The sequence below is a fragment of the Lactuca sativa genome, chromosome 1 (assembly GCF_002870075.4).
Source record: "Lactuca sativa cultivar Salinas chromosome 1, Lsat_Salinas_v11, whole genome shotgun sequence".
Taxonomy (NCBI): domain Eukaryota; kingdom Viridiplantae; phylum Streptophyta; class Magnoliopsida; order Asterales; family Asteraceae; genus Lactuca; species Lactuca sativa.
This window is the reverse complement of record NC_056623.2, coordinates 29,016,572-29,088,660: the sequence shown is the minus strand read 5'-3', so window position 1 is coordinate 29,088,660 and position 72,089 is coordinate 29,016,572. Positions and strand designations below refer to the sequence as shown.

General features: G+C 36.6%; 2 protein-coding genes and 1 pseudogene across 2 annotated transcripts; 1 reads left to right on the top strand and 2 right to left on the bottom strand.

Annotated features, from left to right (window-relative positions):
- Positions 1–45,153: 45,153 nt before the first annotated feature.
- Positions 45,154–49,281, bottom strand: LOC111889114 (WD40 repeat-containing protein HOS15). Its single transcript, XM_023885253.3, has 14 exons — positions 49,019–49,281; positions 48,035–48,180; positions 47,460–47,958; positions 47,247–47,341; positions 47,008–47,054; positions 46,751–46,901; positions 46,603–46,666; positions 46,364–46,522; positions 46,155–46,276; positions 46,009–46,083; positions 45,884–45,937; positions 45,743–45,816; positions 45,592–45,666; positions 45,154–45,499 (listed from the first exon to the last, which is right to left on the bottom strand). Exons 1-14 carry the CDS (start codon positions 49,077–49,079, stop codon positions 45,280–45,282), a joined length of 1,842 nt encoding a protein of 613 aa, XP_023741021.1. The 5' UTR covers positions 49,080–49,281; the 3' UTR covers positions 45,154–45,279.
- A 3,678-nt stretch (positions 49,282–52,959) lies between these two features.
- Positions 52,960–54,684, bottom strand: LOC111889120 (cytochrome P450 81Q32). Its single transcript, XM_023885263.3, has 2 exons — positions 53,718–54,684; positions 52,960–53,628 (listed from the first exon to the last, which is right to left on the bottom strand). The coding sequence occupies exons 1-2, from the start codon at positions 54,627–54,629 to the stop codon at positions 53,008–53,010; spliced, it is 1,533 nt and encodes a 510-aa protein (XP_023741031.1). The 5' UTR covers positions 54,630–54,684; the 3' UTR covers positions 52,960–53,007.
- Positions 54,685–63,108: 8,424 nt separating this feature from the next.
- On the top strand, positions 63,109–66,882 carry LOC128127046 (endonuclease 2-like; annotated as a pseudogene).
- Positions 66,883–72,089: the final 5,207 nt, after the last annotated feature.

The window sequence follows — 72,089 nt, the reverse complement described above, 5'->3', positions numbered from 1 at the left end:
GTATATTTAAAAACAAAGAACTTTTAAAGCGGTGTATTGGTAAAAAATGTCTTCGAGAAGGTTTCCAGACGAGGACAAGTAGATCCACCAAATCAAGGTATGAAGCTGTGTGTGTTTCGAAAAATTGTTCTTGGTTACTAAGAGCAAAAGCAATTAAAAATACTGATGGACTTTTCCAAGTGAATAAATTTGTTGATGTACACACATGTTCTTTAACATTGTTGCAACCTAATCATCGACAAGCAAACAAATATGTTTTGGGTGAATATGTTGCTGATGTTTTGGCTGAAGACTATAGTAGAGTTTATCGGGGAAAAGAAATTGTTAATGATATGAATGCTCAATTGAATATCAATATCTCATACCATCAGGCATGGCGTGCGAAGCAATATGCATTGTTGTCGTTAAGGGGTACGAAAGAGGATTCTTTTACCAAACTTCCGGCGTATTGTCACAACTTGGCCAAACATAATCCGGGTACTGTCACACATATTAAAACAGATGCTGATGATCGGTTTGAGTTTTTGTACGTTGCACTCGGTTGCTCGGTTAGTATTATCATGTCCTAATTTTTTTTTTTAATATTTATTTTGGTGTATTTGAATAGATATACAATGTATTGTAGGTACAAGCTTTTGTCACTTTTTGTAAGCCGACCCTAGTAGTAGATGGAGCTCACCTAAAGGGCGAGTTCAAAGGTACCATGCTACTTGCAGTTACTAAGGACGGACAAAATCAAATATTACCGGTTGCATATGGTATATGCAAAAATGAGTGTACTGATTCTTGGACGTGGTTTTTTCAAAAACTACGTGATTGCATAGGAAATATGCAGGAGCTTACAATTATATCTGATAGGTCTCCATCTATAGCAACATCCGTTGCCAACATTTTTCCTCACGCTCATCATGGAATATGTGGTATCCATTTGTATTTCAACATAGTATCTAGATTCGGCAAGAGTAAGACGGTTAAAGGAATTTTTTGGGAGGCGTGTAGGGCGTACACAGTTGATGCTTTTGATGCTGGCATGGATGTTATGAAAAAGACAAAAGAACCAGTATGGGAGTACTTAAAAAGTATAAATCCAGAAACCTGGTCAAGGGCACATTTTAAAGGGAACCGATACAATCTTATGTCGTCCAACAGTGCGGAGTCTATAAATGCATTATCTAGACACGCACGTAAGGTGCCAATACTTATGTTGATTGATTTTTTTTGTGCTACAATGCAACAATGGTGGTTTCAAAGACGTAACTTTGCAGGTATTACGTAAATTTGTAATATTAATGTTTTATTAGTTTCGATGTTATTGATTTTGACTTCTTCATTTTGGCTGTTTTTTTAGCGGAAGCAACAACAACACTTACCCCTTGGGCGGATGAAGTTGTAAAAGAAAACAAGAAAACTTTTACCAAATGGGATGTTCGCATGATCTCAAATACGAAATGCGAGGTCAAAAAGGGGGCACAAAATGTGATTGTTGATTTTCAACATATGACATGTACATGTAGGCATTGGCAACTTGATGGGATACCTTGTGGTCATGTCATAAGATGTTTAACAGTGAACAATTACCAAGACTGCTCGAGGTTTGCATTAAATGCTTACCTTACCGAAACACTGAGGAAAACATATGAGGAATCAATAAACCCTCTGCCGAAGCCATCCGAATGGGAGATCCCCGATGATTTGATGATTGTTAAGCCACCTATAATGGATAAACGTCAGCCAGGCAGGCCAAGAAACACAGACCGCATTCCATCCCAAGGCGAGGGTCCAATTATAAAAGAGTGTTCTACATGTGGTCAACTAGGACACACGAGAAATAATTGTACTGGAAGGGCGTCTGGTAGCAGAGCAGGTCACATAATTTCTACTGCAGAAATGACATATAATATTGGTGGTTCAGCGGGTTGCTCACAAAACCATAACGCTGATTTTGATATAAAACAACCTTGAAATTAAGAGTAATGACGAGTTGTTAGCTTATTATGTATTGTAATATTTTTATTAACTCTTACAAGACATTGCTATGCTTTCATATTTTAGTTAAGTTTGTTGATTATAACAATGAATGAAGCCTTTATATTATAAAATATAGTTTGCAGATTTATTTTAACAGTTACAACATGTTATTTAAAAAAAAAACAACAAACGATCCTTTGGCAACCTAATCTGTTTCATGATAATATTACAACAACTTTATAACTAATTTTTAAATTCAGGGAACTGCAACGGGTACTTCTCTTTCTCCATTGTTATATAGTCATCCCTAATTCTCATTTTGTCTTCGAAACGATCCTTTTTTACCATAATGTGTATCAGCTGCTCATCCTTCTCAGCAAGCCGTTTTTCAGTCGTTTTGATTGCCTTCTTACTCTTTTTTATCCAATCTTTATGCTCTTTGATTTTGTTTTTATTGAGGTCAATCCATTCTTCAGCTTATTTGCATTCCGAACCTATATCATTAGCAAGTTGAGTGAGAAGTCGGGATGACTCTTTGTCCTCTTCTTGTTGTGCTTCAGCCTTCTTTAATTCTTCAAAATTTTCATGTGACATATATGACCCGGCTGAAGAGGGTGTAAAAAAAGGGTCTACCGAATCACAGTAGTAACAATCTACTTCGTTGCATGAGCAAATTTCGAATTTGTGTGAGGAACTCATAATAAAATCGATATTGTATTAAACTGGAGCAATAAGTGGTATTTATACATAGTAGACAGTAATGAGAAGTCCAACTTTGAAATGACTAGACAGTAATGACAAGTCACTGTAGTAACCTGCACATCCCAGTGGGTCCCTTAAGTGACAAGAGATAAATGACAGTTTGACATGACAAAACACTGCATAAAGCTGAAATTCGTAGTCCAAATATAACCATTTCGTAGTCAAAGTATTATTTCATAGTCTATTTATTTATATAAATAGATGTTTAAGATCTATAAACCAAACACCCAAAATCACCTAAACGAAACGAATTCCCATTATTACAAATGTCGTCGAATGCAGCAAGTTCTTCGAATGAAGTACCTGGTTCCAATTCTGAAAGGCCATGGACGACAAACGAGGTGTTAGTTCTAACACGGTGCTGGCTAAGTGTTAAGGATGGTGAACCGTTACTTGCTCCCCCGCATTGCCTAATTGGTGATGAATGGAGTCGCATCACATCTTTGTTTAACCATGAGATGGGAGAAGGGCAAAAAAGAGAAAAATCAGATGTTGTTACTAAGTGGACGGATGTAAAGGAGGAAGTGACATGGTTCAATCGAGCATGTAGTTATGCGAAACGTAACAATGTTCGTTGTCGTGACGAAGAAGAGTTCTTGGAAGTTGTTACAGAGTTTTACATCTTTGAGCATGAAGGCAGAGACTTCGAATATGAGGAAGTTTGGAAGGTTGTTAGAGATAAACAGTATTTCAAGTAGACCGCTCTAATTTGTGTTAAGAATAAGCCATGGACTTGTGTTTTACGTTAATGCTTTGTTCGTATTATGTCGTTTTTTTCATGTAATTGTTGTGATGTTTTAATGGTTCATGGAATCTTGTTACTAATGTATCCTAATATATTTTGATAACTAATGCAATGGCCATTTATTAACTCAAGTTAATCATACGAGTTTCTCACATAATAAACTAAAATATATTAACTCAACTTAATCATACGAGTTTCTCACATACTAAACTAAAATATATTTTAGACATATGAAATACATACGAATTACATACGAAATACATGAAAATAACCTAGTACTCACATAATAAACTAAAATAGATTTTAAACAAACGAAATACATACGAAAAACATAAGAAATACATGAAAATAACCTAGTACATGAAAATAACCTACTACTCAAATAATAAACTAAAATAGATTTTAAACAAACGGGATATATTTCAAAATATTCCAAGGGGCTTCAAACTGGAATTCCAACCCGTTACTTAATGACTTGTATTCCTCCTTAGCAGCTTCCAAGATGACATCCTCAGTAGCATTTAAACGCGTGTCGTCAATTTTGGTATAAAGATCATTGAATAATAGAACTTCGGTTTTCATTTCATACCATCTTGCTAAGATGTCTAGTTCGTCACGATCGTTTCTTGTAGCCATTCGGTTTTCAGCATTGAAAATATTTGTTAAACGGCTCCAAAACATTGGATCATTCAACTTGCTTGTCTCGTACACATGAATATAAGCATGTGTAAGAACCAAGAACTCTTCATTGCTCCATGATATAGAAGTCATTTGGATTGAAACAAAGAGGGTAGAATCTAAAAAACAATATTTGAACAACTATATTGGTTAATTTAATAACGTTTTGCATGTAACTTAGGGTCAATTTATAGTAGTTTCTACACAAAATCGCAGCCCAAACTTCTAATATGTTTGCAATTCATAGTCAAATTTAACTGACGAATGCAGTGTACTATACTTATAACACAACAGATCACTGTTCGAGTTGACAATTCATCCCCGGTTGAATGACAACACAATACATTGCTGTTTGAGTTGACAAGTCATTGCACCAGGAAAGTAAGGAGTCGTTATAAATAGATTTCAATATCCGTTGTAATTGTATTCTATTACTTCCCTCCTTGCAATTATGGACTCACCACGTATATGGAGGAAAGCAGAGGAGGTCGCTTTGGTTCAAGCTTGGATTACAACTGTAGAGGTGGATTTTCCACCGGGTCCCCCACAAGTTCGTGCCGGATCATTTTGGTCTCGTGTCTGTCATTTGTTTCACCATTTAATGAACCGCACTCAATATCGAAGAAGAAGAGATGTCAAAGCGAAGTTTCTGGATATGAAAATGAAGGTGAAACAATTTCAACGTATTTATAACGAGTTGGATAACGAACATGCAAATACGGATGAAGACATTCTACGGCAGGTGGCTTTGGAACTATACCGCTTTCAATACGATGGTAGCGAGTTTACCCACTTAGATGCATGGAATGTTTTAAAGAATGTCCCTTATTTTTAATATGCATGTTGGTTAAGTTAATTGTTTTTCGTTATTTAAGTTGCTTGTTGTTGTATGTGTCTAGTCGTTACTATTTAATAAACGTCCATTTCTTTTAATGTATGTTGTTTCCTCAATAGCCAATATTTAGAAAGCAATAAAATAAAACAGGGGTACATAAATAACTAACACATAATACGACATAAAAAATAAACTGGGTACATGGATAACTAATACGTAACACAACAGTAAAATAAAAACGGAGTACATAAAAAACTAATACATAATACTACATAAAACATAAATGTGCTACATGAATAACTACTGCATTGAGGGAGGTAACAGGACCACCGTTTCATTTGGTATTTCCCAATGCTCATATGATGGTATACCATTCACCAACTCAGATCCATATGCAACTCGATACACATGATTAGTGAACTTGTAATCAACCATTCTCTGAATGGACTCAGATGTACGGGTTCTTAGACATGCTATAGCGTGGCCACATGGTATACCGCTTTTTTGCCATTTACCACAACTACATACCCTTCGTTCAAGTTGTACGGTGCTGGTGGCAAAAGTGTCATCGACTTCCAATGTATCCCCATACAAACGTTTTGCATTACAATTATAAGACTTGTTGAGACTTTTTTGAACCTTACTCTCAACGTAAGGGGTCAACCCACCAGACAACCTCCCTGTAAAATTTGATATTTTAATAAAAATAGCAGCACAATAAAAAAACAAAATATAACAATCTCCCTTACCAGCCAGTTCGGCCCGTTCAGCATACTTTGATTTTATCGACGTGGTGGTTAACTCAATTATCGTTGTTATAGGAAACTCACGTGATGATATAATTTGAAAAATTTCAGGGAAGTCAATCGATTTAACATTGTAACGTATTTTTGGGAAAAATGCTCTTGTCCATTTTGAAATCGGTATATCGTCAAGCCAGTAAATTGGACTCATAAGCAAGGTGCAGAAAGGTGGTTGCCTACATGTACTTTGCAACCTTTCCAAACACAAGTAAAAATCATCAACGCTATATGCATTGCATGACTTCCAAAACAACGATTCGACTTCCGTATTGTTATGTCCGACAGACTCACGTATCTTTCGAGCTATATCTTTAGGACAATATCCATGATAGGAATCCGGGTAGGCACTCTCAACACCAAACTCTATGTTATCACACTGGTTGCTTATGAAACCAACCTCTATGTCCTCACCTAAACAATCTCTTAACCTCATCATGAACCATCTCCATGATTCTTCACACTATAAGGTTCCCAAACCAAGTGCTAAGAGTAGTGGTTCATGATTTCCATCTAAAGCCACTGCGAAGTACATTGTTGTCAGAAAGCTCCCAAAAAGGGGTAAATAACCCACATATATCTGCGGTATCATGCACCTAAGGAAGGTACGAATCTACATAAAAACGAACACATATTAGTGATAAGTAACAACTAATCGACATACATTACCATGAAATATTGTATAACTCAATAAAAGAAGTATGTTATACCACGCAACCTAAAGCCACAAAACAGAATTGGAAGCGGTTGCTATCGGTTTTCTTAATGGCTGTGAAGGTATTAGGATTTGTTCTTTGAAGGTTATGCAAGAAAATTGGTAGTTGAGAAAAGGTTCTTTCGCTGTAACTACTCATTTTCAGTACCGATGATTGTGCTCTACAATGATCACACAAATGCAATTATAAATAGAAAATATTGTATCTCTATTGATCAAAATTCATAGTTTAACCTTTTAAATTCATAGTTGAACATTTTGAATTCATAGTCAAACCAGTTCATTTCATAGTCAAATTTCACTGACCGACATGACAATACTACAGAATGTACTTGTCTGCATTTCATAGTTGAACTTTTTGAATTCATAGTCAAACCAGTTCATTTCATAGTCAAATTTCACTGACCGACATGACAATACTACATAATGTACTTGTCTGCATTTCATAGTTGAACTTTTTGAATTCATAGTCAAACCAGTTCATTTCATAGTCAAATTTCACTGACCGACATGACAATAGTACAGAATGTACTTGTCTGCATTTCATAGTTGAACTTTTTGAATTCATAGTCAAACCAGTTCATTTCATAGTCAAAAAGAATTGTCGGTAATATGATTTATTCTATAAATGGGTGTCACTCATTATGAAAAAATTTAACTGAGAAAATAACTCCGATTTAAAAGAATAAGAAGGCTAATGGCATACTGCAATTGCGGAGGAGAACGTATCGTTAGGATTTCTGGTACAACTAAAAACCCAGGAAGATTGTTTTACGCTTGCCCGTATTTGGTATCATGTTCTTACCGCCATTCAAATTTAAACCCTCGTGTTTACATCACACAAATTTATTTTCTTACTGTGAATATTAAATTTAACAGGGACCAAAATGCGGGTTTATCAGTTGGGTTGATGAAGAGAAGGACCAATCTTCTATGGTAGCTAACTCTAATAAGCTCTTTCAATCAGAAAATAAGAGTTAAAGATAGCATTGGTTTGTAGTTGGGTGTTGTTCTTGGCAGTTCTTGTTTACAAGTTGTAAGGTTTTCAGTATTGTTTTTATGGTTTTGAAGTTGTTAGGTCAATAAATTGTTGTATTTGTAACGCTAAAACAAATGTTGTAGTCGTTCTTATGTTGTATGTATTGATAAGTAATTAGTAGGTCATTAAATTGTTGTAATTGTCGTAACGTTATATTTTTTGTCATCCGTTGAGTTAACTCTAAAAATAAACTAATAATGATATCCAACATTAATTTGTATATACATTTATATAATCCAACTACATAGGAGCAAGACTAGACCCCCAAATAATTTTTGCCATCCGGAGATGGAACTCTAAAGCTGCGTTCTTTGGGTCAATAAGAACACGTATTGGTTGACCTGAAACCAATTGCACCATAAACATACAAAGAAAAACACCGCAATCTCCCAAATGACTACTTTGTTGGGGAACGTTTTCTTCATAAATGAATTGCATATTCAATGGAATTCTTGGGATGTTCCTCCGGGCCCAATACTTAATCTTGTCCAAATAATTTGCCACCCGACGTTCAAATTTGGAAAAGATTCCTTCGAATTGGAATTTTTCATAAGCACCTCTACCAAGACTGTCATAAATATGCACTTCCATTGACGCTAATCGTAGTTCCCCAAATAGCCAATGATTAGGGGATGAATGAATCGGCAATAAGACCTGTATAAGGATCAGAAAATAAAATTATGTTTATTTACATCACAATACAAAAACATCACAATACAAAAACATAACAAAAAAACGATATTATTTTCAATATAAACTGTTAACTTTACCGTATCAACATCCCACCAAGCAACCATGAAGTTGGGGTACGTAGCAATACCAGCCATAAACGCCCGCCAGTCTTGTCCTTCTTCCAAAGCATGAGAAACAAAAAAATTTGGAGGCATTATTGTATGTCGGTCGCTCTCAAACCGTCTCTCCATCAAAAGTCGGTACAAAATGGTTATATGCTGCACACATGATACTTTTGTTATTGACTAAAAAACAATTAACTTTTAAAAGAATTAAATAACAATTTATTTACCGCTGACTCCAACCATCCGTCGTGTGTATGCCCAAACAATGAGCTCCAAAAATCTCTATCTAACACGAAATTAAACAAACGATGCTGCACATCATATGAATGCAATACATAATTTTGGATGACATCCTCACCGCCTGCTACGTAAGGTTGCAGGCGCAACATGGAGAAGTCATGAGCAACACCAAAAACTGTAGGAGGAACGGGGCTTGTTGATTTCATATCAACCTTCTTTTTTGTTCTTCTTTTTTGCTTCGGTGTCGTGTGCAACTAAAAACAATATTCAAATGTTTAAATCTATATCTTTCTAGATAATTAACATAAACATAAAATCATCAGTTTATAAATAAAACGAATACCTCGGTGTAAGGAGGGCACAAATATTGTGATGGTTTTCGACTCCTCGGTTTATCGGGTGTAACTTCTTTGTCATCATCATCATCATGAAAAAAATCTACATTTCCCGTTATTATTAATTCGTCTTCGTCCGGCACATCATCATCAAATTTGTTCCCTGCATTGTCATTCCTCTCCTCCCACTCCTACATTAAAAATAATACTTTATACTTAATAACAAAATACACATAATTTAATAAGCAATAATATCTAAATAAACAAAATATTTATATTAATGTAGCTATAATAACCTCTTTAACTTCACTATAATCGTTTACATTAAACACATCATCATCAAATTTGTTCCCCGCATACTGATTACTCTCCTCCAACACCTACATTAAAAATATAACTTTTTACTTAATAACGAAAGACACTTTATTAAAAAGTAATTATTAAAATCGTAAAGGTAACATCTATAACAACCTTGTCGTCTTGAGTATCACCAAAAACATTTTGAGTTGTATTGTTTTTATTCATCACTTCATCTTGCACAACCTATATTTTCAAATATAAAATATGAACACAGGTATTCATATATGTTAATAAAATTTAATAAATAATGTAGCGTGTAACTAACCTGTCCATCATAATTTCTTTGTGACACTGTCGTATCATAAAAAAAATGTCGTTCCAAAATTGGTCATTATTCACTTCTTCAACAAAAACCTCTTTAGGTTGTCGGTTCATAAACACATGCTGCTCCAGTGCATGTAGCCGTTTCAATACCTCGTCTAGCTTGTGTTTCCCACTGCCCCGACCTCTACCATGAGAGCGACCATTGGACGACATACTAGACGGAGATTCGTCTTGTCTCCTAAAATGGTCCCGTACTGGGGATGGAACTGATTTCCCTTCACCATATACATACTCTTGAAATGACATATAATAAAAAGATGTCATCTCACCATCACCCGGTAACATGTTTTGTCTTGGTGGTAGCCCCTCCTAAAAAAATAAACATATTAAAAATCCATATAAAAGTATAATAATCAACTTTATTAATAATAAACGAAATATTTTTAAACCTGCATCTTTGACCAAATCTTGTTCACGTCAACCCATTTCATTCTTTTTGTTCCACTCCATCTTTTCATCCGAGGCAATTCTTTATTTTTTCTCGATGCAAATCCACATGCACGAACAGCCGGAATCATTTCATATATCCATATCTACAATTTTTTACAACTACAGTAATAAAAGTTAAAATTAATATAAAAAACATAAAAATAAAACAATTTAAATATAAGAAAATTTTTATACCCTTATTGGAGCCGTAAATCCTGAGACGGAATACTTTAAAGTTTGACCACGCTCAGGAAGTGATAAATAATTATGTATCTTATTCCATGTATCCTCAAGGTCAACATAAGTAAAATCCCAGAGATAGCTACCCCAAGCGAAGCTAACAAAACAAAAAAACAAAATTGATTATTATATAAATTATAACTTTAATAAAATAGAACTTTTAACGTAAAGAAAATATACCTATTCCAGAGATCCAAATTCTCAGCCAAATAAAACCAATCTTGTGGCACCCGATCGTTAACTTCTTTGCCCAAAAAACCTTCACACAAAATGTATATCAAACATACTCTAACTGCATCAAAGTCGTCAAGTGCTAGGAATGTTTGATTTAAAATTAAACTTTTCAGGTCGCCGATTTTCACCGAACTATTAGTATGGTCCGGAAATAGCCGTTCACGCAGTAAACATCTTTTTTTACTGCTTATTAATTTTTCCGACCCTTTTCTCCCAATGTTTTTTGGATACTCCCCAAAATTGAAGCCGGTAATCAAACAAAACTCTTCCGGCCCATAAACCATTTTGGTATTGCCTACTCGAAAATATAAACGTTTTATTCCATCTGGAGATAAAACAGGGTCCGGCCGGATCTGATGAAGGAACATTTTATGAAACAATAAAGCGTCCCCTTGTAAACGAGGGACATCAATAAAATAGCCAAAGACGGTATCTCTGAAAATAGCACGTCGGACATCATCTAAAACTTCAAATACTTCCCATATGTTACCGCCAGAGTCTTTTAGGTTCGCAAAGGCTTTCGTGTTCATTAAACTAAAATGATGCTGCAAAAAAAACACAAAAACAAATTAGATAACTAAAAATATTTTTTTTAAATATATGATTACGAACTGCAAATACAATTTCTTAATTACTAATATATATATTTCCGATAAAAAACAATAACATACACATATATAAACAATTTTCCAAGTTATACAACAAATATATTTACGATAGAAAACAATATCATACATAATTATATAAATAATTTATTAAACATATTTTCAACTTAAACAAATTTTCAACTTAAACGACAAATATATAAACAATTTTTATCTTTCTAATTAAAACTAACATTTTATAACCATATAAACAAAAAAATTTAAAAATAAAACGACAACCAAACTAACAATTTTGCAAGTTATACGACAATAATACAACAAATTTTCAACTTACACGACAAATACAAACAATTTCTAACAATATATATACGACAAATTTTCAACTTATACGACAAACACAAACAATTTCTAACAATATATATACGACAAATTTTCAACTAATACAAATGTTATATTTATACGACAAATATATATACAAACGACTATTTTGGACTTTATATAAATGTTATATTTATACGACAAATATATATACAAACAATTTCTAACAATTTCTAACAATATATACAAATGTTATATTTATAAGAATATACAAGATTACAGGTTATATAACAACTAAAAAAACAACAAAATAACACAATAAATAATACAACAAATGATAAAATAAAGAGATTGTTGACATTAAAAGAGTTAAAATCTAACCATATTTGCGGGATTGTTGACATAATCCTCCATTTTCTTCAAAAACTAGCAAAAATTCCGAGAGAAGCCCACTGTTAGAGAGAGTTTTTGTGTAGAGAAGGGTGAAAAATGAAGAAAAAAAAAACGTTTTTATAGTCAAAATAGAGGGCATTTCGCAGATGAGAAGCCCATTTCGCAGATGGGGCTTCTCATCTGCGAAAGTACAAGTCCTTAAAGCACAGTTGTGCTTTAGGTACTTGTACTTTCGCAGATGAGAAGCCCCATCTGCGAAATGGGCTTCTCATCTGCGAAAGTACAAGTACCTAAAGCACAACTGTGCTTTAAGGACTTGTACTTTCGCAGATGAGAAGCCCATTTCGCAGATGGGACCTTCTCATCTGCGAAATGGGTGGCTATTTTTGTAATCTCAATTTTTTTTGGCTATTTTTGTAATGCAATTAGTGTAATTGGCTATTTTTGTCATTTTCTCTTTTATTTTCTTATAATTTTATGATAACATAATTAATAGAAATGACATGTTTGACAATTATATGTAAGTTACAAAAAGAGAATATATTAGGAATATATACTTTTTAAGGTAAAAATCAGGTTAAGAATATAGTGAGATTGGAGATGAAACATTATTCATAATATTTTTTACTTTATTTTTAGAGGAAAAAATGGAGATAAGTTGGAGATGATCTTATAAAGTTGAAGATGTTGAATATTACTGGACAGTTGACTATTTGTGGACTTTATCAAATTTCCGGACTAAATGTTAAATGGGGTAGAGTTAACTTGAAATATGTTAATAAAAGATGGATTATATGTTGAATTCAAAAGGTTCTTATTTTTACTTTCTGAAATTACATAAAATGGATATGCAATTGGTTATCAAACAAAATATGTACACAGTGATAAAAAAAAGTCTAATGAAAAGACCACTAAAGTTTGTTATGCACAATGTGTCATTTCTATTTGTTATTATTCTGTTTAACCGGTTCAACTGAATTTTTGGAAAAACCATTTGGTTTGTTCCAATCCAGAATAAGCATAAATCGATGGTAGTTGAACTACTCATTTCCTCAGTTTCCGATCTAACTAGTTCGACCGACCGGTTTGGTCATCCAATGTTCTAATCATCCTTGTTGAATACCTTTCAACCATTGTGTTTTTGGAGTAATCTTACTTTTGGTGTTGAATATCTTTCTCTTTACAATAAAAACTGAAGGTTCTAATATATCCACCTCCATTATTTGTCTGAATACACTTCAACTTCTTCCCAATTTGTCTCTCAACTTAGGCATAAAATGTAACGTCCCAAAAATACAAAGTAAAAATTTTATTTTAAGTCATCAAAAACCATCAAACATTCATTTCACAAACCAACCAAAGTGTGACAATGTAGAAAACAGTTATCAAAGTACAAATAAAAATCATAGAATGCAGAACACGGGTGGATGTGGGCCATGTGGTGCGATCATGCGAGACCCTTCCCCTTAACTAGAGGTACCTGAAACCATAAACAAAATATGTAAGCACGAAACTTAGTGAGTTCCCAAAAATACCACATACCATACATACATCGGGCCCCACCTGATACAAATCTGTCAGTAACATGCGATGGGCCCCACCCAACACATTCATAAGCCCCTGCTTGGTATACATACTGTAACATCCTAAAAAATACGGTCCGAAAGTTTCATTTTAATTATTAATAAAAGCCATAATTATCAACCATTTCATTCATCAACAAATACTGATGTATCAAATCAGAGTATCATTTCAAAACATGTTCTAATTATCAGAATAAAAACATCCCATGCTAAAACTTCTTAGTGTGTACCATGCGATCATCCCGAGCTCTTCCCTCCGCTACCGGAACTACCTGGCACAAAAACTGAAAACTATAAGCACGAAGCTTAGTGAGTTTCCCCAATCTATCGCATACTATACATAATCACATACTGCAAACACTGGGCCTAGCCCGCTACATGGGGCCTTGCCCGACATCAGACGAGTCCGACATCAGGCCCTGCCTGGCATCGAGCCCCGCTCGGTATACGGATCTGTTTCCACTAGGCCCCGCCTATCACTGGGCCCCGCCCGCTACACACATATAACAATAACATATAAGCATGCTAATACATAAACAACAATCGCTAAGCTATAACTGCTATTCTCGAGGCCCCACCTATTTTGGGCCCCGCCCCTGTTTTGCTACTAAGGAGATATGGAACCCCGTCCATACTCAACTCGTGATGAGATACGGGCCCCCGCGTACACTCATCTTCCTACCAAGCACATACAAATATCACAAAGACAACAAGTATAACTAACATACACTACTACCTCGGGTACCACCCGACATCGAACCGTAGCTCGGAAAATATACATATGATCCTCCCTCGGGCCTCGCCCGCTATCTGAATGCAATCCAGAACATATAAATTGCATCAGGCTAACCCCGACATCGGATCCAAATCCGGTATACACTAACATACATATACGGGCCGACATTGGTGCCTTAGACCCGTTCCTATTGGAGAAAACTCACCTTGCACTGCTGAAGACTAGCTGAAACCTCCGGATGCTATCCGTAAATTCCCCAAACTGCTGCTCCCCTAGCTCCCTGAGCTACCAATACCAACATAATACTTAGTCCCAAAAGTCCTCCGGAAGTCAAACTAAGTCAGCTCTAGTCAAAGTCAAAGTCCCATGGTCAAAGTCAACACTTCCAGGTTGACTTGACTCGCCGAGTTGCTCCATCAACTCGCCGAGTTCAAAGGATCAAAATCCTGCAATCGCGAACCAACTCGTCGAGTCAGCCCATGACTCGTCGAGTTCCCTGGCTAACCAGACTCGTGACAAACCGAGTCAACTCGTCGAGTTATTCCCCTGACTCGCCGAGTTCACCCATAACCGGAAAACGGGACAACTCACTTAAACTTGTCGATTCTCTCCCTGGACTCGCCGAGATCCATGGTTTGTTGGACTATATTAAAGGATTAAGCCCCTATACTTCATATCTGAACTCCGAACTTCAATAACACTCTGGAACTGACTTATTAAGGGTAAAGTTTCTAGCTTTACCCATCCTAAGTCCTTCTTAATGGGTTAAGACAAAACTCTAACTCATTAAGACATAATACCATGTTCCAAAAACACTTATTAAATCAAACTAAGACAAGGAAAACAAGATCTAGACTCTAGACATCCCATAACCACGTAAGGTCCTGGTCTTTACTTCCTTGCATGGCCTTTAGGGCTCCAAAAGGCCATAATAACCTCTTTAAGCTTGCATGGGACGTCCTAATGGGATAAAGCTTGCACCTTTATGCCTTAACCACCCCAAATACTTCCAGATCTGAAAGAATCATGCTTGGGGGACGACCAAAACCCAAAGGCAACCATTCTTGGACCAAAACCTTCCAAAAAGGGACTATAAGGAGATCTAATAAACCAAAAGCCAAGGTGAAGACTTGATTACCAAGAAATGCAACAAAGGAGTGTATTTTCTGGATCTTCTTCCTCCTTCTTGAAACTCTAACTTCCTTCTTATTCTTCTTCCTCTTCAAGAGCACACAAAACACACCAAGGTGGATCAAACACTCATAAGATGCACTAGGGTTTCGTGGGTGAGGGTTTGGGGTCTGGGGGCTGAAGATGAGGCCGAGGGAATGAGAATATGATTCTTAAATAGGGCACCAAGTCCCGAAATTAGGGTTTCCCAACCCAGACTAGACTCGCCGAGTCAGTCCCCTGACTTGCCGAGTCGGCCACTTAATCCGCGACACAGGACTTGCTCCGACTCATCGAGTTCTTCCTTGGACTCGACGAGTTGACTCATTAACTTAGGGATTTTTCTTCCCCAACTTGGCCTCCTGGGTTCCGAGTGTTACAACTCTCCCCCACTTAAACTGGACTTCGTCCTCGAAGTCCGCAATGGCCAACTTCCTTACAATCCGCTTATAACTTCCCCATACGATACACACTTCGCCCTCCTGGTCCAATCCTCGATGGTCCATCCTTCGGAAAACCGCCTGATCATTCCGCAAAACAAATCTTTAGAGATAACAACCTCGAGAGCACTCTAATCACCAATAATCCTGAGAACATGACCCTTATTCGACTAGCAATCCTTACGGTACTCCCCGAGTACTTATGCCAGATATCCTAGAGGTTCACCCTTTTCCCTTGCGTGTTCGCTGGCCTTCCTAAGGCAACTCTCATGAGAACAACTGCTCAGTCTCTCTTGGCGACTCCCGAAGAAAACTTCAGCTATCTAAAACTGCTCTACTTACCTTGCCACTCTGGCTCTCTAAGCCCTGGGATCCTCGATCCCCTACCTTGACCCTACGGTCTCTACCAGGTCCTACCCGCGCTGCTATAAATACACGGGCCTCGCCCACAGGTCTCACCCAACTATATCTTGGAGTTGCCTCTCCCTCAGGTCTCACATATCTAGGGCTAATAAGGTCTGACTGCACATTTACAAAACTATTTTCTATTTCTCAAGTTCGTTTTATAAAAATGATTTTCTTTATAAAATTTTCATACCAAGTCCTCAGCTTGAGTTCAAACACACCCGAGAGTATGCCTAAATCCCTCAAACCAAGACTCTAGTACCAACTTGTAACACCCAAAAAATACAGTCTGAAAGTTTCATTTTAATTATTAATACAATCCATAATTATCAACCATTTCATTCATCAACAAATATTGATGTATCAAATCAGAGTATCATTTCAAAACATGTTCTAATTATCAGAGTAAAAACATCCTAGGCTAAAACTTCTTGGTGTGTGCCATGCGATCATCCGAGCTCCTCCCTCCGCTACCGGAAGTACCTGAAACTAAAACTAAAAACTGTAAGCACGAAGCTTAGCGAGTTTCCCCAATCTACCGCATACCATACATAATCACATACTGCAAACACTGGGGCTAGCCCGCTACATCGGGCCTCGCCTGACATCGGACGGGTCCGACGTTAGGCCCCGCCTGGCATCGAGCCCCGCTCGGTATACAGATTTGTTTCCACTAGGCACCGCCTATCACCGAGCCCCACCCGCTGCACACATATAACAATAACATATAAGCATGCTAATACGTAAACAACAATCGCTAAGCTATAACTTCTTGTGATGAGATACTAAGGAGATATGGAACCCCGTCCATACTCAGCTTGTGATGAGATATGCCCCCCCCCCCCCCCCCCCCCGCCCACACTCATCTTCCTACCAAGCACATATAAGTATCACAAAGACAACAAGTATAGCTATCATACACTATTGCCTCGGGTACCACCTGACATCGAACCGTAGCTCGGAAAATATACATATGATCCTCCATCGGGCCTCAACCACTATCTGACTGCAATCCAGAACATATAAACTACATCGGGCTAATCACGGCATTAGATCTAAATCCGGTATACACTAACATACATATATGGGCTGACATTGGTGCCTTAGACTCGTTCCTACTGGAGAAAACTCATCTTGCACTGTTGAAGACTAGCTGAAACCTCCGACTACTATCCGTCAATTCCCAGAACTGCTGCTCCCCAAGCTCCCTAGCTACTAATATCAACATAACACTTAGTCCAAAAAGTCCTCCAGAAGTCAAAGTCAACTATGGTCAAAGTCAAAGTCACATGGTCAAAGTCAACACTTCCATTTTGACTTGACTCGCCGAGTTTAAAGGCTCAGAATCCAGCAATCGCGAACCAACTCGTCAAGTCAGCCCGTGACTCGTCGGGTTCCCTGGCTAACCAGACTCGTGACAAACCGAGTCAACTCACAGAGTCATTCCCGTGACTCGCCGAGTTCACCCTTAATCGGAAAACAAGACAACTCACTTAAACTCGTCGAGTCCCTCCCTGGACTCGCCGAGTTCCTCGATCTGTTGGACTATCTTAAAGGATTAAACCCCTATACTTCATATCTGAACTCCGAACTTCAATAACACTCTGGAAATGACTTATTGTAAGTCCCTAATTTGCCTGTGTATCAGTCAGATCCATTTGATGGTGCGGAATCTCAATCAAACGGATGATGTCAGATAAAATAGAAGAGAAGAAGAAGGAGAATATGATGAATCTATGTATGAATTGATTAGAATTATGATCCGGATACAAAAGATTCACACACACAATTTCTCTCTCTGGCCGTAAACTACTTCGTGTTCATCTAGTTCATCAATCATCAAATCCTACTCCTCACCCTAACACCTCTATTTATACTAGGGAACATGGGCCGGAAACAAATGGGCCGTAAATGAGTTTACGGCCGTAAGGTGTTTACGGCCGTAAACTCAGCCGTAAACTAGGCTATAAATTCATAAATATTACAGAGAAATACAATTGCCTAGAAAAGTAAAGTATAAACCATATTTTGACCCAACAATCTCCCCCTTGGTTTATAGCTTTCTTTTCTTAATTGACCCAACAAGCTCCCCCTAAAAAGTAGCTGGCTTTTCTTGTTAATCTTCATTGGGAGCTTGGCTTCAACTATTATCTTCAAATTGTTCACAGCATCCGGATGAATATATGAATCTTCTATGAATGACTTCATCTTGAGCAGTTGGGCATTTCTTCAGAGTTTGGCATTGAACACACATTGGGTGAGGAGGCTTGATGTACTGATTCTTGAAAGATAGCGCTTTCTGCTTGAGAATCTTCAGAGAGAACATCAGAGAGAACTAAATCTTATGGATCACTTCAGCAGGTACAAAGATAGCAGCAGACTAATTGAGGAGGCTTCAATGCAATCTGTCACATATTCTTCAATTTCAGCTTCACCTTGCTTCTGGGGTTGAAAGATTGAATGTTGAAAGAATAATCTTCATTTCTTGCTCCTTCGAATGCGAAATCTTCGATGCTCACGGACAAGGATTTGGCTTAGAAATCTTCAACACAAACTCCATGAGTCTTATCTATACCTGAAATCACTTTTCAAGACAAAACAAAACTAAAAGAAAACTTAGCACACAAATTAAAATAGAAACAAAAATATTTTTGGATTTTTGATTTTTCTGAACAAAAAATAAAATAGAAATAACACTATTTTTGGATTTTTGATTTTTTTTGATTTTTCTGAACAAGAAATAAAACAGAAATAAAACAAAAATATTTTTTTGATTTTTGATATTCTACAGACCTAATTTATCGGAATTTACCAGTCGCCCCATCCAACCGGAATTAAGGACAGAATCCGCACATCGAGGAAAAGTTAAACCACGGTTCCAAGTACGGGTTCAATTAATGTGACGAGTAGATTCCCATATATATCTCCATGCTCAACCTATCCGAGCGTCGTATTGTCAGGCTGAACGTATCTAACTAGGTCAAGATTTGTCAAGTCTATAAATTTCCTAAGTTCAACTCTCCCTAGTCAAGTCCATTTTAAAATTTTTCGTGCCTACCGACGCATCAAGTCAGAGCATAGACCCTTCAACTTCGGGTACGTTACGCAGACTCAGATTGTCTGTTATCACTAGATAATATCACTTCCCAGAACATCTCCCTCAAGCAGCACATTTCATAACCAACAATTTTTTAATGTTTTTAATTTTCTAATGTTTTTGGATTTTTGTTTATTTTTACTTATTTATTTATTTATTTATTTATTTTTAATTTTTGTTTTGTTTTTATTTCTCCCCCTAAATTTGTGCATAGGAGAGAAACGAAAGTAAATGCGCAAATTTAAATTACCCTAAAACAAAAATTAGTCTTTAAAGCGAATCAGGTTAAGAAAAACTTAGGAGTATAGAGAAGAAAACGCAAACCGTAATTCACCGATTGAATTTGCATCCAGAAGGTCTGAGAACAGCACACGTAATCTCAGAACAGATCCGAAAATTCTTCATGTCGTCAAGCACTAACCCTGTTTGATCCTTTCTTTTCTTCCTTTCCCGCAAAAGGACACATACTCTTAAGCAATGTTATGAGTGTTGTATAGTTGAGAGATGCCTCCTATCATGTGCTTGGAACAGCCACTACCAACAAATCGAAGTCTGATGATATGCCTCCATAGCTGCTCCGACACAGAGCGGGATCAGTTGGTCTTTGGAACCCAGTCCATTTTGAAACCGGGTCGACCTTTGTCATCCTTGCACGGTACTCTCTCCCATGACACGTCCTGCTTATCACAAACAGAAGATGTAGAAATATTAGAGTCGTTAGTTGATTTGGGAGATTGAGCCTTCGGAACCCATTTGTAGTTGGGTTTAACCCATTTCTTTTTCGATCCTATGGGTGGCTCAGTACTTGATTTGGAGCTTGAAGCCGACTGCCGAGATGACATTGACCTAACCGGTCTTGGCTTCACAAGAGCATCTCTTGAACTGGGCTTGTTGGCTGACATTTCCTTCTTGCCCTTGGGATTTTTATTCTTGGCCTTGGAAGATTGATTCTTGGCCTTCTGCGCGTTCCAATCACCATTATCTGAACGTGACCTGGAAGGATTTCTTTTTTGAAGTATCTCCCACTTGACGCGTTTTGCCATCCTTGTGCGTAGTAGGGAGCGTATGCGCGATTTGGACAATTTCTGGCAATGTGTCCAGGTGTTCCATAGTGAAAACAAGTCCTTTTCTTCACTGGAAAATTGTTTCTTCCTGCCCCTGGTGGCGTATCCTTGCCTTGTCTCTTGTTGTTCTCATATGCACACTTACAACAGGCACTTTGTTACGCTGGAATTGGTGGCCTGTATTTACCAACGGCAGGTTGATTAGAAGCAATAGATTTAGAGTTCAAGGGGTCGTTTGTTTGTTCAGAAGAACTCCCTTTGTTCTCATCCTCTGCTACTTTACCTGCACATGTAACAGAAGCATCAGTATTTTCAACATTAATAACTCCTCCTGACACAAATCCAGCTGGTTTTCCGTATTTAAGATGTGCCTCCCTGTCAATTTCTTCTTGTTTCATAGGGATGGATGTGTAGTTCTGATTGTAAGGCGGAGGTACACTATCATACCCTAGACCCTTTCTTTGATTTTCTTTGAATTTTAACTGGGTCTTATATAAGGACTCGACTGTCTAACTTGACGCAGTATAATTTTTGAAACTGACATCAATTTTTCCACACTTAATTTTTAAAGCGTCAAGTTCTTCAGTTACAGCAGCAAGTTGACTCTTAACATAATCATAATTTTCACACTTGTTGTTGTACTCTTCCTTAAGTTTCCTAAAGTCCTTGGTTTTTGCTTCCAATTCAGCCTTCAGGGGTTTCTGTCCTTTCCTGAGTTGATATCCTTCATATCTCAGGTCCTCAACTTCTCTTTTAAATACATCAATTTGTTCCCGAAGAAATTTAATCATGGCTTCACAAGCTGGAGTACATGTAACTTCAGTGACCGGAATGTTTTCAGAACTCATTGCTCTGATACCAATTGTAAGTCCCTAATTTGTCTGTGTATCAGTCAGATCCGTTTGATGGTGCGGAATCCCAATCAAACGGATGATGTCAGATAAAAATAAAAGAGAAGAAGAAGAAGAATATGATGAATCTATGTATGAATTGATTAGAATTATGATCCGGATACAAAAGATTCACACACACAATTTCTCTCTCTGGCCGTAAACTACTTCATGTTCATCAATCTCTACTCCACACCCTAACACCTCTATTTATACTTGAATATGGGCCGGATAACACATGGGTCGTAAATGAGTTTACGGCCGTAAGGTGTTTACGGCCGTAAACTCAGCCGTAAAATAGGCCATAAATTCATAAAATATTACACAAAAATATAATTGCCCAGAAAAGTAAAGTATAAACCATATTTTGACCCAACAATCTCCCCCTTGGTTTATAGCTTTCTTTTCTTAATTGACCCAACAAGCTCCCCCTAAAAAGTAGCTGGCTCTTCTTGTCAATCTTCAATGGAAGCTTGGCTTCAGCTTTAACCTTCGATTTCTTCACAGCATCAGGATGAACATATGAATCTTCAATGAATGACTTCATCTTGAGCACTTGGGCAATTCTTCAAGATTTGGAATTGAACGCACATTGGGTGAGGAGGCTTCTTGTACTGATTCTTGAAAGATAACGCTTTCAGCTTGAGAATCTTCAGAGAGAACATCAGAGAGAACAAATCTTCTGGATCACTTCAGCAGGTACAAAGATAGCAACAGACTAATTGAGGAGGCTTCAATGCAATCTGTCACATATTCTTCAATTTCAGCATCACCTTGCTTCTGGGGTTGAAAGATTGAATGTCGAAAGAATAATCTTTATTTCTTGCACCTTCGAATGAGAATTCTTCGATGCTCACGGACGAAGCTTTTGCTCAGAAATCTTCAACACAAACTCCATGAGTCTTATCTATACCTGAAATCACTATTCAAGACAAAACAAAACTAAAAGAAAACTTAGCACACAAATTAAAATAGAAACAAAAATATTTTTGGATTTTTGATTTTTCTGAACAAGAAATAACACTATTTTTGGATTTTTAATTTTTTTTTTATTTTTCTTTGATTTTTTTTATTTTTTATTTTTTATTTTTTTTTCATTATTTTTAATTTTTAATTCTCCCCTAATATTTAAATTAGAAGAAACTATGACAAATTTAACAAAAATAAAATTGATATCTAACTTTAAGAGTGATTTGGGATCAAAGTTTTTAGACAGCCTCTATCCACTTGTCGGTACCTTCCATATTCACATCTTTGTCTGGTCGATCGTCGGTATTGTTGTCCACTTAAACACGAAAAATTTGTGACAGATTTAGGATATACTATTTGTTACAAGACAAGGTGAACTTAAAAACCTAAAATTTATATCTGATCCTAATTTCTTAGATACTATATCTTAAGGTCCATTCATCTGACGACGACCAGGGATATTGTTGTCCACCTAAATTGAGCAGCAAGATCTATAGACAATCTTTATGAGTTCAATTTTAAGTGTACTGGAACGTGTTTCCCGCTTCCTGATATGCTCCAGCCATCAAGAACTTCCAGAGTACTCCTTACACTGGGTGAGCAGACAACCATTCAGAGAGAGAAGAGATTCATAATTATATTGCTAACTACTTCAGAGGGGTTGAGAAGAAGAAAGTTGCATATGCTGTGTACCAGGTCGGATTAGAAGTCGCGCAAAGGAGACAGCATATGGCTAACAGATGAGAAGTATTTCACACATATATATATCCTGCAGAGAAATAGAGTTGCATATGTTGTGTACCAGGTAGGATTAGAAGTCGCGCAAAGGAGACAACATATGACTAACAGACGGAAAGAAAGAAAATGATATTCTACAGACCTAATTTATCGGAATTTACCAATCGCCCCATCCAACCAGAATTAAGGACAGAATCCGCACATCGAGGAAAAGTTAAGCCACGGTTCCAAGTACGAGTTCAATTAATGTGACGAGTAGATTCTCATGTTTATCTCCCTGCTCAACCTATCCGAGTGTCGTGACATCAGGTTAAACGGATCTAACTAGGTCAAAGTTCGTCAAGTCCTCAAATTCATTAGGTTCAACTTTCCTAGTCAGTCCATTCAAAATCTTTCGTGCCTACCGACGCATCAAACCAGAGCATAGACCCTTCAACTTCGGGTACGTTACGCAGACTCAGGTTGCCTGTTATCACCAGATAATATCACTTCCCAAAACATCTCCCTCAAGCACATTTCATTTACACCATATTTTTTGGATTTACTGATTTTGTAATGTTTTTGGATTTTTGAAACTTTTCTAATTTTTGTTTTGTTTTTATTTCTCCCCCTAAATTTGTGCATAGGAGAGAAACGAAAGTAAATGCGCAAATTTAAACTATCCTAAAACAAAAATTAGTCTTTAAAGCGAATCAGGTTAAGAAAAACTCAAGAGTATAGAGAAGAAAATGCAAACCGTAAGTCACCGATTGAATTTGCATCCAGAAGGTCTGAGAACAGCACGCGTAATCTCAGAACAGATCCGAAAATTCTTCATGTCATTAAGCACTAACCCCATGTGATCGCTTCTTTTCTTCCATTTCTTTCCTTTCCCGCAAAGGACACATACTCTCAAACAAAGGTATGAATGTTGTACAGTTGAGAGATGTCCCCAATCATATGCCAGGAGCAGCCACTACCAACAAACCAAAGTCTGATGATATGCCTCCATAGCTGCTCCAGCACAGAGCGGGATCAGTTGATCTTCGGAACCCAGTCCATTTTGAAACTGGGTCGACCTTTGTCATCCTTGCACAGTAGTCTCTCCCATGACATGTCCTGCTTATCACAAACAGAAGATGTAGAAATATTAGAGTCGTTAGTTGATTTGGGAGATTAAGCCTTTGGTACCCATTGGTAGTTGGGTTTAACCCATTTCTTTTTCGATCCAATGGGTGCCTCGGCACTTGATTTGGCACTTGAAGCCAATCTTCGAGATGACTTTGACCTAGCCGGTCTTGGTTTTGTTGGGGCATCTCTTGGATTGGACTTCTTGGTCGGCATTCCCTCCTTGCCCTTGGGATTTTGATTCTTGGCCTTGGAAGATTGATTCTTGGCCTTCTGCGCGTTCCAATCAGCATTGTCTGAACGTGACCTTGAGGGGTTTCTTTTGGAGTATCTCCCTCTTGGCGCGTTCTGCCACCCTTGTGCGTAGTAGGGAACATATGCGCGATTAGGACAATTTCCGGCAATGTGTCCAGGTATTCCACAGTGAAAACAAGTCATTTTCTTCACTGGGAAATTGTTTCTTCCTGCCCCTGGTGGTGTATCCTTGCCTCGTTTCTTGTTGTTCCCACATGCACACTTGCGACAGGCACTCTGTTGCGCTGGAATTGGAGGCATGTATTTCTCAATGACAGGTTTATCAGAAGCAGCTGAGTGCGAAGCAACAGATTTAGAGTTCAAGGAGTCATTGGTTTGTTCAGAAGAACTCTCCTTGTTCTCATACTCTGCTACTTTACCTGCACATGTAACAGAAACATCAATATTTTCAACAGTAATAACTCCTCCTGACACAAATCCAGCTGGTTTTCCGTATTTAAGATGTGCCTCCCTGTCAATTTCTTCTTGTTTCATAGGGATGGATGTGTAGTTATGATTGTAAGGAGGAGGTACACTATCATACCCTAGACCCTTGTTTTGATTCCTTTTAAACTGCATGCTTTGGTCTATCATATTTACAACCACCTCACTTGAGAAATCATATTTTCTAACATCAAGTTTGGCGGTTTCAAACTTTCCTTTCAAAGATTCAACTTCAGCCACTAGCTCAGCATTTTGTTTGACTACATAATCATAGTTTTCGCATTTGTTACTATAGTCTTCCTGAAGTTTCCTAAAGTCCTTGGTTTTAGCTTCTAACTCAGCCTTCAGGGGTTTCTGTCCTTTCCTGAGTTGATATCCTTCATATCTCAGGTCCTCAACTTCTCTTTTAAATAAATCAATTTGATCTCGAAGAAACTTAATTGTATCTTCACATGATTGAGAACATGAACTTCACATGAATGAGAACATGACACTTCATTGACCGGAAGGTTTACAGAACTCTTTAAAGCGTCAAACTCTTCAATTACTTCAGCAATACTAAGACGATTGGCATCTTTTGTCTTCTTGATGACAGCTACATTCATATCCCATGATTTTGGAAATGAATTCAATAGCCTTTTGTTTATCTCAGATTTAGACAAGAAGATCCCAGCTATATTCATCTCAGTAGTGAGTGTGGTAAATCGCTGCAACTGAGCTTCCAGGGTTTCTCCAGGGATGTAATCGAACATGTTGAAATTTTGTCTTAAGATATCCTGACGACTCTCTTTCATGTTTTCAACTCCCTTGTAGACCTTAAAATCAATTAAAAAGCACAACTAGAAGCTAAGATAAAAATTAAACGTCAAATTTAAAATGCCTTTTTTTTAAAGTCAACCTTAAAAGTCAAATTTAAAAAAATCAAACTCAAAAGTCAAACTAAAAGTCAAACCGAAAAGCTAAATTTGAAATTTTAAAAGTTAAACGAAAAAGTCAAAGTTTAAAATCAAAGGTCAAACTTTAAAAGTCAAATTCAAAATTTTAAGTAAAAAGTTAAAAATAACAATAAAAAATAAAAACAATTTTTATTATTATTATTATTATTTAATTTTATTATTATTTTGGATGAAAAAGAAATTTAAAATTAAAGAAAAATCAATTTTGGGCTGAAAATGACAAAAATGCGAAAGTTGGATGCGACTGGAAGTGTTTAAGTTTAATATTTTGGAGTTAAGTGACAAGAGGTGGAGATGGAAAAGGCGCTGACTGATGAATTGAAGGTCTTGGGATCGATCCTTGCAGCCTTCAAAGCCGTCCTTATTTTTAAGAAGCAAACTGATGCAAGCCTGCTGCTGAGCCGAGCCGCTTCTTCAAGCCGCGATCCAAGTCGAGCCGAAATCCGAGCCAATCTGGCGAGCCAAGCCGCAAACTCCGGAAACCCTAGCCGTAAACACTAACTCCGCCGCCGGCCGTGAACTGTTTCCGGCAGTAAGCTCCGGCCGAAAACCCTTCAAGATTACGTGAAAAACAACGATTTTTCGACTTTGAAGCTCCAAAACTTGATCAAAAACCCCTTTTTATGAAAAACACGAAGAATAAACCCCCCTTAATTTTGCGAGATCTATCCAAAAACGCAAAAATATTTCAAAAATAAGATCAAATAATGCTCCAAAATGGAGTTTACAGCCCAAGAACTCGGTGTTTACGGCCATAAGCTTGGACCGTAAACACCAATTATTCAGATTCCAAACGAAACAATAAAACCTTTTGACTGATACAACTTGGCTCTGATACCAATTGTAAGTCCGTAATTTGTCTGTGTATCAGTCAGATCCGTTTGATGGTGCGGAATCTCAATCAAACGGATGATGTCAGATAAAATAGAAGAGAAGAAGAAGAAGAATATGATGAATCTATGTATGAATTGATTAGAATTATGATCCGGATACAAAAGATTCACACACACAATTTCTCTCTCTGGCCGTAAACTACTTCGTGTTCATCTAGTTCATCAATCATCAAATCCTACTCCTCACCCTAACACCTCTATTTATACTAGGGAACATGGCCCGGAAACAAATGGGCCGTAAATGAGTTTACGGCCGTAAGGTGTTTACGGCCGTAAACTCAGCCGTAAACTAGGCTATAAATTCATAAATATTACAGAGAAATACAATTGCCTAGAAAAGTAAAGTATAAACCATATTTTGACCCAACACTTATTAAGGGTAAAGTTTCCAGCTTTACCCATCCTAAGTCCTTCGTAATGGGTTAAGACAAAACCCTAACTCATTAAGACATAATCCCATGGTCCAAAAACCCTTATTACACCAAACTAAGATAGGGAAAACAAGATCTAGTCTCTAGACATCCAATAACCACTTAAAGTCCTGGACTTCACTTCCTTGAATGGTCTTTAGGGCTCCAAAAGGCCATAATAACCTCTTTAAGCTTGCATGGGACTTCTTAATGGCATAAAGCTTACACCTTTATGCCTTAACCACCCAAAATACTTCCAGATTTGAAAGAATCATGCTTGGGGGACGTCCAAAACCCAAAGGCAACCATTCCTGGACCAAAAACCTTCCAAAAAGGGACTATAAGGAGATCTAATAAACCAAAAGCCATGGTGAAGACTTGGTTACCAAGAAATGCAGCAAAATGAGTGTATCTTCTGGATCTACTTCCTCGTTCTTGAACCTCCAACTTCCTTCTTCTTCCTCTTCAAGAGCACACAAAACACACAAGGTGGCTCAAACACTCACAAGATGCACTAGGGTTTCGTGGGTGAGGGTTTGGGGTATGGGGCTGAAGAGGAGGCTGAGGGAATGAGAATATGATGCTTAAATAGGGCACCAAGTCTCGAAATTAGAGTTTCCCAACGCCGACCAGACTCGCCGAGTCAGTCCCCCTAATCGCCGAGTCAGCCACTTAATCTGCGACACGGGACTTGCTCCGACTCATCGAGTTCTTCCGTGGACTCGACGAGTTGACTCATTAACTTAGGGCTTTTTCTTCCCCAACTTGGCCTCCTGGGTTCCGGGTGTTACACATACAAACATATACAATACATACAAGAGTCAAAAATACATCTAGCATCCTATAAACATAAACCAATGAGCCCACATTGATGCCTTCAACCCGCAAATACTATGAGGAGACTCACTTCAATCTGAAGATAACCAAAATCTTACACACACAAATGCTACAAAGCTCCTCACGTTGAACACATCATAACCAATCTCTAATTGATAATTAGGGATAATAACCCATAATCAAGGTCCAAATTATATTCTCTCACTAAGGGTAAAAGACCATTCTACCCTTTCCAGAATAGACCCAACTAAGCATGGCCAAAGGCCAAAAAATGGCCCTAGAGTACTTCTAGGAGTACGCCATGCATACACTCTTCTTATGCCTTGCGTACCGAGTTACTATAGAAAATGAAACGGAGTAAAACCCGTTACACCCTGTGTACCCCAGGGTTACGCCCTGAGTAACCCCACTAATGCCAAATTCCACTTTTAAGCTCCTAATAGCTAAAGAATAAACGTCAAAATCATAGATCTTAATCTTAGGAAGGTATTAAATAATAAAGTCGTCAACTTTAACCTTTTGTATGGCTTAATGGAGCCCAAAACTAAACCCTAAGTCCATAACACTCTTTAATAACCTCAAACTCTTGCATGAGTCAGAAATAGCAACAAAGACTTTATTTTTATGACACAAGATCCTGAAAAACAACATAAAGTGACAAATTTGAGCTGTGGAGTAACATTTACGCATAAGAACCAAACCATAGGATCAAAAGTATGCAAATCTCTAAGATAGTGTAGATCTAAGCCATAGAACCATAAAGATGAGAGCGTTTTACCTCCAATAGCTTGTAAAGGTGATGAAGGCCTTGTGTGACATCCTCAATTTCACGGCCAGAAAAGACCGATTTGTTTATGCTTTGTTTTTATAATCAGAGAAATCTTTTACATAAAACAGTTGCTGAATTTGTCCCCAAAACAAAATATGATAAGAATTTATCAAATAATTTCTTTAAAGAAATGTATTTTCATTATATAACAAAATCTCGGGATGTCATATTCAATATAGACCAAAAGCATAAACAGAACAAAATAGACCTTACAACAGTTATTCAAAACTACTGGCCTATAATCCAAAATCTCTCGTTATGTCAGCCAACTTATGCTCTCGTGCCATAACCTGTAATACAAAGAAAACTGAGTGCGTCAGGATTGGGAGCCTGGTGAGCATATAGCGTTTTCATCCCACAATGTTATATCATATATTTATATAAATAGAACATTCAAACTTGTATAATTTCACCATATAAAAGCAACTCTTATCCCACCCCATCAATCCTCACAACGACACAATCTAAACTCTCGTATCTAAAATTTTCCTCTTTACCTGATCCCTACTCACGGATTTGAAACTATCCTCTTCACCTGATCCATACTCACGGATCTAAAAACTAACCTTTTCACCTGATCCATACTCACGGATCTAAAACTAACCTTTTCCCCTGATCTATAATCACGGATCTAAAACTACTGTATCCAGACTCACGGATCTAACACTAACCTCCTGATCTGATCCATACTCCCGGATCAATAATTGTACCCAATCCATACTCCCGGAATAGAGACAATTAACTATACCTTAATCCTGATATGATCCATACTCCCGGATCAATAACTGTGCCCAATCCATATTCTCAGACTAGGGACAATTAACTTAGTCTTAATCCATACTCCCTGACTAATAACAAGTTTTATCTCTTTACCTGATCCATACTCCCGGATCTAAAACTAACCTCTTGGTCTAATCCGCACTCACGGATCCTAAACTAGCCTCTTGATCTGATCCCTACTCACGGATCTAAGCTAACCTCTTGATCTGATCCATACTCACGGATCTAATCTACCTATGTCCTACCCAACATATTTGTAGTTACAAAATACATATACATATCAACTCATTAAAACCTATATAGTTCATCCATTCCACCAACATCTCAAATAAACCACAATATATAAACACATAGCATGTATTTCATAGCAAATACTTCATACTTATGTGTTAGAAGAAAGTAACTATACACTCACTTGATAAGACAATGATCAGACAACGCCTCGTCTCTTAAAATAATCTTTTGCAATGAAACCAGAATGTTTTCCTCCAAAACCGGGCTTCATGCGGGCAGAGCTTCAGCTCGAAAACTATTTTTCTCGGGATCTTCGGGGTTCAGGACTTGCTTCGGGTCTCGGGGTTGATACCGGGGCTTCGGGATATTTCTTGCACGAAAAACGATGTAAAAACAAGAGAGAAAGAAGAGAAAAGGAGCAAAGAACGCAGCAGCTTCGACTTCCTTTTATAGGGGCTGGATTCTCGATTTACCCTGGGCATAAATCCAGGTACGCTGGGCGTAACCCGGATAAGCCCGGTGACTCCCCCCCTTTGGATAATATCCAAATTTATATTTTAATTATTTAATAAACTTCAAAAATTCATATCTTCCTCATACGAACTCCGTTTTTGACATTTTTTATATCCACGCGTAGGTGAGACTATGGTCTACAACTTTCGTTTAGACTCCGTCGGCTAATTTTGAATTTTTTTTATTATATTATTTTAGTAGGCCGGGATAGGAAAACCACGTTATAAATTCATAACTTCTTCATCCGACGTCCGTTTTCGTCTGTCTTTTTACCGTTGGACTACTATAAACGAGATCTTCGATTCTCATTTAGATTGTTTCGGCTAGAAATCACTTGATCTCGAATTCGAGTTTCGGGCTCCATACTGCTAAGTTGAAACTTAGAAAAATCATAACTTCCTTATACGAAGTCAGATTTGGGCATTATTTTTATGCACGCTCTCGGTTTAACGAACTCTACGAATTTCGTTTAGATCACTAAGGCTAAATATCGCTCTAACATAAATTCACTGTTTACGTCATTCAACGTCGTGCTGGTTCTGTCGCGAAACTTCGTTATAACTCGGATTTCGGCATTCTTTATATGTACGGAATCCTTGTAACATATAATACAACTTATTTAAGATTATTCATCCTAAATAATCTTCTATCAAAAAGTCATTTTTGACGCTTATCGTCTCTAAATTGACTAGCCCTGATCTACGGGCGTTACAATTATCTCCCCCTTAGGATGATTACGTCCCATAATCATCAACGAAATAGGACTTGCATAATGATGCCACATGTTATTTCTTCATCCTAGGTAATAACCGTAACTTATATGTTTCCTCGAAAGAGTATTTAACTCTGTGGCTTTCTTGACTGCAGACGACGCTTAATCTTGCATCTGCTTTTCGTACTATGCTGTACTTTCAATCATAACTTACGAGTTACCAAATAAGTCCTTATTGTGGACTCCTTCTTCTTCTTAGGATAAATACTTTCCTTTATCTATTGTAACAGACCGATGGGTCGTGCTCTACTGACCTCTCATCGCACGATGCGACGCTTAGACTCGGTCTTTTTAAAGTTAAATTCCAAAATGGAATATACCTTCCTTCATATTCTAATGTGATATAATCACATTTCAGCATGTAGCAATTCTAGCTACAAACTCTATTAACAACGAGTGCGATACCAATGATCGCATTGACTTCAATCTTCTGACTTACGTCAGATATTACTTCGAACTTGGTTCTCCGAGCCACGTAACATACTCACCGTAGTCGGAATCCAATTGGATATGACCACTAGGTTCAGAACAACAACCTTCTTACTAGTCATTACCGAAACAATGGTAATGACATACCAGAATAAAATGGAATCTATCACTAGCTTCTTGGTAACCTTGTGACTTTCCCTGATCCAAGTGTGAGTCCTGTGCTTCAGGTAGTATATGCATATACTACCTTTCACACCTACTCATACTCGTCCCAAGTAATGTCCCGCAATCGACCAAGTCACTATACAAGAAAATCATACAATCATTCAACACACTAGATAACAAAACTAGGGTTTATATTATTTTCTTGAAACTATTACACAAAAGTTCAAGTTCACGCTATACTATGCCTCTAATAGGCTACACCATAAGTTACTATTAACACTGCTACTTCATGACTTGATCTTTGGACATAAAATCCTCATCCTTGATTCGTTGCGTTGTCATCTGCTTCATCAAGGATCATTTGAAATGCTCTTGCCTTTGGCTTTGGTAGCACATTTGGCTTTGTAATCTTTTCTCTTCCTGGGCAGTTTTGTTTGAAGTGTCCTTCTTCACCACACTTAAAGCAGACTTCTCTTTTGTTTGTGCATTCGCTGGCATAATGACCAGTCTTCCCGCATTTGAAGCAGGTCATTTCTTTAGTGCATCTCCCAATGTGCTTCCTCTTGCACTTATCACACCATTGTTCTTCTTCTTCAAACTTTTTCGAACCAGACTTCGTAAATTTTCTCTTCTCATCGGACCTTGAGGATCCTTCAAACTTTCTTTTCTCGCCAACTTCAACCTTGTTGGCGGTTCTTCCCTTAATTATATCTTCAACAGACTTGGCAGCCCAGATAGCTGCCTCCAGAGTAAGTGCCTGACGCACTGGCACCGCATACTCCCATGGGAGTCCCTTTGCGTACTGGTCAACTTTAGTCAGCTCGTCTGGGACGATGCGCAAGGCAAACTCCATCTTGTCTGTGAAGGCATTAGTGTATTCATCAACTGACATGTTGCCTTTTGTTAATGTCAGAAACTTGTTCTCCAACTCTAGCAGATTTTAGGCCGAGCAAAACATGCGCTTGAATTGCACCAAGAACTCTGCCCAAGTCAGTTGCAGTGGCTCATTAGGGGTTAGGGTCTTCCCCAGAGTGTTCCACCAACGAAAAATGCCACCTCTGAACTGACGTACTGCGAACGCGGTCTGCAACTTGCCTCTGCAACCACATGTCATGAAGGCTAGTTCCATTTCTGAGATCCACTCCATCACTCCGATCGGATCCTCTTTTCCAGTGAAGGTCGATGGTTTGCAAGTCAAAAAGTCTTTGTACTTGCATCCAAGTCCATCAATTCCTCCTTCTTGTTTGTTTTGTCTAACTAACGGTGGGTTGGCTTGACCAACAATCCCATTGAAGTTACCTCCTTCCGAATACCCTTCATTCAACTTGGGCTGTTCAATCGGCATTGAAAGTTTTTCATGATTCTGCCAAAGCAGACGTCTAGTTTCATCCATTTGATGATCCAACATCGTCTGAATCATCAATTGTACACCAACCATTGTTATTAGCTCAGGTGCTGCTGCTACAACAGGTACTCGCTCAACCACAGGTGGTTGATTCTTGTCTTCGTTCACATTTCCAACTCCACTTCTAGTTCTTACCATTTTTGATCTACACACCGAATAAGGTGAATTTATATCCTCATCCACGGTAGATATTTAAATCATCCTTATCACTCCGAAACGTTTACATGCTAGTTCCAATGCCGTAGTCGTAAACTTAGAATCATAATCACATAAGGTTTCCAGATCCGGTCGGCAACAGACCATAGATCCGAACAAACAACTTCATATATGGCAAACATATAGCATTTAGCACATAAAAGCATTTTAGGCATCATTGCTAAAATAAACTAGTGCTTGTGTCAATTTAGGTGTACTACCTAACATATTTTAGACACACTCCTAACGATTATTCATTAGCATTCTAAGTTTAAGTCTAGAAATTTCCTACAATTTCCTAGTTCGCTTAAACTAATGCTCTGATACCAGCTGTGACATCCCCAATTTCACGGCCAGAAAAGACCGATTTGTTTATGATTTGTTTTTAAAATCAGAGAAATCTTTTACAGAAAACAGTTGTGGAATTTGTTCCCAAAACAAAATATGAAAAAAATTTATCAAAGCATTTCTTTAAAGAAATGTATTTTCATTATATAACAAAATCTCGGGATGTCATGTTCAATACAGACCAAAAGCATAAACAGAACAAAATAGACCTTACAACATTTATTCATAACTACTGGCCTATAATCCAAAATCTCTCGTTATATGTAACACCCGCGTGTCCAGGCTAGGCATTATTGTTGATGTAATAGTCTAGGTTAACCCTTGTAACTCTTTTTGAAGTATTAATGATGAAATATTTGAGTATTATGTGAATTTTGTGTTTATTTTCTTAATTATTATAATTTAATGACTTAAGAATAAAATGACCGTCAAAATTAAAATGTGAGATAAGCCCGATATCTTTGCATAAAGATGTAGTGGTTGAAACAAGGATTCCAAAGATATAAAGAATGCCGAAATCCGAGTTATAACGAAGAAGTTATGACCTGTCAAAGTTTCACGACAGAACCGACAACGCTGAATGACGTAAAAAGTGAAATTTACGTTAGAGCAATATTTAGCCTTAGTGATCTAAACGAAAGTCGTTGAGTTCGTTAAACCGAGAGCGTGCATAAAAAGAACGCCCAAATCTGACTTCGTATGAGGAAGTTATGATTTTCCGAAGTTTCGAGTTAGCAGTACGCAATCTAAATACTCGATTTGAGACCGAACGTTTTTTAGCCGAAACAATCTAAACGAGAATCGAAGATCTCGTTAATAGTAGTGAACGGTAAAAATACAGGCGAAAACGGACGTCAGATTAAGAAGTTATGAATTTATAACGGAGTTTTCTTATCCCGGCCTACTAAAAATAATATAATAAAAATAAAGTCAAAATTAGCCGACGAACTCTATATGAAAGTTATAGAGCGTAGTCTCACCTACGCGTGGATATAAAGAACGTCTAAAAAGGGGTTCGTATGAGGAAGATATGAATTTTTGAAGTTTATTAAATAATTAAAGTATTTAATTTAAATATAAATTCGATATTATCAGAAGAGAGGAGTCACCGGTCTGATCCGAAGGGTACGCCCCGCGTAACCTTTAAGTACGCCCAGCATACCTCGGTGTTATGCGGTCCGAGAGAGAGCCACGATTCACCACCCGAAGCTCGACACGTGGAAGGCTGATCCGAACTACTCCCCGCGTAGTGCCTCGTACGCCCAACGTACGTGCGAGGTTCAGCCACTATAAAAGGGCAGCGAGGCCTCCGACTTTTGTTGCTAATTTTCACACTTCTTGACCGTAAACTTCTTTCTTCTTGGCATTTTATACTCCCAAGCCCCGGTATTAATCCCGAGACCCGAAGCAAGTCCCGAAGCCCCAAAGATCCCGAGAAGTAAAATTCCCGAGCCGAAGCTCTGCCCGCGAGGAGTCAGGTTTTTGTGAAGGTCTTCTAGATCTACCGAAGAATACTACTTCTACAAGCCATAGTGTTGTCCGATCATCTACTGATTAAGTGAGTGTGTAGTCACTTTCTTCTAACGCATAATTATGAAGTATTTTATATGAAATACGTGTTATGTGTATATTTTGTTGTTATATGTGTGAATGTATATTCACTTCCTTCTATCTCATAGATATGATTTATTCTCTATGAAATACGTGTTATGTGTATGTGTCTCATCTGTTGTTTGGAATATGTATAGAATGAGAATGCTATATAGGTTTTAAACTATGTATAAAAATATATATTTTTATCTACTAATATGTCAGGTAGAACATGGGTAGATATTTGTGTGATAAACAGATGAGAGGCCTCGATGATGTTTTTGATTCAGTCATCTAGCGGAGTTTAGATGACGACCACAGACTTTTCTAGACAGTCCTGTGGAATGCTAGCAAGTTCGCCACCTGTACGTGTTAATGAACTTGGGTGTTCATTCGATGTACTCCATCCCCCTCATGGTTGCCTTTTTTGACACATATTGCCGGGAAACCCCCGAATGCATATGTTGTCGCCCCGATGAAATATTTAAGACTAGGTCCATTGTGTTAGTTGTTTTAGGGACGTAAAGTGAGAATAATGGGAATGGGTAATTGGGTTATTGTTGATTGGAGGAATTAAATATAATTATTTATTGTGGGTTGAAAATCCTATATGCTCACCAGACTCCCAAGCCTGACCCACTCAGTTTTTTTGTATTACAGGTAGTGGCGCCAGAGCATAAGTTGGATGATTTGTCAGGATATTTTGGATTATAGACATGTTGTTGTAAATAACTGTTGTAAGGTCTGTATTTAAATTTTTATGCTTTTGGTATGTTTATCAAAACATGACATCCCAACTATTGTAATATAATGAAAAATACATTTCTTTAAGAAATGCTTTGGTAAATCTTATTTTTATCCTATTTCGTTTTGGGAACAAATTTTGCAACTCTTTTAATCAAAGGATTACTCTGAAATCATTTTAAAAGCATAAATTAAACCGGTCTTTTCTGGCCGTGATTTTGGGGATGTCACATTATGTCAGCCAACTTATGCTCTCGTGCCATAACCTGTAATACAAAGAACACTGAAGTGGGTCAGGCTTGGGAGCCTGGTGAGCATATAGGGTTTTCATCCCACAATGTTATATCATATATTTATATAAATAGAACATTCAAACTTGTATAATTTCACCATATAAAGGCAACTCTTATCCCACCCCATCGATCCTCACAACGACACAATCTAAACTCTCGTATCTAAAATTTTCCTCTTTACCTGATCCCTACTCACGGATCTGAAACTATCCTCTTCACCTGATCCATACTCATGGATCTAAAAACTAACTTTTTCACCTGACCCATACTTACGGATCTAAAACTAACCTTTTCCCCTGATCCATAATCACGGATCTAAAACTACCGGATCCATACTCACGGATCTAAAACTAACCTCCTGATCTGATCCATACTCCCGGATCAATAATTGTACCCAATCCATACTCCCGGAATAGAGACAATTAATTATACCTTAATCCTGATCTGATCCATACTCCCGGATCAATAACTGTGCACAAACCATACTCTCGGACTAGGGACAATTAACTTAGTCTTAATCCATACACCCGGACTAATAACAAGTTTTATCTCTTTACCTGATCCATACTCCCGGATCTAAAACTAACCTATTGGTCTAATCTACACTCACAGATCCCAAACTAGCCTCTTGATCTGATCTCTACTCACGGATCTAAGCTAACCTCTTGATCTGATCCATACTCACGGATTTAATCTACCTATGTCCTACCCAACATATTTGTAGTTACAAAATACATATACAGATTAACTCATTAAAACCTATATAGTTCATCCATTCCACCAACATCTAAAATAAACCACAATATATAAACACATAGCTCGTATTTCATAGAAAATACTTCATACTTATGTGTTAGAAGAAAGTAACTATACACTCACTTGATAAGACGATGATCGGACAGCGCCTCGTCTCTTAAAATAATCTTTTGCGATGAAACCGGGATGTTTTCATCCAAAACCGGGCTTCATGCGGGCAGAGCTTCGGCTCGAAAACTATTTTTCTCGGGATCTTCGGGCTTCGGGACTTGCTTCGGGTCTCGGGGTTGATATCGGGGCTTCGGGATATTTCTTGCACGAAAAACGATGCAAAAACGAGAGAGAAAGAAGAGAAAAAGAGCAAAGAACTCGGCAGCCTCGACTTCCTTTTATAGGGGTTGGATTCTCGATTTACGCTGGGCATAACCCGGATAAGCCCGGTGACTCTCCTCCCCTTTGGATAATATCCGAATTTATATTTAAATTTAATATTTTAATTATTTAATAAACTTCAAAAATTCATATCTTCCTCATACGAACTCCGTTTTCGACGTTCTTTATATCCACACGTAGGTGAGACTACGATCTACAACTTTCGTTTAAACTCCCTTGGCAAATTTTGAATTTATTTTTATTATATTATTTTAGTAGGCCGGGACATGAAAACTCGGTTATAAATTCATAACTTCTTCATCCGACGTCCGTTTTCGTCTATCTTTTTACCGTTGGACTACTATCAATGAGACCTTTGATTCTCGTTTAGATTTTTTCGGCTAGAAGTCACTCGATCTCGAATTCGAGTTTCAGGCTCCATATTGCTAAGCTGAAACTTAGAAAAATCATAACTTCCTCATACGAAGTCAGATTTGGACATTCTTTTTGTGCACGCTCTCGGTTTAACGAACTCTACGACTTTCGTTTAGATCACTAAGGCTAAATATCACTCTAACGTAAATTCACTTTTTACGTCATTCAGCGTCGTGCCGGTTCTGTCGCGAAACTTCGACAGGTCATAACTTCTTCGTTATAACTCGGATTTTGGCGTTTTTTATATGTATGGAATCCTTGTAACATATACTACAACTTATTTAAGATTATTCATCCTAAATAATCTTCTATAAAAAAGTAATATGTGACGCTTATCTTCTCTAAATTGACTAGCCCTGATCTACGGGCGTTACACCTTGGATCTTCAAGCTCTAGCCATAACAATCCTCAAAGAAAAACTTCTACAACTTCATAATGCTCCAAGAACACAAAAAGAGAGGCTCACTCAACTTAAGTAAGGATTTGGGTTCGAAAAACTGGTTAGGAGGATGGAGGTTGAACGTGGAGAGGCCTCAAGGGACTTAAGGTCCTTAAATAGGGGCTCAACCCTAAAATTTAGGGTTTGGGATCTGCATGAGTATGGCCTGCATACTCCTTACATACGTTCAGCATACTCGGCGAAGTCCGTGTTGCATCTTAAATGACCTATGCCCGACGTAAGCATCAAGTACGCCATGTGTAGGTACTAATTTGGCACGAATTAATAATTGAGATGGAATTGAAAATACCTAAAAACGAGTGTTATAACTCTCCCCCAATTAAATTAGATTTCTTCCTCAAAATCATTCATTATGACCACTCTACCACACCCGACAACCCTGCCAGAACTTCCTGGATACCTATTTGGACTGAGAAGTCCTCTCATGCGGACAACCGTCTTCTAATTCTGCTATCGAACCCCCAAACTTAGTAAAGATCACCCATCCCGATGGAAACCGAACATTAATCCCTTACCTTGACCAACTAAGGTGGAGTTCGACTGTCTTGCCTAAAAGCTGAAAACCCTTAACATTGTCTGACTTACCAACAAACATAACCATTTCATCCCATATTCATAAAGAATCTAATTTGAAACCCGAACCGAATGAAATCCTTCCGTTCCTAGATTAACTTGCTAACAACTATAAATACAAAATCCTTAATCTTTCATCGTGGCTAAAACATATCATCTGAAAATAAGGCGACTTCCACTGCAATTCTAGCTCATAGGTATCGAACCCGAACTTCACCCCTCATCCTGATAATCAAGGTTTTCATATCCAATCTATCCGAGATCTCCTGCATGCATGCTAACCTACTACTAAACTCGGATGCAAAATCCTTAACCGTCGGCTGAGACCGATAAAGGCTACAATAGCCTAAATACCACTCAGATTCAATCCATTGATTATAGAGTCTCCCTATTCTAATTGTAATCCAACACCTCAACTAAGCCAAATACTACTGGGTTCGACCCTCAGGAGTCACACACTTATTTCTTCACGATCAACCATGATACCATGTAATCCGCTAGGATGCACAAGCTCACATATCATCATGATCTCACCATCATTCTATCACTGGTCCAGAGGCTTACAACCATCACTACCTGTCCCATGAATATCCTAAAATTTATGAATGGTCTACTTACCCATGTTAACCTAACCAATTGGGCCTTTCCCATGGGTTTCACCCATACTAACATAGCTAATCAGGCCTCAATCATGGATCTCACTCAATCTATCATAACCAAACAGGCCTCGCCCATGGCTCTCACCCAATCTACATAACCAAGTGGGCCTCGCATACATGTCTCACCCATTCTAACATAACAAAACGGGCCTATCCCACGGGTTTCACCCACCAGAGGACTATGAAAGCCTAAAACATCGACACATATCCAACAATCCTCATTCCCAACAAAGAGTGGTCAACCAACAATAACGGTCTGACTTGGACCATACATGCGTTGTGATCCTCCTATAGTCCAACAACCACTCCTACAATGATCTATCTCATCTTGGTGAATGCTACAACTCCATCATAGACTTACAACACTTCCATAATAGCTTATCAATATGTATGCTATGGATACCCCGTAGTCTTACAACACTTCCTAAACAACCATAGGTCCAACCCATGGTCTTTGCCTCCATCAGCAATACCAAACCATAATCAATCATAGGTTGAAACATCATTTAACTATACCCCAATAAGGTGTTTGTGTCATGCTTCGAACCAGGAATCCTTTATCATACAAGAACAGACAGAGATGTTATTGTTAGATTAGTGTCTAAGCCTGTAACCATATTTGGTAAGTACTTGACCCGGTTGTGCATGGTCCTTTTAGGTTGCCTTCACCAAAGCAACTTGACTGGAGAAGTAATAGAGAAAGAGGTTATTATGGTTTATTAATATATTATATGAATAATATATTAAAGGAGAAATCATATTTATTTAGTTAACATTGGTCAAGAATTAATTAAGAATTAATTTTGTGATTAAAAGATGTTAACTAAACTAAGGGGCTGAATTGTAATTATGTGATAGTTGCAAAATAGGGCAGTGGACGCCCTATGGGATAGGACGGACGAATTCAAGTGGATAAGGCCTTATAATTCGTCCATGATAAGGTCTCTAGGGTTATCCTTCGGGTTGCTTGGTGGGCAAGCAACCAGATAAGGATAAGGACTGAAACTCTAATCCCTACACATATATAAACACCCCTTGGCATACGAAATTCGTCCATGACTTGATATTTAGGGTTCCTAGAGCCGAATTTCATACCTCCCCCCTCTCTCTCTTACCTCTTCATTTGCTCTTGGTGTTTGTGAGCCATTAGAGGTACTACACTTGTGGTACTTGCTTTCAAAGACAAGAAGATTCAAGATTCAAGTTGTTATTACAACATAACAACAAGAGGTATGTATTTCATCCTTCCTTGTGATTTTCGAAATTGCAAGAAGCATCTTAGGTTTCCTTATGAGTTCATATTGTTGTATAACTAATAGTGATAACATAGATCTAACTCTAGGGTTGCATGCACACATAGAATTGTTTGTATAAAACCCATAAGTTATAACACAAACCTGAACCTGAACCTGATCACACTCTTAGGACTTATTGGAAATGGAAAGTTGCGCTTTGGTGTTTGTTCTTTAAGCCATGCTAGTTGTGTTAGCATTTTTGGTCATTTTAGTGCCTATAGTTTAGATATTTCTTTATGGGAGAGTCTTCATGGGTAAAGTTGGAAACTTTATCCATTAAAAATATTATAAAGGTCCATATTTGAAATCTTGAGGGTTTGGCTTTCTGTATTAAGAGCTTAATAGAGTTTTTGGGCATCATGGGTGTTATGTTGATCGTAGTTCTATGTTAAGCGTAGAGCAGTGTGATACGCTGAGCATAAAGCAGTTTGATAAGTTGAGCGTAGCGTCATACCATTGACTTTTTGACCAGTTTGACTTTTGGTCAATTGTGTTAGGATTTAGTCTTGGATGGGCAAAATGGTCTTTTACGCCAAAGATGGTTTGCTATGAACCAAGTCTCTTTGGGAGTTAGTTATTACCTTAATTGTTAATTAGGATTTTAATATGTGTTTAACTTGTCTTCTGATTGAGGTGGTTCATCTTGTCTTCTGATTGAGGTGGGTTTTCTCACTATACTTTGTACTGCAATATGTGTTCTTGTGTGTAGGATGTTGTTATGTTGTAGTGATCTGTTAGACCGATAGATCCACTATGATTATCTGTGCTTGCTTGTTATTGTTATGGTGCATATGTCGACATAATGTTGTTGGGTTGAGGCGGTACTACTTTGTGTTGTAGGCTAATATACCGGGAGCGGTCCAACTATATGTTGCAGGCTCAAGGGGCGATCTAGCCTTGTGATGTAGGCCCGAGGTGCATGCATTGTATATGTATTGTTATGTGAGGTATTATGGGGAACTCACTAATCTTTGACTTACAGTTGTGAATTCAAATGCTTTTCAGGTACTTATGGGGTTGCGAATGCAGGACTGTACACACACATCAACGGTTTTATGATTCAAAATTATGTATTGTTTTCCCTATAACTTAGATTTTGAATTATGGTTTATGAATAAATGGTTTGAATTTAATGTAACTTTATAAAAATAGGTGTTTATTCTATTTTAAAAATGAAAAACTTTATCGTGATTTTTGGAACGTTACAAAAGATATGGGATGCTACAAGAATTACAGGGTTATCTTTCGCGTGCCCAACACACTATGAAAACTCAAACATATTTACATCGCAAAGATGTGTTTTTTGTGATTGGGGATTGAGCCTATTTGAAATTGAGGCCTTATCATCAGAAATCAGTTGTGCGATGCCAAATTGAGAAGCTGGCTCCAAGATATTACAGGTCGTTTGAAATTTTGAAGAAAATTGATCATGTAGCTTATCGACTAAAGTTACCCGAAAATGCTAGAATTCATAACGTCTTTCACGTTTCTCAGTTACGTAAGGCAATTGGAAGTCGGGTGGCCACTCTACAATTTCCTGTTTCCTTGACTGACGACATGGAGGTCATGCTACAACCAGAACAAGTGGAGGATGTTCGCGAAGGTGAAATGGGTCGTGAAGTTTTAGTTCGTTGGAATGACTTACCAGATAATGAAGCTACTTGGTTACTTGGGAACTAGTTGAGATTATTACAAGACAATTTCCAGACTTCAACCTTGAGGACAAGGTTCGTGTTTGGGAGGGGTAGTAATGTTACGTCTGGGAGATTTAGGCGGGTCTATCGCAAGAACAGGAGCAGAAAGAAATATATATGTTTTACTTGATTAGGAAGTTGGTTTTAAATAGGAATGTTTTTATTTTTGATTATTAGGAAAGTTTTTGATATATTTTCCTAAGTTTTAGGAGTTTGTTTTGGTCTAGGATTGTTATAGTTGTAGATGACATTATAAAATTGTTTTATAGTGCTCCATTGATGTTTTTCTTTATACAATTTTAATGAAATAAAACTGATCCCGGCTTTAGGAGATCTTCTATCGAAATCAGGCAAAATTCTTATTAGTGTCCCATAACTCATACGAACTATTTGTCTAGATTTTATACTACTAGTTTAGTTCAAGACATCAAGTATCTTAGCGTTTTGGTCCTAGAACCTAGTTAAGTCCAACTGTCCAAGTCAACTTGAGTTTTCCAACCTGGAAAATTTGGTCCCTCAAATTACTAATGACCGGTTTGACCCAAAGTAATCATCTAATTAACTTGAAACTTTTAAATTCATTTAGGTTGTTTATTTTATTTTAATTTTAATTTAACTATTGTAATTTAAAAAAAATCCACTTAAAACGTTAAATAACATCAAAAATTTAGCATCATGCGACACTGATTTTCATCATACCTTGCATTGATGTCAAACAGATACTCATGTATAAATCCATGTAACCGCTAACAAAGAAAAAGTATGTTTTTTGATTGTATGAATGCATACTATGATGATGCCATGTTTTTAAAAGAAATCATCACGGTCAATTAGGGGAAAAAATTGTTAGCAAAAGCAAAGCTTTTTGCCCAGGTTGCTCCATTAGGGATTTTTTTTCTTAACATGTATAGAGATAAGGATGAGAATTTGGCTCGAAAACCTGAACCGAACCGAATTAGACCCAAATAAAAAATTGGATTTGAGTTTTGGGTATCTATATTATGCTTATTCGGTTCGGGTTACCCAAATAAGAGTTTATTCGGTTCTAAATACCCGACCCGAATAAGCATTCATCCTCCCCTTTCTCTAATCGATGGAAATCAAAATCATGATTCACATTTCTGTCATCATCGTTCATAATAGAAATAAAAACCCTACGCTCGTTCTCTTCATTTCAAAATCGATCAATCTTCTCATCTATTTCCAAACTCGAAATCATTTCTGTCAATCTTTCCTCTTGTTTCAGACTTTCAAAAATTGACCGTTCCTATTGTCTCTAAGGATTCACAAATTCCTACTTTGTCTAGTCATGGAAAAATAGGCTCCAACTCAAGAAACTTAAGTAAGAAATTAATTCTCATTATGTTAATCTACTATGTAAATGTTATTCTTTCAATGTGTTATTGTATTATGTTATTCTTTGAATGTTTTATGTTGATGTATAAAAGTATATTGTTATTCTATTATTTGGGTTATTAATTCGGGTTATAGAATCTTAATACAATTTATTAGGTTTTTTTTCGGTTATATTAAGTCTTTAATCATCTTATACATGTTATTCGGGTTATTTGGGTAATAACCGAACCGAACCAAACTCGTATTGGTTAATCGGTTCGGTTTTCAGTTCACGCAATTACCTTTTTCCGGGTTCGGATCCGTTCAATCCGGTTCCAACCTGAATAACATCCTATCAAGAGATATTCCACACCTGTAGCATGTGGGAATCTTATTAGAGTTACTTTCTTCCCATTATTGCACATTAAAATCCTACCTTCGGGTCTCTTCTCCACATGAGTTTACTTAGGGTTGTTCACTATTCGGATAAAACCGAATTATCCAATTGGACAATTTGGATTTGACTATTTGGTTCGGATATTCGGATTTTTGGATTGGTTTTCAACAAAACCGAATTATTATTTTGGATTTCGGATTGGTTTTGGTTTATAAAATAAGAACCGAATAGTCCCAAAAAACCAAATAAACATTTATTATTTATCTATTTATAATATATATCTATAATTATTTATTAATTTTGTAATTTATTCTTTCAACTAGGTTCAACACGTTTCACCTGATAAAAAAAAACATTAATATGCATTTTCTCTCGACAGTTTTGTATCTATAAAATATTTAACTATAATATATCTTCTTATTAGTTGTTTATAAATTTCAAATCACAACTAAATTATTTGTTTTTCTTCTTGTATAAAGTTGGGTAATATTATAATTATATGTCGTTTTAAAATGTTTCGGTAACCGAATTATAAAAACCGATCCAACCGAATTGTAATTGGATCGAATCGGATCGGATTTGAATTTAGTTTGGATACTTCGGATCCATGTTTTGAAAACCGAAATCAATTTGGATTTACTTGATTAGATTGGATCAAACCGATCCATCCAAACGAACACCCCTAAGTTTACTAGTAATATGAGCATATTTTAGGGTCTTTTCCAACATGAAATGATTTTATAAGCACACTTGTTGAAGGTTATCCCAAAGTTGATTTGGTGTTGATTCTTTGCAAGACACAAATGAATTAAATTTGTTCTCAAATAGCGATCAATTCTTTTTCCCTTCAATGCATTGTCTCGATTGAATCAACAAGTCCCAATAACCCCAACTAGAACTTGCCACAAACCAAAACCAAAATTGATCGTATTCATATCACAAAAAGCAATATATTATTCTATAAGACAACCAACTTATTTGTTAGGTGAAAAATCAACAAAGATGCATATCCACAAAGCATAGTAAAGCATGATTGAAGGTTTACTAATTCCAATTTCCCAAATACCTAAATTTAGTCTTCATATACAAGCAAGCAAGCAGCCTCCTCAAACAATACAAATTTAAAAATAAAATAAAAAAAGATAAAGATTAAAGATTACATACGAAAGTCCAAAATGCAAACTACATTGTTTGAAAAACATGCACCAATCTTATCACCTTCTTTGTTCCAGCAAACTTCAAATATCCCACCACTCCCAACATATGTTTTCACCACTTTGGCTTCCTTCACAGACCATATGTGCATGCATTTATCCAATGACCCACTCGCCAAATACTCCCCATTTGGACTGAATGCAACCGAATATACCGGATCCCTTCATCCATTCAATTCAACATATAATTAATACCATATATTCCAAAACACAACATAATTAAAAATGAAATAATTGTGTAGTAGAGTAGTTACCCATGTGCAACTAAGCTGTGGAGGAGGCTCCCTGTTTCCACGTCCCATAGCTTTATTGTTGAATCAAACGATGCACTGTTTTTTTTTTTATATATAAAGAGATCAACATCATGAAAAATACTGAATAAATAAATAAATAAATAATATTTACCTTGCTAGCACTAGCGGCTGGTTAGGGTTATTTGTTCCTGGGCCTGTTGGGCTCCATCTTATGGTGTATATTTCCTGCATATTAATTTATATTTAATATTTTATAATTAAAAACAAAAATATTCATATGTCATACTCATACCTTTGTATGTTCCTTTAAATCATGCAAACAGGTGTCCTGCTTTACGCTCCATATCTGTGTCATAATTAACTTTAAGTAATTAATATATAGAAAAAAACAAATTCACAATAAAAAAAAATAATTACCTTTGCGGTAGAATCATCTGAGCATGAAGCCAGAAGTGTACCAGTAGGATCCCATTTGATGGCATTCACTTCACCCTGGTTGTAAGTAACATTAACATATTATTAATTAATAATATAATTCAATAATTTTTTTTTTTTTGTTATACCTGATGGCCCACAAAAGTTTTAACTGGTCGATTATCTCCAACTTTACAGACATAAATCATGTTGTCAGTTGAGCAAGTTGCAAATGAGACATTGTTGCGCCAATCAACATCAAGAGTAGGAGCTGCAGTTTTTTTTTTTTTTTTTTTTAAATAAGTTAAATTAAATATAACAAAACAAAAATTAAAAAATAAAAAGAAAGAAACAATACCTGCATGAAACTCAAACTGTTGTTTCCATTCTCCAGTCTTAATGTCCCATACAATTGCTGTTTTGTCTACACTGCCACTTAAAAGATAGTCTCCTTTCTTGTTCCATTTTAAAGAGAATATTGGCCCCTTATGTTTTGTTAATGTACTCATCAGCTCCCCTAAATAAATAAACCTAACTTAATTTTATTTTAAAAAAACCTATATTGAAAATGCAAAAATGTAATTTAATTAAATTTACCATCTTTACTCCATATTCTGGCTTGTCCATCATAAGAACCTGTTGCAAGTAAAGTTCCATCACCCTACATTACAAATTTCATTTATCAGTATGAGATGCAACAGTAAAAAGTAAAAATTTAAATAAAAAAAAATAAAAAAAGACTCACATTCCAGTCAAGTGTGGTTACATCTTTGCTCTTATCATTTGTTCTACCTCTGTAGTGTTTCAAAACAGCAACATCTAAGGGGCCTTTTTGTAAATTTGAACTACAGGGTCCATCACCAATGGTCCAAATTCGAGCTGTGGAATCTCCAGACCTATATATATATCAAATTCAATTCAGAATCTAGAATTTTCCTATTAATATTTTACTTAAAAATAAAACATCATCATGATCATCTACTTGTAGTTAAATATACCCACCCAGATGCCAAAAGAGAGCCAGTTGGACTCCATGCGCATACAAAAACCTGAGACAAATGGTTAAATTAATTTAATATGAAACCATGAATATTGTTTTGAGAGCATTTTAATGCCAAGTACTTTTCTTAGTTAATTAATTCAAATCCATTCCTATTGAAAAAGACTGAATTAAAAAAGAATCAATGTTCTTCAAGAAAAGTTTAAAGCAAGATTTAATGAAATTAAGAATTTACACAGACCTCAGAAGTATGACCTTCTAAAATTGTCACATCAGAGTTGGGGATAACAGAAGGCAAAGCTGTTGAGCTTGTGTCAATCTCCATTGGTTCAGCTCCTATTTCACATAAATGAGGAAAAAGAATATATAATAATAATAATAATATATAAAGCTAGATTTATAAGTTATAAACATTGTAAAACATATTCCTCTAACACAAAGAATGCAAAATTACCTTCTGCAATCACATTTTCTTCAGGTTGGACTCGTATCTTATCCTCAAGATCCTCATTTTTCTTCTCTTTCTCTTTGTGTTTACCCTTATTATCTCTTTCTCTTTCTCTTTCCCTCTCTATCTTCTCTTTCTCCAACTCACGTTCTTTTTCCCTTTGTTGTTTTTCCTTCTCTTTTTCTCTATGTTGTTCTTGCTCAATTCTCTTTTCTCTTTCTCTGTGTTGTCTTTCCTGTTCCTTTTCTTTTTCTCTAGCATGCCCTCGTTCCCTTTCTCTTTCTCTAGCATTTTCCTGTTCATGTTCTTTCTCTCTTTCCTTCACATGTTCTTTCTCCTTTTCTCTTGCATGTTCCTGCTCATGTTCTTTGTTTTTTTCTCTGTTTTTAGTTTTCTGAAGACTTTCTTTCTTCTCCTTTATCATTTTTTGTAGTTCATAAACATCCTTTGTGATGAGATCGATCGGTTGTATGAAAGAGAAATCTTCATCGATATCAGAATCATTCTGGAGACAACCCAAGTCAAATAAACAAAAGTGTTACACACAGTAAAAGGAATAAAGATTGTAACTGTGTGCTTACGCATGTGAGGTTAGCTTCTAGCTCAAGATACTGAATTCCTTTCTGCACAAATGTAACAAGAGCACCAGGTGGAACTAAATTTCCATCTATTGTGCTTTTATTCAGCCCAGCCTCATAACCTAATGTGAAGGCAGTATGTGTGAAACCTGAAAAAACATAGGAGGTTTATATAGATAACTCAAGGGATATATTATACAACATAAAGGGAACAGGTAAAAAAACCCTTTATAGGCCTCATCTTAACAGAAATGCTCTACTAGAATTCAAAACTTCAATTGTGAATCTAACAAGTTGAAAGCATTCTCAAAAATTTCTTGACATTTTGTGCTGAAATTACATGTTTATGACTATTGTTATCATGTAATCCAACCTTGTTAGCTCATGCATTATCAAGATATCGAAGCAACCACGTTATAAAAAGTGTCAGGGTGTGGTGATAATTAAAAAACTTCAATGACAAATTGGATGGTGTTACACACTTTCTGTAAGTAGTATTTCGACCCTTACATACATGGGTTTCACGAAATAATCTAATGGAATACAACTTCCAGTTCAGGCACAAAAATAGAAGTCAATCACAAACTTTGAGATCGCAAGAGAGTGAAACTAATTATAAAATTCTGTATTTATATCATCAGTCCCAGTAGTTGTAGTCCTATAAATCCGTTAGATTTCAAAATCGCTCTGCTTTACCCCACCCCACCGTATGTCGTGAATCATACGAGTGTTTTGAGCATAACCTTAACCCCATGGTACTCCTGTAAATCCCAATTCTTTAAAATGCTAGATGTCACTAAAATCAACAACGCTAATATCATAAAATTAGTTAACTTTCAGTGACCTAGAGCCTAAAATAGTCTATTGACCCCCGATTTTTGAAAATCCAAGCAAAACAAACCGAAAAGGAGAAACACATTTTCTTAATTCAGCAACAACTGAAAAAAAAAAAAAACATAAAAATAATAAAGTGGAGTAAGAACAGACCTGATTCATGTAGATAACGGTACACTAGATAGTTCAACTCTCGCGAATTGATGTTAATCATTGCGAAATCATCAACATTCAAGCCCTAATTCGATTTATTCCAGATGTAATTGCTCGAATTGGGATAAAATTAGACAGGGCTCGAAAGGGCGGAAGAAGGGTTTTGGAGTGACGGGGGGTTAAAAAGGGGGAAGATGATTCTCAAATGGGCAAAACCCGAAAGAGTTTTTTGGGTGCTCAAATGGGGTTGATACGATGACCGGTCTAATAGCAACTATTTTACGAAACCGATTTATGGTTTTGCTATATATAAAAGAACGAGAAATTAATATCCTATCTTATTTTAATGATTTTTCATAACAAGTATATTGAAATTTTATTAAATATGATAATTGTTATAGTTCTAAATACGTTCTCATAAAAGAAAAATACATTTTAAGCTAAATCGAATTATTATTTTTGATTTCGGATTTGGTTTATAAAATAAGAATCAAATAGTCTAGAAAAACCGAATAACAATTTATTATTTATCTTTTATATATATTTTTAATCATTTATAAAAGTACAAAAGTATTTCTTAAATATTAGAAAGATTCATCCAAAATAATTCATTAATATGCACTTTTTATCAAAAGTTTTTTTTATCAGTGAAATATTAAACTATAATCAAATTTTCTTAATAGTTATCTATAATTATATATCATAACTAATTTTTTTTAGTTATTTTTATAGAGTTGACTAATATTTAAGTTATATTTTTTTAAAATGTCTCGCCTCTTAAAAACCAAATTGTTAAAACAAATCCAATTAAATTATAATTTGGTTGAATTATATCAGATTTGAATTTAGTTTGGATTATTCGGATCTATGTTTTGAAAATCGAAATCTATTTTGATTTATTTAATTAAATCGGATCAAACCGAACCAACAAAGACCCCTATATACACTCATTCATTGAATACATTAAATAATCTACCTTATTTATTTAATATAAGAATAGTTTTTTCTATGCCACATATCACTTTAATAGACCTTTTGTTTAAGATTGACACATTTCATTTTGTTATGTATTTGCTGTTTTTTTTTTCAACATTGAATAAAAAAATTACATTGTTTTGATATGAGTTTTGTTTGAAAACAATGATTTCTCTTAATTTAAAAAATGATAATTTTTACCGTGATTTTGAGATGTTACAGTTAACTTAAACAAATTATTTTTACATGCTTATTTTTATGTATGCGTGGGTATGTTCGAGGAGGTCAACATTTCAATGTAAAATTAGAACTTTCGTTCGTAAATTTTTAAAAAAAACTTTCTTGTTTTTTTGTATGTGTTAGTATAAATTCAAGTTTATCTACGTTTCGATTTAATTTTTTATGTTTTCGTGCTTATTTTTATATACTATTTCTACGTATGAGTCGGGTCACATATAATACATTTTATTTATTTAAACTTTCGTTCCTTAACTTTAAAAAATATTACTTACTTACTTTTGTGTATGTGTCGGTATAAATTTCAATTTCATTATGTTTTCATGCTTATTTTTATGTTCATTTAGTATGTATGAATTTAATCACATATAATATGTTTTCACCAAAAGGCTTCTAGTCTAACAGTATCAGGTGGTGCCCTCCTTCGTTGAGGTCGAAAGTTCAAGTCTCGTCGTGAACGTAGCTGAATTTAGGTGTTAATTTAGGAGTAGATTATATATTATATTTGTCGGTTAAAAAAACCATATAATATATTTATTAAATTTGCCAAAAGTTTGAAGATTTAAATTAAAGAAAGTAATTAAGAAATTCAATTTGGAGCAAAATAAAAATATTAAAATATTAAATTCATGTGTATAAAATTATTTATATTTCTTAAACTAAACAAAAATATTAATTAATTTATGTCAATAGTATAAACAGACAATATAAACATAAGATATAAAAATATAAATATTTTATTTAAAATGGTAATTTTTATTACATAGTAACTAATAATAAAATATAATAATTATTTCATCGTAATAAAACCATTCACCAAAAAAAATTATATATCACCGTCGTTTTGCACGGGCATATATATATATATATATATATATATATATATATATATATATATATATATATATATATATGAGAAAACTACAAAAATGATTCATGTGGTTGACAAAAAGCTACAATTTTAGTTAAAAAAAAGTTTGGACTTGTACCAGTGGTCTAATTTTGGATCTTTTTGTGGTTTTGGTCAAAATCCCACTTAAAAATAATATGTTACCCCTATTGATTCCTTTAGCTTTTTAATATTTATTTTATTATCTTAATAATTAAATAATAATAAAAAGGTCGCCAAAACTCTTTCTCTCTCTCTCTCTCTCTCTCTCTTCCCCTTCCTTGTTTAGAGACCCGACAACCACCACAGTCACCAACATGCACTATCTTTCACCGCTGACAACCACCATTGGGCACCGTCCTTCATATCCGACAACCACTACCAACACTACCATTCACCTCCTATAACCATCATAGTTACCACTTGCACCAAATAAAAAAAACTGAAATCAAAACTCAAAACCAAACCTAAAATCAAACTATTAAACGAAAAACGAAAACATAATATCACACCAAAATAAAACATGAAATCGAAGCTGTCAAACAACCAAAATCAAAGATGAAAATCAAACCTTATAATTAAATTTGAAATCAAACATAAGAACCTAACCTAAAATTGGCATTTAAGTCACTGCACAAATTAGAAAATCTAACCAAAATCAAAATAAAACATGGAAATTAAACTTGATGAAATCTAGTAAGTGAGTTTTGCTTCACAAACCCAAGCAACAATTATGATATTGATTTATACACACAAATACCCCCTCCCCCAACACACACACAAACACATACAAAATCAAATGTACTATGGCCTAAAAAAACATACCCGAGTTTAGAGTAGCTAGTCGGAGGAGTTACGAAATCACTAGAATATTCATTCAACCACATGATGAATCTAATAACTGGTTTTGACATGGTAGCTAATATGACTGAAGAACAAAACCAAGCTTTTACAATCCCCAAGCATAACTGAAAATGAGTTGTTTCCGAGATTCAAATGGTAAGATTCGATAACTGATTGATGGTTGTCGGTATTTCACCAGCCAATTTGCTGTTAGAAAGAGAAATCCAATTCAAATTGGTCTGGTTGCTTAAACCATTTGGTGTTGATCCGGTTAAAAAGTTAAAATTTCAAATTCGCATTTCAATGATTCAAAGTTAAATAACCATTAAACTTTTCAATGGAATTTTTCTAATTCTTAAATAAATATTACAAATTGACTTTTGTAGTGTTCTATTAAACATTGTAGAGTGCATTATATTGTAGGAAAGAAAATAATAAAATATTAAGAAATGTAGTGATTATGAACTTCAATGTGTACATGACCTTTAGTTTTTATATCCATAATTTTAGATTTTCAATTTTTTTTCTAAAAATCTACTCTAATAAATGAAATTTTTTTTACCACATGTCACACTCACATTGATTTGATCATATGTCATTTTGTGGTTATTTTCAATTAAATTTTTTCCACATGACATTTTATGGTTTTTTTCATTTAATAAATTTCACATAATACTTAAATGTAATAATTGCAATAAATATAATAATAAATGCATATCAATTTCAATAATTGACTTTCCTTCTAATTTCAAAATTTCTAAATTAAAATTTTATTAGTTTCCTTTGTTATTTATCTAAATTATTTGTTTAAATTTAAAAGATAAAAAATCATTTTAATTTTAATAATTCAATATTTTTCTAATTTTTTTTAATAAATTCAAACTTTTTTCAAATGTTTAGAATTTTCATATTTATTTTTATTTTAAATAAATACATGGATTTAATAAAATTGTTTATCAAAATGGCATATAATCACTAAAAAACAAACAAGGTAATTAAATTAAAATATATTAATATTGAGGTATATGAAAACAAAACACCATTTTCATAGCTGACTAAGAACAAGACTCATTCTTTGCCGTCCTCTACACATTGCCTCCAAAGGCTCTTGTTTAGGCATGGTTAGACCTTTCCCTTCCGACAAACCCACCAGCTCTTCCCCAACTCTTTTCCATTCAAAACACTGAATCAACGACGCCAACGCCAAACTCACCACCCTATTCGCAAGCCCTGAACCAGGACACTGCCGACGTCCCATTCCAAACGGAATAAACCGATACCCCTCATTTGCATTTCCCATTCCTTCAAACCTCTCTGGCTTGAAACTTAACGGATCCTCCCACACTTTCGGGTCCCTATGGATACCCCATGCATTCACCAACACCATCGTGCCACCTGACACGTCGAATCCTCCAATCGTGCAGTCTTCTGAAGGCTCGTGTGGCACCAACAATGGTGCTACCGGGAACAGTCTAAGAGATTCGTTCACGATGCATTGAATGTATGGAAGATTTGGAAAATCAGTCTCTTCTACCAAACGTTCATGTCCAATATGTTCATCGATCTCTGCTCTAGCTTTTTCCAACTCGTTGGGGTGATTCAGTAGAAGCGACATAGCCCATTCTATTGTCCCCGATGATGTGTCTGTTCCGGCGAGTAGCAATGTCTACACAAAAAGATTAATTATGCCATCAAGTTACAAAAATTAATTAACCTGAAAGAATATATTTAATTAATGCGATTGAGCTTACATACCAGTATATTGCCTTTGATTATATCATCGGTGTAGTATTCTGGTTCTGATTCCTGCAAAGAAAGCATAGCGTCGATGAATGTCTTGGGCTTTCCTTCCTCGGAAGAAGAATTCCGGCGTTTGCTCCGACGTTCTTCTATCAGGCTTTGTGAAAAGGTATCGGTTTCCTTTTGCAACATCGAAAGCTTTTTATTCAAACCCTGAATATCAATCCATTCTAAAAGAGGGATGAAGTCAGCTGGATTTGATGCCCCACTGATTTCGAATACATCCCTTATTATATCCCTGAACTTCTCAGCTTCTTTATTGTCCGCCACCTCCGTTCCGTAGAACCGTTTATCGGCGACAACCCTCATGACTATATTAAACGATACAGCTTGAATTCTTGATCTCATTTCTACTCTCGCGAAATCTTTAGTTCCGGAATCTTGGAACAGAGACATAACTAATGATCTTGCTTCATCATGTCGGACTCCCATGTAAGCCTTGAGTCTGGTTGTTGAGAAGAGTTCAAGGGTGGTAATACGGCGGAGGTCTCTCCAGAGACGGCCGTAAGGTACAGCACCAAGTGTGGTGTGGTCGTAGTCAAGATATTTGCCGCTTAGAAGAAGTGGTCTATTGGCTAACACGATGTCGTTTCTGGTGAAACACTCTTCGACAGCTGATGGAGAGGTTACTACGAGCACAGGGCGATTGCCAAAACGAAGAGCCATAACAGGACCATACCTGGAAGAAAGCTGCTCAAGCACTCTATGAACAGGTCCTTTGGTAATCAGATGAAGATGGCCGATTATTGGAAGAGAAGGTGGACTTGGTGGTGGATTTCTCACCTTTCTGCGTATAAGAAACCTGTAAAGATAGATAAGAAAGATCAAGGATGAAAAAGAAGTGAGGAGAATATGATTTTGATCCATTAATTATCTCTGTGCGTGTGTCGTTAAGGTGTTGCAATGTATATGGACTTATATATATATACACACGTACATATATATAATATATATAGTAAGAGAGATAGACAGAGTGCTTGTGTATCACGGTGGAGATGTGGGGCTACTGTGGCTCTCCATTACAAGGTTGTCTGCATACGAATATGATATTATATTATAATATACAGATACAGATCTGTTTGAATTAAGCTGTTTTCTTGAATGGTTCACAACACTGGTTGCAAGAAAAGCAAGATACGTGATGTCATTGATTACGCTATCTTTTTTACTTCTCCATCAAGAAAAAATGTTTCTCAGACAAATTTATTGACTAAGATAGTAAGATGACGAGATAATTTTTCTAGTATTGACTATTGCCAATAATCCATATTTTCGGTAATATCACAAATAAAACTCATTTGATTATTAGGGCATCCAGAATGAGTTCAATGGAGTGACACGTCATCATTCACTACTCCATACAACTTTATTCTTTTTATCCCACAATGCATTAAACTCTACGGTGCTATTTGTTTTTCTGAAACCAAAATGTCTGCAGTCTGCGGACCACATCTGCAAGTCTCTGCAGCAGAAGAGGTGGACCAAACGTCTGCAGTCTGCAATAAGAAGACTGTTTGTTTTTTAACGTCTGCAGACTGCTGAAATAAACTGAAATTTTAAATAAAATGATTTTACAAACATAAAATGATTTTCCAACACCAACATTTTAATAATAATAGTCTTATAACATTGAAAATAAAATTCATGCATCTAAATTAGTCATACAATAAAAAAAATTGGTTTTACAATAACAATTTCTTTTAAAACAATTCAATCTATATTGTGCATCAACTGATCAGCAATTTCATCCCGAAACTGAGTCATATATTCACGGTCTGCTGTAGTACCATGTGTTGGAATCCCGTCTTCATCATCATCAACGCCCACATTGTTATTTCGAAACGAGACATTGGGTTCATCGTATCGTGCAAAATACTCATCACTCATTCCTTCTCTCCTTATAAAATTATGAAGTACGAAACATGCCATGACAATGTTTCTTTGTGTCACAAACGGGAATGGTGCCATCCTCTTCAATATAGGGAAGCGTGCTTTCAAAACACCAAAAGCACGCTCAATGACATTTCGAAGTTTTGCATGTCCATGATTAAATTTTTCCTTATTGGTCAATGCACGTCTTTGACGAAAATCTCCAAGCCAATACCTCACATTACGATAAGGGGCCATAACTCCTCGAGTGTGTGCATACGCGGCATCACAAAGATAATACTTGTCTGTAAAAAATGCAAAACACTAATCAATTTTCAAACTAAGATAAAAGTATTTAAAAAAAAAACTTACCGGGTGGTGGAAACGGGAATGATGATTGTGGATCGGTTATTGCTTCTGATAATATTCTAGAGTGATGCGCTACCCCTTCCCACCCGGCCACAACAAATGTGAAATCATATTGAAGTCACAAATTGCCAATACGTTTTGGTAGCAGTCTCCCTTTCCCCTACTTCTATATAAGTCTTATTTCTTAGCAGGGACAACAGCATGTATCAAAGTGTCATCAAGTGCACCAACCGCCCCTTTGAAAACCCGTCGTAGCCTCCTATTATGTCCTGGAATGTTTGGATTCGGATTAAAAGAAGTTGGTACTATAACATCTTGTGCGAAAAACATCATTTTTTCCAACACTTCATAAAAAAATTTATGAATTGTTTGCTTCGAGTGTTGAAATCTCCGCTTGATAATCACGTAACGTTGATTATGGCCGATCATCATAAAAAACATGGCCATCTTTTCCTCAACCGATACATGTTTGATGTCCTTTAATGAGTAATTTGCACAGAACATGCGTAGTACTTCAACACATTGTAAACGATTACGATGTAACAACTCCAATGTGTATTCATGTCCTGTCATTTCCGAATCATTATCCCGCAATCGTTTCACACCTCTCTTCCAAAAAAACGGATGTACAGGTACATAAGAATTACGAGAAATAACTTTTGATCGTGATCAATTATGAACCTAAAATCAACAAAGTAGAACTTTAAAAAACATTACATAAACTATCTTTGACATAGCAAATAAACATTACATTAATCATATTTCAAGTACCAAAAAAACCTTAGATAAACCATATTCCAAGTAGCAAAATAACAAAAAAATAGTTCCAAGAAAGGCAAAAAGACCTAATAAAATAGTTCCAACAAAGGCAAAAAGACCTAACAAATAGTTTCAACACTAGAAAAACCATCGGACAATCTTTCCATCATTCAAAACTCCTAAACTTGTACCCGTCATCTCAAGTCATCCTCATAAAATCTCGGGAATATCGGGCAAATGCATCCACATCTCTCTCATGTTCATGGTCCCTCCAAAAATATGATATGCAACAAAGCGTAAAGGATCGGTAGGGCCTAACTGAAGCACCTCTAACTTCTCTAAACATTGAGGGATTGTATACCCTTTAGTCAAACTTTGTAGAGCTTTTTTCATTTCTAATGCTAAATCGTCACCAGTAATAGAAGTTCCATCAGGTGAAGAAGCAGACGGTGAGGCACTAGGAGGTATAGGAGTTGAGGGTTTAGCCCTTTTGTTGGGGTTACCAGATGGTGAAGCAGCAGAAGGTGAGGCACTAGGAGGTATAGGAGTTGAGGGTTTAGCCCTTTTGTTGGGGTTACCAGATGGTGAAGCAGCAGAAGGTGAAGCTACAGAAGGTGAAGCAGCAAAAGGTGGTGGCTCATGGTGGGAAGTGTCATCACCATCATCATCTATTGCATGAAAAGGGGTGGCGGTAATCTGAAGTGGTGGAAGACGACAAGAGGATGCTCCAGCTACTGATGATGATTGGGTTGAGTAACTCCTAAAATTACCAGTAGCACTATTTCCATCAAAAAGACGTGCACAAAGATCTGGAAAAGGCAGTGGAATTGTTCTCAACGAAGCAGCCTTCGGATGCCCCTAAACCCAAATGTAACAAAAAATAGTATAAGAATATTTGGCAACTTCAAACGTAAATGTTTAATATATAAATGTGTATATACCTTCTTAAAATCATCCCACTCCTCGGCTGTTAAGTTAAAAATGTTTGTTTGAGAGTTGTATATATTACCAGTTTTGTTTTTTAAATACACCCATCCTGTGTATTTGGCTTTCAGATTGTCATATGCGTTTTTCATTTGTTTTTGACTCAACTCAAACCCAAATTTCTCCTTAAGAACTCTTCCAAGCCTTATCCATGAGTCTTTCTGCAAACTTATTCCTTTTCTACCGACACTCTACTTCTTCAATACAAGTATCCAATAAGCATTTTAAATGCTCATTGATCCATTGTTGTTTTTCTCCCATTTCTAATAAGCAATATACCATAGACAATAATAATTGCATAAGGTATTGTAGCATTCACAAATTGACAAATATGATTTCATAAGGTATTGCATATCATACACATTACAACAAAAAAAATAATGATTTGAAACAATCAAGAGTTTTTTCAAAACCAAATAACAATAAACACTCAACATCTAAGGTGTGATTTTCGCGTGACTTGTTAGATATCGTTAGTTGACAACATTATTACACATTTTCAGCACAAATTTTCACAGCATTATTTCACAGCAATAAACAATTCACAATTCACAGCATATTCAGCCTCCTATTTCAGCAAAAAAAAAAAAAAAAACAGATTCCTATATCAACAATTTGAAACATTTTTTAGCATATTCAACACATTCTAACACCAATTTCAACAAAAAATATTACTTTCAGCAACATTTATAACCATTTCAGCAAAAAAAAAACAATGAAATAACAATTTTCATCAACATTTAACAACAAATTGAAACAATTTGAACAATTTAAAACAAATTTTAACAACATTTAACACCAAATTGAAGCACTAGAATTTTCTGCAACATTTATCAACAATTAACAACAATCCAACAATTTGAAGCAAGAATAATCCTTAATTAACAACAATTTATCAACAAATTAGTGTATTAGTGAGTTTTCCAGCAATAGTAATCAACAATTTCATGTTGGAATTGGAAAAAAAAATCGATCGAAACAAACCTTTTTTGTTGCTGTTCGCTGCTGGTCGTTGTTGGTCGGAGGTGCCTGCTCGCCTGGACGATCGAAGGCGGCGACTGGCGGTGCTAATCGGAGGATGGCGGCGACCGGCGGTGGTAATCGGAGGTTGACGATTGATTGAAGATGGATTTTTTGTTGTTGTTTGCTGCTGGTCACTGTTTGTCGGAGGTGCCTGCTCGCCTGGACGATCGAAGGCGGCGACTGGCGGTGCTAATCGGAGGATGGCGGCGACCGGTGGTGGTAATCGGAGGTTGACGATCGATTGATGTGACATCCCCATTTTCACAGCCAGAAAAGACCGATGTTGTTTATGCTTTATAAAAATCAGAGTACTTCATTTTATAAAAATGTTGCGGAATTTGTTCCCAGAAAAACATGGTAAATACGTTATTAAAACATTTTCGAAGAAACGTATTTATTTCATTTTAAAACGTTTGGGATGTCATCGTTAATACAGTAACATAAGCATAAACATAACTTACAATTATTTACACTAGTGATCTACATCTCTTTAAATCTCTCAGTGTAATGTCACTTCATATCAACACCTGTGATATAAATAAACTGAGTGGGTCAGTTTGGGAAACCTGGTGAGTACATAGGATTTTCAACCCACAATAATATAATTATTATGTTTAAACAATCAAACAATCAACCCAATAACCCATCCCCATTATCTTCTTAATTCTTAAGGATCTACCCTAAGAATCAGCTATTTCTCATTCATTCATTCCTAAGGATCATCCTAAGGAAACAACACGAAGTCCATTGTTGCCAATGACACATTGGTCAAGCGCAGCTGCTAATATTGTCACTTAGGCTCAGCTGCCAGAATTAGGACATTTTCTATGAGGCGCTTCTGCCGGTATTGACCTTTAAACACTACTGTCATGGTCATAAGGCTCCCTATTAGGCGCAGCTGCCGATACTATCCTTAGAGCGCAACTGCTAGGACGTTTACCGTAGATCTAAATCATCTACGGGTTGTGGCGCAGTTGCCAGTGCTCATCTATAGGGTACTAGGTCCACTGTTGCCAATGTATACCTATAGGGCACTAGGTCCGTACTATTAATGTTCCTCTATTTCAGCTTTTATCCATCATCATTCATCTACCCATGTTTTACCCAACATATTTTGTAGATATAAAATACTTTATATAGTTTACATCATTTAAAACATGTATAAAAATCTTTCACCAGCATAGACAACAAGTATTCAGACAATATGCACACATAACACGTAATTTATATTAAAACACTTCATATCTATGTGTAAGATGAAAGAGACCATGCACTCACCTGATTAGGTGGTGATTCCGAACTCAGACAGCACTTCGTTATCTCAAAACAATTTTCCTCGACAAAACAGCGAGTTTTTATTAAAAACCGGGCTTCGCTGGAGCAGCGTTTCCAAGCCGAAAGCTTTTCTTCTCGGAGCCGTCGGGCGCTCCGGGGCTTTCTTCTCGTGCTAGGGAGGTTCCGTCGACTTGGGAGGGGTTTAGGGAGGCTAGAGAGAAGTGAGAGAGAGAAAGAGAGGCTTATGGTGTGAAGAAAATATGAGGAGTTCACCCTTGTATTTATAGGAGTTTTATAGTAAAGTAGTCTCTAAGCTTCGTCCGTAACTTTTGCATACGAGCTCCGTTTTTGTCTGTCTTTTTACCGTTGAGTTCCTATTAATGAGATCTTCAACTCTCATTTAGACCTCGTTGGCTAATTCTCATTCTATCTCGGATTTACGAAACTGTATCGAATTCGCCGCGCTCGAAAAGTAGAGACTAAGCTTCGTCCATAACTTTCGCATACGAGTTTCATTTTTGTCTGTCTTTTTACCATTGAGTTCCTATTAATGAGATCTTCAACTCTCATTTAGACCTCGTTGGCTAATTCTCATTCTATCTCGTATTTACAAAACTGTAAAGCAGGGACTAAGCTTCGTCCATAACTTTTGCATACGAGCTCTATTATCGACGTTCTTTATATCCACGCGTTGGTATTTACGAGTACTATAACTTTCATTTAGATCCCGTCGGCTAAAAATCGACCGATCTAAAATTCAGATTTCGGGCTGTGCACTGCTATGCTAAATCTTAGAAAAATCATAACTTCCTCATACAAAGTCAGATTTGGGCGTTCTTTTTATCGATGTTCTTAGTTTAACATATTCTATGACTTTCGTTTAGATCGCTAAGGCTAAATCTCGCTCTATCATAAATTCACTATTTACGCTTCCCGGTATCGTGCCGGTTCCGTCGCGAAACTTCAACGGGTCATAACTTCTTCGTTATAACTCGGTTTTCGGCGTTCTTTATATGTATGAAAACCTTGTAACATACTCTACAACTTGGTTAAGATTATTTATTCTAAATAATCTTTTGTCGAAAAGTCGTTTTCGACCCCTATTGCCTCTAATTTGACTAGTCCAGATTTGCGGGCGTTACAATTGAAGATGGAGTGGTCAAGGTATCGGCTGGGATGTTTTGACGATGGAGGCGGAAACAAAAGAAAAAGAAAGAGACGCGTTTTTTTAGGTTAAAATCAATTCGCAGACCTTAGAAGAGGCTGACCCAAGTCTGTGTGGTGAAGACCTCGTGCATACGTTTTTATGTCTGCACACTTCAGAAAAACAAACACACTGCAGACGTCTAGGTCTGCGCATGGTCTGCGTCGCGCAGACAGAAGACACCGCACAAATCTGCAAAGAAAAACAAATGCCCCCTACAAGTTTAATGGAACATATTAAAAGAATATTTATTTAAAGATTTAAATACTTTCCTTTTTCCATTGAAGAGTTTAATGGTCATTGAACTCCAAATCCATTGAATGCCAAGGTGGCATTTCACAATGGTGGAGTTGTATCCATTGAATGACAAGTAGACATGACACCTCATTCAACTCTTCCATTAAACTCACCATTGTGGATGCTCTTAGATCATAGATGGAACAAATTATTATAATCTTCTTTTAACAAGGTGATTTTTGAAAGAAAAACAAATCCAAAAAAGTCAACTCGCCAAAAAAAAAATGCATGGTATCACGCAAACCATTAGCTGAATATCAAATTCGCAGCAAAGTTTAGCTTGATTTTTGTCAAAAAAAAATGTAAAGTCTTGTTTGGCAAAACTAGTTCGTAGTTGGAGGTTAAAACATAGTATCTTGTAGTTGGAAGCTAGAAGCTGTAATTTTTATTTATGTTTAAGTGTATGACAAAAGTAATTGTTAGCTTTTAAACGTGTAAAATTAGATAAAAACTAAAACCCAAAAACTCACAAAAGCTAATTGAAGTAGTAGCTTTTGGATTCGAAGCTTTTTATTTAAAATAAGAGCTAAAATGTCTATTGTCAAAGGAAACATTATTTTCTTGAGATTTTTCTTGAAAGATTAAAGTTAAAAGTTCTTAAAAAGCTTTGTTTCAAACACACTCTAAGGTTGTGTTTGACGCACCACAACTAACTGATAATCTAGTTTATTTTTAGAGTTTTTTTTAAATTGTGATGTTTGGTAAACCAAAAAGTAGTTTATAAACCAGTTTTTTAAAAAACAACTTGGAGTAACTTTCATAAGCTTTTTAAAAAAAATTCAAATATATCATTAATTAATTATAAAAATCATATTTTTCTAAATGCCCTTTTATGACACTTTATATTTTCCAGCTAGTTTATCGGCTATAATACCAACAAAATTTTTTATCGGTTAGCTTTCAGTTAACATCTAATTTTTTAGATGTCAGACAATTTCTTAGTTAGTATAGCGAACATAGCCTAAATCTTTTTGTAAGTAAAAATTAACTCACAATTTTGCAAGCTTTTTTCACAGATTAGATGGTCATTTTATGAAAAAAAGTAAACAGTGTTCATGTGGACATACTTTAAAACAAAATATGTCGTTTTAATGAATAACTAGAAAACATTAAAATACAACCATAATCTAGTGTTGGTCAAGGAACAACGATTGATTGAGTTTGCAACCATTTCTTCACCATATGGCATTCCTTCATTTGCACGATTAATATACTTTTGTTAACAAACTTTATTTTATAATAATTAGGTTTATTTGTTTTTCAGAAAAAATATACAAACATTATCTTTTATCTAAAAAAAAACGTATAATAAATGATTGAGATAATTTAGATTACTAATAAGCTAACAAAAATTGAAATGATTAATTAGGTTGTCTATATAGAGAAGAAATGTAATATATTCAATAATAAAAATGTTAGGCTAGATTGAATGTTAATAAATATAGTGTATGCAGTGTGGTCCTCCATATCTAAAGCATGAAGTGTGGTCCTCCATATCTAAAGCCTGAAACGTAGGAAATAAATCAGTAGAATAGAATAACAAATAAATACGACTCAAACTTATCAATGATTTTCATTGATAGGGTGACGAATTTGAAGTTAGGCAATACTATAAAGCAATCGAAAGAAGGCGAATCCTTTGTGACCTATGTCCAACCTCTCATTACCTAAATTTATGTTATCAATTTTTTGCATAATTGCTTAACGATACTTAGAGACTGTTTATTACTTATTGGGCTTAATGATTCGATGTTAAATACAACAATCGTAGAGGGATGTTTTTGCTCATATAGACAAAATAACTTAATTCATTAAGCCAAATAATCACTACTAGAAACATGACCTTTAGCAACGGAATCAGCTACGGATTTTGTCCGTAGCTAATTAGTGACGGCTTACACAGGGATCAGCGACGGCACGCATAAATATTTCGACCAAAATACTTATAGACTTTTATAGATGTATTATCGAGAGATTAACGACTGAACTGCAAGAATTTATCGACAAAAACGGCCACTCCCTAATCGGTCGCAAATTAAAAAAATTTAGTGATGGACAACGACAGACTATTAAAAATCACACACCTTTTTTTTAATCCCTCGCCAATCATCAATCACAGAAAATGGACGCCTCCTTTTTTTCATTCCCCACTCTTCTTTATTTTTCCTTTCCCTCGTTTTCTTTTCCTTCCCTGCTTTTATTTTCATTCCCAAACTCTTAACAATTTTCTCCAAAAGCCCTAATCGACCTCTGTCGACTTAAATTCCTCCTCTGCCCGGAAAATCACCTCCACCACCGTCCATCTGCGCGTCCCTCTTTGAAGTATACTTGAAAAGTACAAGAAAACCTTATAAATCACATCCTCGCTTGCTTTCCTCTCGGTCCATTTGCTTTCCTCGTTGAGTCGTCATTCATCAGTTATCGTAAACCTTCCTATTCTGGTTTCTAGTTGTCTGTAAGTTCCATATTCATGTAGCTCTCTTTCTTCTCTTTCATTTTAGATCAAATCAGAACTCATTTTTCTAAGCTCTGCCTTCCTCAACTCCTTAATTTTGGTTTTCCTAGGGTTTTCTTGCTGCTTACATACATTTTGTTTTTGCTATTACAATTTAAAGCTCTTGCGGATGAAATTGTATGATATTGATTGGTACCGGGTGTAGGCATTTGACAAGGGGCTCAATTTCAAAACGACAACAATACATGGAGTGGCCAGAAGATGTGTCATCGAAGAAATTATCAACTACACCACTCATGTACTCGACTTTGGCAAACAAACATCTCAGTGTAATCAAATTCCCAAATTTCGTCATCTAATTCTTTGTTTCTAGATTTTATCAACTTTGAAGATGAAAAACATTATGAAATATTTGCAGATGATCTCATAAAAGCACTGCTCTTTCTTTCTTATTTCATGGGAGATATTCCTCAAGTATGTGATACTAACCAATTTGACTTTATTATCTAATAAGTTAAAAGACTAAATTGTAACGCCGAAAATTTCAAAACAATTTTTCATTTAAAAACAGTCGTTTAATTCTTAAAATACTTTGCTTAAAATCTCATTCATAATTGAATTACAAAACGTAACTCCATTTTCACTTGCATAATAAACCAGGATCCTCAAAACATGACTCTTTCTCTGGTGTGTACAATCGAGCCGGTGCCGTCTCGTGATCCTGAGAGAAACCTGAAACACATAACACAAAACACTGTAAGCACGAAGCATAGTGAGTTCCCCAAAATACCACACATACACATATTAGCCACTCGAGGCTATAACTCTGTGGGTCCGTGGACCCTACTCTATGAACCCTCTGGTTCTAACTCTGTGAACCTTCCGGTTCTAACTCTGTAAACATGCACAACATAAATCACATAGAAATAATGCAGTACAACACATAGCATACAAATACTCTGTCACATAACTCTGGTTACCTACTCAAGGTAAAGTATAGTGAGAAGACTCACCTCGCGTATCTCGATAACTCGCAAATCCCGGAAATCACTCGCGCTCGATCCTCTGAGCTATAATCCTCCTATAACACAATATATCTCTAATTAACACTTTCACAACTAAGGTTGACTACCCGTATCAAGTCAACACTGGTCAACTCTGGTCAACGGTCAACGGTCAACTTTGACTGGACTCGGCGAGTGCACTAGAGCGACTCGGCGAGTCTATACGTGTTCACTGACTCCCTAGGATCCTCTCTTGACACGTCGAGTACTTCCCTGACTCGACGAGTTCCACCTGGCATGAATCGCGGGGCCACCACGACTCAACTCGCCGAGTCTCAAGAACAACTCGGCGAGTTCCAACTTGACTCAGTCCACCTGTCAACCCTCTCTGACTCTCCCTGACTCACTGAGTCAATCCTTAACTCAGTAAGACTACTCACTCAGTGGTTATGGACAATCTTCATGCTACTCGCCGAGTCTGTTCTTCGGACTCGGCGAGTCTAAGCCATGCATGAACTCAAACTCACTCCTGAGGTCAGATCCGTTCTAGTAACTCATATATCTAGTCCTTCCAAGCACATTTATCATGTAAAGTTACAATCTTGGTGCTCATGCAAAGGTCCAAAGGCTTTATTTGATGATATGGTCCCTAGAATGCTATTCTAAGCTCATGGCCTCCATTAACACTCATAAAGCTTGAGGGAAAAGAGTCTCTGGACCTCTTTGGGTCCAGATCTAAAGCATCAACACAAAAGAGGCCAATTACTCCATGAATCATTCCACAAAGAACCCCTAACTCTAAGATTTACACCAAGGGCTGAGAAAGGAACGAATGGTTACCTCAAATGAAATCTCTGGACTCAGGAATCACTGGATTAGCACCTCCTTTGGTCTCCTCTTGCCTTGATCCTCTTCTATATGCAAAATCACCCACAAGTAATCAAGGATCTTCCTCTTTTCTCTCACAAAACGCTCAAGGACTCTTTTAGGGTTCTCTCTGGGGTTGGTGGCCGCAAATGACGGCCATAAGCCCCTTTTAAATAGGTCTCATACCCTGAAATTTAAGGTTTCATTAAACAGCGTGGACTCGCCGAGTCCGGACGCGAACCCTTTCCCAAACCGCGACCATACTCGGCGAGTTTGAGCTCCAACTCGCCGAGTCTCCTCACAAAACACCAAAATTAAGAAGAATAAATAATACCTGGGAATCCGGGTTGTTACATAAATTGCCCCTGTTACAGTCACTACATGTAGGATTCACTTCGGATAGAGGTGGGAACATGATCAATGTTCATATGTAATCTAAATTAAGATTTCTTGTTAAACTAATGATCAAAAATACATACATTACGTTATACAGGTTTGGGATGACAACATAACTAAGACTGCCAAAGAAATATTCTATGATTCTGATGTTGAAAATCTAGTCAAAGCTATTTAGACCAACATAATGGTATTTTACATATTTACTTTACATGACTTGTTTAAGAATTTGAAAGTTTTTTTTTGGGATTTTAATTAGTATTTTTATACATTTTGTTTGGCAGAAAGAATGCGCATATCAACTTCCAACAAGGGAGAAGTGCATCAGAAATCAGAATACTTGTCCCAACTTGTATGTGAAACCGTATATAATACATAGATGCAAAAAACAATTACAAATGAACAATTTTTTTTATTTTTATAAATTTGATTACTTTCAACAGATATGCAAGTGAAGGAATAAAAGCAGCATGTAGTTTGGCATACAAAGGAGTTGGGAATGATTTTGTTCATGGAGATGACTACTTTTTGTCTCGTTTACCAATTGTTAATTGGCGATTAGCTCAAGGTGGTGATAGATTGTCATTTTGCTTTAAGTTATCAGAAAATACTAATTAAATACTAACATAAGTCATATATATATATATATATATATATATATATATATATATATATATATATATATTGTAACACCCCGAGATTCAGGTACATTTATTTCACCCTTATTCTTTGTCAGTTGGTCATGATTGGTCCTTGAGTGGAGGAAACCTTGCAAGTGAGTACGCTGGCGTACCAGAGGGGTACGCTGCGCGTACTCATGCGCTTATTTTGGACGAGGAGTCACTAGTTACGTCGGGCGTACCCGGACCAGATGCAAAACCCTAATAAGACTTGTGCACTATTTAAAGAATGCTAAGGCTCATTTCTTAGCCTCCATATCAGTAAGTAAAACCCTAAGAGAGAGCCTTCCATCGTCCTTAATGAGTGTGTGTGTGTGTGTGTGTTCTTGGAGCTAATAGTGCCTTGGTGTGTTATTGAGGAAGGAAGAAAGGAGCTTGTGGAGACTAAAAGCTTGAAGTGTAAGCTTGGATCTGAGATCTACAGAGAAAGGTGCTGCACTTAGAGGTATAAAGTTCAAAACTTTCCTCTTCTTTTTGGTTGTGGTTGCATGTGCCATTTCTAGGGTTAAAAACCCCAAAGGTGGAGACTTTATGAGTGTAAGGTGCTCCATGGTCCAAGATCTGTCCCTTTTCAGTAGTATTTATGGTCTAGATCCATAAAGTCCCCATCTTGGTCGATGATATGAGGTCATGCTTGAGTTCTATGCCTTCTAGGGTTAGAGAATGAGATGTTTTGGGTGCTAGTGACTTATTCAGCCATGCAAGGGCTTAAAGTCATCAACTTTATGGTTTTGGAGGGTTAGAAATGGTCAAATCTAAAAGTTGGACGTGGGTCTTAACTGTTTAAGACCCCAAGAGTTAAAGGACTGAAACTGGGTATTACGTCGGGCGTAATTCCAGTACGCGCAGCGTAGGGGGTGGCGCACCCCGATCCTCTGATGTTATCGGTTACGCCCAACGTACATGGTTGGTAGGCACAACGTAACCCGAAGGGTTGACTTTTGTTGACTTTTAGGGTTTGGTCAACTTTAGGGTATTTGAGCCATGTGAAGGGTAAAATGGTCTTTTACCCTCATAAGAGTTTTAAGAGAATGGATGGTCTAGCCTTGGGAAATGTGTTGATATCGAGTACTTATTTCATATGATTAGGCGGAGGCTAGGTCTTTGATATGTGTATTTTTATATATATTTTTATACACTTTATCTTAATATTTTGGCCTTATTTATTCTATTTTAGAGCTAAAAAGTACTCATAATACTTTGAATTATGTTTTGCAGCTATTCGTTGCCGATGAACCACAAAAGAAAAGACTGAAGCAGAAACCGGGCTTAGAAGCTTAAAGAAATCAAAAATGCTGAAGGAGTGACTTACGCCCCGCGTCCAGAGTGATTACGCCCAGCGTAATGACCAAAGCAACTTACGCCCCGCGTAAGGTAATAGTACGCGCCGCGTACACGCTTGCACCGGATAGACTTGATCGCGTGATTATCTTGAGTACGCGCTGCGTAATCCTAAGTACGCCCAGCGTACTTAGGTCGGCCACAAAGACTATAAATGTCGATTTTTAGCTAACCAGAGAGGGGGATTCGACTTCTAACCTAATTTAGTCGACAATTAACTTCTGTTAAGCCGTTTTGAGGGTCTAGAAGGCGGCCGGAAGGCCGTTAAGCTAACGGGAGCAGAGATCGGAAGGATTGGAGAGCGGATACATGTTGATTATCATATGGTTTGCTGACGTGACCATGTTTAGCATTCCATTGTGGTACTTTTCTGTATTTAGTTTCTGATTTAGGTGTAAAAACCTTTTACTTTGTGTTTATGATTGAATGACGCTTTGATTATTAGACTAATTGCTATATTAAATAGTTTATTTGTGTTTAATTTATCTTGCCAAGCTTGTTAAAAGATCCTCATGTGTTAATGATGATTATTTTATGTTAATTGTTAAGTGAATTGAGTTGCTTGAACATCTGCTTGATTTGCTTGTCTCTTATGATTTTTGATGACCATCGAGATTATAAGACTAGAAATAACGAATGTGAAACTAGGATTAATTTGAGAATAAGTAAGTTAATGTGTGAGCCTTGTTTGATGACCATCAACAAGAGGTTGATTACATGTCTACATTGATTAACTGTATTTACAAGTCTTGCTTGATACGAACTGAATACTAGGAAGCATGTTAGTTTAATCAACTGATCACTGTTTGAATTGACTTGTTTGCTAAAGGATTAGTTATAGTGAACATGAATCTAATCATTTTAGGAATCGGTGAACATTGAATAAATGAATTTGTGTATGCAATTGTCTATGTTTTTAAAGTGTAATTTATCTAAACCAAAGTACCTGAAGAGATTTGCTTTCCTGTTAGTTTATCGAGAGTTGTTAATTGTTAATTTGAGATTTATTAAACCATTTTATTTATTATTTTCGTGTGACCTGTAACCTATAATCAAATATATTAAATTAATCCACCGTTCCCTGTGATCGACACCCGACTTACCTAAGCTATACTGTAATCTGACTAGGTACACTGCCTATAAGTGCATAGATAGTCTAAGTTTGTTAGGTTATAAATATTAAAATTAGTGGGTACTTTTGTGCACATCAAGTTTTTGGCGCCGTTGCCGGGGAAACGGCTTGTCATTAATTTATTTTATTTGATTATTCGTTATTTGTTTTTAGTTAGTTTTTATTTTTAGTTTGATTTTCGATGATATCATTTCACTTGTCGGGAAGGTTCTTGTTTTTATTTTGCAGGAATTTGGGATTGTACACATTGCTTGACTTTACTTTTTGCATGGGTTTCGGGAATGAAAGCGATTAGGGAATTCTTGACCTGCTTAGCCTACTACTTTGTTGATTTGCCTAACTCAATCCATGAGGCGTAGTATAGCAAGGCGTATTGTGGTGGTTAAGTGGAAGACCGAGCTCTTGCTGTTCTTGACTAGTTAGGTCACTTCTTGTTCCGCTTTTAGTTAAAGGTGCAAGGAAAACAAAGGAAATATTCTAACGGGTCCCGAAAGTGGGTGTTTTCGCAAACCAATTCTTGCATGCAAAGGTTCTTGATCAACCATTGTTGTTTGATCTTGACAAAGATAAGTGATTATGACATCTCAATTTTTTTTTATCACTCATCGTGAAGTCATCATTAGCTTAAGAAATTAAAAAGAAAAAAAATAAATAAGTTTTAAGTCCCAAGATTAAATAATTAGAAAGAAAAGGAAGTTAAATCAAAGGGTTGGAAAATTTTGAAAAATATAAACTACGCCCCGCGTAAGTTATATTACGCCATGCGTAATGAACCCCGAATCGCGAATGAACATTTCAGGGTGTTGGGGTTACGCCCCGCGTACCCTTTTGTTACGCCCCGCGTAAAGCGACCAGGTAAATATATCTTGACCCTTTGACTTCGCTGTTATTTTCAAACCCAATTTCTTTTCTCGCACACGAACTGTGACGGCGATTTCATTCCAAGACCTACGATTTTGCTTCTTTTCTTGTCAAATCCAACACACAAGTAAGCTTTTCGGTTACTCAATATCATGTATTTGTGTTTCAATCGAAGAAATAAGCTGCATTTAGCCTTGGTTCGAAATCTAGGGTTTATGGGGTTCTTGAATTAGAACCGATTTCGCAAATGTATGTGTTGATTAGGGCTTGAATGGACCGATTTCGGTTAATACACTAAACCCTCGAACCTAATTTCATCTTAATTCCATCCCACACCATCGATTTGAGCTTGGGGTCGTACGCCTTGCGTACCCCTGTTGACTGCGAATTCTTGACTGATTTCGAGTTCTTTGACTACTTTATGCAGTTTCCCTGATTAAGTGGTTGTTAATTTTAAATAGTTACAAGATTGTGGGAATGGATTTCTAAAGATGGTCCCGATTCTAGCTTACAGCCTTTGGACCACGATATTTTAACATTTCTGTTGCCCCTGCTGTGTTTATTTTTAAGTTGGGTTATGATTTTAGCACAAGTAAAGTAACCGGGAAGCAGATCTGTGGAACCTGGACGTACGCCCAGCGTACTGCCTTACTCAGCTTCCATTTTGTTGGTTTAAAAATTTATTAATGCTGCCATATTTTGTTGGTTTTGTGTTTTTGTTAATATGTGCAGATTATGGCTCGAAGGACACAAAGAACCAACCCTCCCGAGGATGTGACCGATCATCGTTTTTTACAATTTCCGCAAACGCTGAACGATGCTACCCGGGCGCATTATGTCACCAACTTGAGCTTGCTTCTCACAAAGGAGATTGATATTGCACCCTCTTTCGACTGGGAGTTGGCTACCAGGACTGGACTTGCTGCATTGATCCAGGAATTTTTGCAATACACACACTCGGACGCGAGTGGTGTGGAATTGTTTGTGTGTCAGGGATGGGCGCGTTTGTTCAGGATCCAGGAGCCTGTGTATCGGGAGTTTTTGCTGGAGTGCTATGCTACAGTTTCCTATGATCCTAGGAAGCCACTCGATGACAGGACAGCCTTTGCTTTCAGACTGGGAGGAGTGAGCCGGGAATGCAGCGTGATAGAGCTTGCGACTCGGGTGGGTATTTACACAGCCGACGAGACGAGGAGTGTCCACTTCCTGGCATTCCTTGCTGACTGTCTCACGGAACGGCCAGCGGACTATAATGAGAACACATTTTGGGCCGAGATTACGGGAGGAGTCTATACACCATCTACCGCTCGAGGGGGGATGATTCGGTCCACTACATACCGAATGTTGCACCGGTTGATTTCTATGTCTCTCACGCATCACAAGAATAGTGAGAGAGTGCCTTCGACGGACCTATATTTCCTATGGGCACTAGTTACTCCAGGGAGGCACCTGAACCTTCCAGTTGCGTTAGCTGCATATGTAACGCCTGTGTTTCCGGGCTTGCCGTTTTTAGCAATATAATAGTCTAGGTTAACCTTTGTAACCCGTTTTGAAATAATAAGAATGTATTATTTGAGTATTATGTGTTTTGTGCTTAATTGCTTAATTATGTGGTCTGATTAATTAAGAATAAAAATAAGCGTCAAAATTTAAGTGTAAAATAAACTTAATATCTTTGATCTATGTTGTAGTAGTTGAAACGAGGTTTCCGAATATATATAGAACGCCCAAATCTGACTTCGTATGAGGAAGTTATGATTTATCGAAGTTCCGGCTTAGCGGTATACAGCCTGTTTTACTCGAATTGAGAT

Excerpts from the sequence above, each read along its gene's own strand:
- LOC111889114 (XM_023885253.3), bottom strand. The coding sequence starts at position 49,079 with ATGATTAACATCAATTCGCGAGAGTTGAACTATCTAGTGTACCGTTAT. Across the intron at positions 48,181-49,018 it reads CCGTTATCTACATGAATCAG|GTTTCACACATACTGCCTTC; the intron begins GTCTGTTCTTAC and ends ATGTTTTTTCAG. Across the intron at positions 46,523-46,602 it reads CAGAATATGGAGTAAAGATG|GGGAGCTGATGAGTACATTA; the intron begins GTAAATTTAATT and ends TTATTTATTTAG.
- LOC111889120 (XM_023885263.3), bottom strand. The coding sequence starts at position 54,629 with ATGGATCAAAATCATATTCTCCTCACTTCTTTTTCATCCTTGATCTTT. Across the intron at positions 53,629-53,717 it reads TAATCAAAGGCAATATACTG|ACATTGCTACTCGCCGGAAC; the intron begins GTATGTAAGCTC and ends CTTTTTGTGTAG.